We start from the raw sequence: 71159 nt of genomic DNA, 5'->3' as shown, positions 1-71159 counted from the left end.
TAAAAATAAAATGCATTGCGACTTCCTCTTTTCTGATTTGCATTCAAGTAGATAAGAGAAGCTTGTGGGGATCGTCAAGAACAAACTTAGACCAGTTCATATTTGTGCCTGCACAACTGAAGAGGTCAAGAGCAATAGGCCCGGATGCGCTCACCTTGGCCCAGGGTTGGCCCTTGAAAAGGATAAAAAAATATGAGATAGAGTGGAATTCTTTTCGCTATTGCATTCCCTGTAGATCGGTTCAGCCCATTTCTTGTAGCATACATTCGAAGAGAAACCATTTATCCAATCTGCAGCTGTACGCTGAGAAGGAAGGGGCAGCAGACCCGACCGTTGCTCGTACTCGGTTTTCTATGGAAGGTCCCGAGTCAGCTAAAAAACTAGAAAATCAACAGCGATCGATCTCAGGGATCAGCCCATCTGATCTTTTATTTGATTGGGATTGCGGTTTCGCTGGGCTTACTTTCTTGATGAGGTTTAAGGTATAGCAAGTAAGGCGATGCCTCCTCCCTGATTGCAGAAATTGTTGACTTTAGAAAAGGTTCAACAAGAACTATAGCAATAAAGGAGCTTCTCCAGTTCCACAGGTCAAGGTACAATGGTAGAACTTGTCTCCTTGAATGGCTACTTTGGGAAGACAGACCTCTCCCTCGCTTATCGCATGGCTGTCTTTCCCCTCTACGAATGCCCAAAATCGGGTCGATTTTGAAAAACATTCCCTCCGGCTATAGGCCGAAACCACGCTCAAGTGCTTCTATAAGTTATTTTTTACTCGAAAGCCGGTTGCTTTTTTTACGATAAAGCCGCCTCTACTATGCTCGCCATCAACTGATACTGGTTTAGCTTCAGCGGAAGGATGGGGAATCAGGAGAACATGGGGGGAGGAAGTAGCTACGCCTAACTCAAGATCTAGGAAATGCTTAGTAAGGTATCCCCGGTATTTACTGATTCTTGCTGTCCCTATATATCTGTAATGATCGCTCTGGCTCTGGGCCGTATGATCTTCGGGATGCAGAATAGGGGATCGCTTGTAAAATGGACCAGCTCCGTATCAACGAATCTTCTCCGTTCTTATTTTTACCTGTTGTATTATTTCCTAGGAGGAATACAATGCTCTTCCGTTCTTTCCAATGACAAACAGGAAGTCAGGTTTCAAATGTAATTCCGTGTTGGTAACTTAATTTGGGTCTGGGAGGCCGAAGCTACCGATCAAGCTCCATTTTATAGATTTTATAGCTCAGCCCTCTTTCTAACAATGAATCACTGATTTCCCCGATATTTGCCTCGGAAAGGGGAAACAAGATATCGATGGAATTTACCCACACCATCACCACTTTTGAAAGAGAAAATAAGTGTTCAGCTGACCCAAATTCCGATCGAAAAAACAAAAACTTATGGATTGAATGATTTCGACAAGCGAAATCGACTCGGAACCAAGGGGAACAAGACGAGATTCCGTGTTCACTTATCGATTCCAAAATGAATCGAATTCGTGAACTTTAGAACGATATTACTCCTCTTCCTTACGGCTCCCCTGTGCCTAGTGATTTCTCGTGCTCGATTCATCCCATTCGAGTATATCTACTCGGCTATCCTTAGAAAAGTCAAAAGATAAGGAGCTCAACCTGTGGAAATCCTACTACCATCGGCTGTCACATTCGTTCCCACTTACCGCAGGGATGGATCAAGTAACTGGTGATTCTTTTCAAGGTCAGATGCTTTTTGGGCTTATTTTCTAAAAAATCTTCATTTTGATCGAAAAAACCCGGGGTTAGGCGAATGCGCGGGTACTCTTGATCTGGCTGCTCCATGTAAATTTCCTCATCCAACTCCCCATTAAGGAAAGCCGTCTGCCCATCTGATGAACGAGAAGACCGTGCGAGGCAGCCCGTGATAGTAGTACTCGAATGGTGGTAAATCTAGCCACAGGTGAGTAAGTATCAAAGAAATGCCTACTTTTGCTGCTATGCGGATGGAGGACTTTTGGGCCTGGCATTACGAGAAATCGGGACAGTTCTCTGTCCGTTCTGCTTACCGGATGTTGATAAAAACGAAGCAGCGACGGGGTACCCGTGGATCCACTATGCAATAGACCACTCGGGTAGTGTTGCCATAGGCGACACGCAGAGCCCGCACTGTCAGATGGGAGAGCGCCAACGGCCTTTGGACGATGTCAGGAACGGGGGACCTTGAAGGATCAGGAAGAGAAACATCTGAGCCACCGTCAGACTCATCACCGTCGGAGCCAGCGTTGTCAGGCGCCTGAATAGCATGGGATCAGTCCATCATCGCCCGCAGCTTCACTTCACTTCAGTTCAGCTCAGCATACTAGGGAGACCACGGGGAATGTGAGAGTACTGACATATGACCCAATCGCGACAAAGCCTTGTGCTGCAACAACTGTGGCTAGGGATAAGAGTTCCTCGGCTGCAACTTCCAATAACTAAGCTCGCGTAAAAGTATTAGTTAGCGGGTCTTGGTTGAATAGTGGATCTTGGTTGAGAAACTCATAGATAGAGATTGATCTGTTTGCTCTCCGCTTAGTGGTTTCTTACTCGGTCTCCTCATCTGAATAGATGGTCGCACGCTTCAACTAGAATCCAAACCATAGTAGAACGGGGGCTCAAAAGGAAACTTCAGAGCTGGAATATATAATCTCCAGTAGTACACTTAGCCCTTCGGCCTTATTTCAACTTGAACATGAATTTGCAGCACATTTTGGCGTTATTATATTAACATAAGCATTGAACACTGACGGCTAGCCCATACATGCAAACACAAGAAATCAAACCAAACAAAGACACTTAGCATAGGAGTAGATCGGAATCAAACTAAGACAAAGAACACCTGACATGAAAACAAATGTCTCCAGACACTTATTGAATTTAAACCAACCTTAGAAAACTAAAAAGAGTCTACGGACTCTTCTATTCTAGCGAGATGCTAGACGAATAAAGAGCACTTGCTGCTCCACCCGCAGCGCTTCCTGCCTCTCCTCCAAACCCTCTATGCGCTCTCTGGTAGCGCGAATGCGCGCTTCTTTCTTTGCAGGATCCATTGTTCTAACACTTCTCAACTGGTTGTTTAGCACTCTACGGTGCCCTTCAATCTCATTTTGCAGTTGCTCCGTTTCGGTAGCAATTGCAGAAAGCCTGTTTGCGGTTGCAGCATCCATAGCAATGCGTGCTAGTACTCAATTTCTTTGTGATGAAGTGAAGATATCTATATACCATTTATAGAGTGGTAGAGTAATATCGCCATGCAGTACGAATTGCATGGCTGCATGCAGCCTTTATGAACAAACAAACTTTGCAGAGCCGTTTCACCTAATCGATTCCGTCGGCGGATCATCCACGTCACGAATTGAATGGCAGGCACAATTCTTACTAGTTCTCCGCCCTACTTTTTTCAGTTGAAGACTATCAGGCCTGGAAATGGAAACTTTGGACCCGGGAGACGGTTTGATGTCTCGTACATAGCCAGCCCAGGGCGCTGCCCATAAGGGTCACTGTATGTAGGTTTTCAGCTCTAAGGTCCCCACTCATCACAATCGTTGGCCCTCATCCCGCATTGGAGCATAGCGTTAGTATCTTTCGGTGTATCAACAACATAGGCACCTGATCTATTTGAACTTTAAACCACAAGGGAAGTTTTCACATAAGCAGCCTTTCTCCCGTTAAAAGGTGGGTACCTTTCCCTAAATCCTTCTCCCGTGCATGCTATTCTCCTGTTCCCCCGAAGGGCGGTATCAATACGGCAACCCGAAAGCTCGTTATCAAAGTGGTCTCTTCTCAAAAGCTTATCTGCCAGATGAAAACAAGTTCGTAGTAACAGGTGGCCGTTGAGCTCCTAGTTTGACTGTTGGTGCCAGACTAGAATGGAAGAATGCCCATAATACTGAAATGCAGAAGAATACCTCACTAATAAGAAATAGAGCAACACCCATTGTGCTTCCTTTCTTTTACTAGAGAGAGTAGTCCAAGCCTCTAAATATCTTGAGGGCTTTGTGTTGGATCTGATGGTTGAGCCTTTGTTCTTTGCGAGCCTTGCCTTTCTCTTTTTTGCTCTGCTGTGGAGTTCTTTGATGGTCTATCTTCGCACCTGGCGCTTCTGGCGCTTTCTTCCTTCCACCTTCCTCTTGTACTCGACTCTTCCCCGATCACTCCCCAACAAAGGCTTGCTCGTCTTCGTCATAGTCCAAACTCTTTCTCGTGTGACTGTGGTGCTTTCTTGAGCGATGACTTGGGAGGGTTCCGGTCACCCCTACCCGGGCAGACAACCTCCCTCATTCACATCAGAAATGGCAAAGATTCCATTTTGGAAAGTCAATCTCTTTTTGTATAGATATAAAATAGCAAAAGTACGGTTCGGAGTCTTTTCTTTCTTATTTGAAATCCAAATCGAAATGCCTCAACTTGATAAATTAACTTATTTCTCACAATTTTTCTGGTTATGTCTTCTCCTCTTTACTTTTTATATTCTCTTATTTAATAATAATAATGGAATACTTGGAATTAGTAGAATTCTCAAACTACGGAACCAACTGCTTTCGCGCCGGGGGGGCGAGATCCAGAGCAAGGACCCTAAGAATCTGGAAGATATCTCGAGAAAAGGTTTTAGCACCGGTCTCTCATATATGTACTCCAGTTTATCCGAAGTATCCCAATGGTGTAAGACCGTCGACTATTTGGGAAAAAGGAGGAAAATCACTCTGATCTCTGATTTCGGAGAAATAAGTGGCTCACGAGGAATGGAGAGACAGATTCTCTATTTGATCTCGAAGTCCTCATATAACACTTCTTCCAGTCGGATCACTTGTTGGAAAAACATAATGCTCACACATGTTCCACACGGGCAAGGAAGCATAGTATTATGATGAAAATGAATGGAATACTCGGCAGAATAGGAATATTCCTATTAATGATTGTGACAGCTTTTATAGGATACGTACCACCTTGGGGTCAGATGAGCTTTTGGGGAGCAACAGTAATTACAAGCTTAGCTAGCGCCATACCAGTAGTAGGAGATACCATAGTGACTTGGCTTTGGGGTGGTTTCTCCGTGGACAATGCCACCTTAAATCGTTTTTTTAGTCTCCATCATTTACTCGCCCTTGTTCTTCCTTTTGATTTAAACGTTCTCCCCCCGGGAGCTGCAGAATTCTGGCAGGGGCAGCCCCCTTTTCCAGATCATGAAAATGTGGTGGAGAGTGATGATTCATCAACTGATTCATCAGGGAGTTCATCTGATGATTCATCAACTGATTCATCAGGGAGTTCATCTGATGATTCATCAACTGATTCATCGGATCTCGACACGGATTATGATGAGCTAACTGATGATTCATCAACTGATTCATCAGGGAGTTCATCTGATGATATGGACTGCTCTGAAGGAACACCCCCCCCTGAAGGGAATGAAAGCCGTCTGATAATCTTTCTATAGGTTCCCCGAAGAGAATGGAAAAATCACAGAAACACTTTCTATATGTTCTGTTATTTCGAGATTCGAAGAAGCAAGCAAGTTTTTCATATAGTTGTTTTTGTGTAGTGATCTCTGTTCATGGAGATCACGAGGCCACTGATACCCCATGTGGATAGGTGGGATAGAAGAGTGGGCATGTGGGCTTCTATCAAAAGAGGAAAAGATACCGCCACGCTCATATCTCCCTTCTCACCTCTGGGAGGGGGAAACTAGCACTTTCGCACTAGATGGTTAACTCTAAGTTTTTTCTGAAGTAGGTTGTTCAATGCTAGTTCAATGATTGAGCCATCTTCCTATCACCAATAACAAATGGATAGCATGCGTTGTGCAACCAATCCTACCCTCAGTTGTAGTAAGCTGAGTGTGATCCGCAGAGAGCAAAGTGTGTATCACATGAATTTGATAGCTCAGGCCTTGGAAGGACCTTTTTGGCACTAGACAGACTCTTTAATATCGATGGCAGCAACTATCCATTTTCTCAATCAGATTACTGCGTGTGCGCTTGTGTGCTCCAATCTTTAGTAAATAAAGCAAAGATTTCTGAGCTAGGAATCAGAGGAAATGCTCTGACTCAAATCCAGATACAATTTGATATGTCGGAGACCTGTGTGACTCCCTACATGTATTTGAAGAGTCCCTCAGGATCATATCACAATAAACTAGACTGGTCAGGATGCTCCAACTAACAATCTAGAATCCATACTTGATAGGATCAAGAATAAAAAACATGATATCAAGAATAGCATATTGAAAGATCCCAATCATTTTTCTTGATAACTTCTTCAACCTACGTATTTTTCGTATAAATTGGATCAATTATTAATAAAATAAGGAGCAAACATAGGTATCAGATATCAGGAACATAAGCTTACCCGGGAGAAATGCACTCTGTGTTAGTCCGATCACTTAGCTTTTGCTTTCGCACTCCCTACTGATGCCTATTGCATGACTCTCATTCAGTCAAACTAGAAACTGTGTTTACAGCTGGAACGATGAATGTAATCCTACTATTCTGGAAGGGTAGGGTCGTCTGAGTACGGTACTATGGACATCAGGGCATATTGAATATAGTCATATAATTTGGTGTGCTGACACACCCAGAAAGGTTTCTACCTACGCAAGGAAAATGAAGAAAGCAAGCCAAATACTGAAATGTATTAAGCTATCGATCGGGGGACATAACACTATGAGGGTTGTTAAGGCGGGGCTAGGAGCTTGATATGCTGCCGACTCAGAATCAAATGAGCACAGGGGACCCTAGTCAACATTCATATTTCTACCCACCGGTGGATGATCGGTCACCTTAGTTCCAATTTAGCTACTGTTCATTTTGTTGAACTCCAAGAAGGACCGATTGCTACGTACTCTTGAGAAACAAGATGTTATGACGCCGCTGTGCCCGCGGTCCAATGATCCACCTATGTTTGTGTCGGATCTTATCCATGCTGCAACCAGGCCGTGGAATATGGAGGTGGTCAGAGAACATATGTATGAGATGGACGCCGAAGCAGTAGCGAACATTCCCATCAGTCATGTTGCCCAGCCGGAAAGAATGGAAGAGGATTTTTCGTATCACATTCGTACTGACTTAACAGGATCCGTCTCCCATAGTAATATTATGACAGTCTCTCTTGCCCCTTCGTACTTACTTGAAACAGGAATTTCTTGGTGCTCAACTGCTTATTCTGCTTTTCCTGGTACCGGTATAGATAGATAGAAAGCGCATTCAATCGAGAAAAGGATCAACTGATCCACCTCTTTACTTTTTGGTTTTTATTCGGCTGTTTCAGCATAGGTTGCATTTTAAAACAAAAGAAAAGAGCAAGTTCCCACAGGCGAAGAGCTGCTTCCGAGAAATCTTTTACCCCCTTTACGCCCTTCGGGGCTGCTAACAACGAGCTAATACACAGGAACGGCACGGCTCCTACACCGCTTAACTCCAATAATAGAACCTGGTCCCACATCCCTTGCATTTGATAATGAAACAATCAGAATTTGTTGAATTGAAATATGTTCAATCTCATTTCTTTTACGTGGTTTTGGCAACTATCAATTATCTCTTTCCTCGGCTTCCTACACGGATATAGCCGTAAACGGTATCTAGTAGGCAACCTGGGAACTACATTAGCTTAGGGGGATCGGGTAGCGAGCGCTCTCCTCGGCAAAGCAGACAAGAAGCAATTCCACCATTGGGAACGGCACGCCCCCTTCCCTAGGGCTAGAGGTATTTACACGCTGCATTGAACCTAACGCTAGAGCGAGTACTACGATGAAAATCACTTTTACGAGCGATACCTTTGTCTTTGGTGCTTGAGTTGTCCTCCCAGCGGTGTGGTCCTCGGTTTCGGAAATGACATATTGAACCGGTATCTTTAGCATATAAAAAATCCTTTGTTTGACGGCATCCCTCCTCTAAAGCTGCTTCCTTCCTTTCCGGTTCGTAGTGGTTACGAGCAGAAGTGCAATTCAAAGCGCATTCCATAGTTGTATTAGATAGTTTAGATATAGTGACCCACTAGTTCGAGATGCACTGACCTTGGCCATTGCCTGCTAACTACGGTCATTATATGTCAATTCGGATCGCACACCGGAAGCAAAGATCAGGGGATTGCCAACTTGAATGAATGTAATCCGGTTACGGTGTAGGGGAGATTTATTATTGAGTTGATAACGCACTCCGTTTACTAACATTGAGAACTATGCCATGGAATGGAATATTCCCATTTCCGATTGTTGAAAACAAATGCGACTTTCAAAAGGCACATCAAATGTATGGACACAACGATTTGCCCACGGATTCATTGATTCATTAGCTGCGCTGCTTTTGTGAGTTCCACTGGCGTGAAACTCCGAAGGGAGAGCCCGGAGGGAGCTTATTCATTCCTTTCGTGGCTTGCCATGGTTATTTCCTTGCCCAGGGCACAGTCTGGTTATCTGTTTTGTGCCTCATCGGGCACCCAAGGGTTTCTCTTATGAATGGTGCGATCCGGCATCCTTGAAGCTCGGAACTCCTCTCTGGAATTTTGACCATGAAAATGCCATTTACCCTTAGCAATGAAGAAATCTATTGAACAATCTGTTTCATTGCAATACCTCGCTCTAACAACTCCTATTCCCACGGCATTACCACAAGGATTTCCTGTTTCCCCGATCCACCAGCTACGTTCGCACACTTCCAAATAGTAAATGCTCCCGCGGTTGGAGTTGAGACTTTCTTATCCCTCTTGTTACGACGGATCGAGCATATGATTCTTTTCTTGATTGAAATCATTCACTTTTCCTTGAAATCGTCACAAAGTAATTGGAAGAAGAAGTGCTTGAGAAGCTCATGGATATATTCTATGGTGGCTTCTCCAATAGTTCGAGCCATAGCTTCATTTCATTGTTTCTATAATTTTCTTCACTTTATCATTGCCCTCAAGTACAAGTAATTTCTGACAAACTTTCTTTCCCATGGTTCGGGTGGGCACGGATATGGATGGCAGGACAGGAGTGAAGATCCCTCAGCTAAGGGCTAGACCGGACGTTTCACTGTCTGATGACGAGTGGCACACAAATCAACCTGAGAAGGATTCTGCTATGTCAAAAGTGTTTATATAAACGAATTGTTTAACGCCAAGATGCCAATAGCAATGATGGATAAAGCAACTCCCACGAGTAGGGCTCGAAAGCCGGGGACTCTCCTGGCAAAGAATCTGAACGATCTGAGTTCTTTTCTGAGAAAGAAGAAGATGCAAGGCATGGATCCAAGCCTGAAGGCGACGTGGAGTGTTATTATTATCGTTACTCCAGAGAATGGGAGGCACTCTCTTCTTGCAAAATGCAGTTATGAAATCTGTAATCTAGATGATTCTGGTTGAAGGGGACGATGCAGCCTAGCGGTTACGAACTTTTTGTTCGATTCAAAGGATTTCCACTTGAGTAAAGCTATGGTGGGAAATAAACTACCAATTAGGCAATGCGCGTCTCTATTTCTTGAATTCTCTGGTCTAGGCAACCCGAAAGCGTTGTTTAACAAAGACAAGTCTGAATTTGAAACGCAATCCGGCAGAGAAAAGAAACTTAAGTAACCACCAGTTGAAACTGAGCGAGGATGCCTCTCCTAATGGAAGTTACGGGCTCAAACAATACCTAATGGTAGGCAACTTTGCTACCCGAGCATCTCTTTCTTATTAAGAACGACATAAATGTTGATTTTCTACTCTCGGGAGTAGGTAAGGGGGACTATGCCCAATAAAATAGGGACTACGGTAGGCATGAAATGAAACTTCTTATCTTAGGTACGGAATTCCTCCACATTAAGACACCAACCTGCCCTTGACAAGTCAATAATCAATCACTAGATTTAGGATCACAAGCCGATGCGATGCTTCACGTCGAAATGGGTTAGTCTGCATCTGAGAGACCCCGCCTAGCTCTAAAATGGTTTCAACCTTTCCTCGACCTCATGGAATGAACTAACTCATATGCAGTGAGCATATTATCATAGACATCCCTCACGATAGCGAACTTGAAGAAGAAGCTGTTTCGACATCTACTTTATCCCAAGTGCAATAATGCTCCAAGTACGGGTTTTCGAATTCATTCCTCGCTGACCGCGCGTCATCTTCAGTTCACGATTGAGGCTCAGATGGAGACTGATGAGATACAGGCTCTGGCTAAGGTTGACATCCAGGCTCTGGACAAGCGATAAGAGATACTTTATGAAGGATCCAGCTAAGAAAATGAAATGGGTTAGTGGGAACAAGCAGCTAAAGCGCAAAGGTAAGGATGAGCTCGAAAAGTGCAAACTTGAATGATAGCTAGTGGTGGATTGAGACTTTTGAGCTTCTCCATCGATCACTTTTGCGGAAGCTGAGTCCTTTCTTTTTAAGCAAGTTCAAATCCAGCAAAAAACGAGTATCAATCTGTCCCAAGTGCGGACAGGAGAAGCCAGGTCGGATTACGACATTGAATTGAATTGAGTGGCCCCTTCCCTTCGCATCACAGCATCAACCCTGATCACCTCACTTTACGTCAATATTGGTGAGCATGCCACAAGATGTACGATTTGATTGGTTACTCAAGTGTCTAAGTGTAAGTTTCAAGTATTCTTCTTATGATAGACTGAAGGCTTATCGGCGCGCGAAGGTTCTCTGGATTGGTTGTGGTGAGCGCTGGGCGAAGGATTGTCAGTGTAAAGCTACTGTTCAACTCCATGTTGTTCAGGAAATGGCGGAATTATCGCGGAGTACTGCTGCAGGCTATTCTATGTTACAGGACCATGATGACTCTGCTTCGGATCTAAGGGTCCTCTCCGCTGAAGCTAATCAGAAATCTCCTGCACTCCGTTCCATTCAGTTAGCTTGCTCAGTAGTCCATAATTTGGATGTTACCCTCTTTTCTTGGTCGACTCGGGCAGCACTCATTCCTTTTTGAATGCATCATTGGCATCTCATATTGAAGCTAAAATTGTCATCTCCTGAATCTGTGCGTGCAGGCAGCATCAATTTATCACCTAATGGTATCTTTGTTCTACCGGCACATACATTTCGATTTCCTTGGTCAACGGAAGTCACCTTTTCTTTTTCCTTGTTTTCGTCATGCGTCGATTCAACATTCGTTGGACTTTGTAGCTTCAAGGACGTAGTCATCCTCTCAAGATTCTAGTCATGATATTGCTTAAAAAGAAGCCCGACTTACCTATATTATCAAAGGACCCAGTCGAGCCCTAACTAGAAAAGTGCATGGGTGACCAAATTTAGGACAAAGTAGGCGCGGAAGATCCACATGCAACGAAACATCCCTCACGAGTTCCAAACCTGACCTTCTTTAAGCTGCTTCGACTACGGGAACCACAAGGAAAACGGAACACGAGCGGGAATGTGGGACTGGGTCCTTCCATATAGTTGGCTTGATGGCCCTTGTGGACAGAGTCTGTTCTCATTAGAGAATTGACCTTAGAACTTTGTGATCAAGACCCGTGGTTAGTCCAGTAGAAACTTGATCTCCGGAAAGGAGGTCCGCTTATTTACTTATCTGAAAAAGCAAAAGGTAGGTAGGCTGTTTCAGAGAAGAGTACGTGGGTTTTCACATAGCCGGATATGAAAAGAGACCCTAATGAGCAGCTTTTTTTTTATTCGTAAACCCTTCTTTCTGTGCTTATGGAATCAGCCAGTGGCAGGTCTTGGCGATTGAATTCATCCCGTTTTACTTTGTTGAGTGCGATCTGGTATTGACTTGCCCTTATTTTCCATCGATCGGGTAGTTAGTTAGGTCCCGCGGACAAGAAGTCCTATATACTGAAATAAGAGGGACTCCTTCCAGGCATCGCCGTTAAGGTGCTCTTTTGATAGATTTCTATACCTTCCCCTCCCTTTCCTCTGTATCCGGGCCTACGCGAACAGCTGCTTGCTTATCGAAGAAGTCTGCTCACATGATTGGAATATGGCTCCCGTATGCATGCTATTCTGGGACTGAGGAATGCCTTTCTATGGTGGACCCTGAGGTCGGACTCTTGCTGCTTGATTCAAAACCGGATTCAATAGCAGCAACATATTGATGATGGTGCCTGAACTACCTATTCTATTACCTTTTGGGAAGCCCCAAAGCCACATCAAGCCCTATGCTATGGGTCAAGGTACTCTCGAGACCGTCTGGATTGAAGACTATCAAGCACCGTAGGTGGTACCAGCATTCCCTGTCGATAGGGCATTCCAATCTCTGGGTAGCTGCCCGCCCTACTTCATTCCTATCTCCTTCGGCGTCAGCCCCATGTACCCCCTTAAACTAACCACTTGAATTGATCAGGATTTGTTAGGTTGAGTGCATTTTCTTCCAAATCCAGTCAATTTCAAGAAAAGTATCGAAAAATCCCGGGGTTAGGCACCTTTTTTCAGTGAAATCTTGTTTTTTTCCCGCATTAATTAGTTATGGGAGAATCCTTGCTTCCTCAATGCTCTTGCCTTCGCGGTCCTATTAAAAGAGACACAAGAGGTTTTAGCACCGGCATCTTTGGATCAAAAGATCATTCCATCCTAGAACCAACACGACGACTTCTCCTTGCCCGATTTGAAATGGTGATGAATATGAAATTAGGAATATATATGGACAGATGAATTATGCGTCATGGAATCCGGATCATTAAAGAGGTAGTGTAGACAGTTGTCTAAGTGTGATCTTCTTATATCCCCACGAACTGTTCAGCTTGATAGACCCAAGGGGAAATAGAATCTCGAAAGGACCTTTCTTGTCCGTAGCCCCGTTGGAATCGAGGGCTTGATATCTCATTGGCATGACTAATTGATGAGGCCGACTAAGTAGTACTCACGAGGTCCTTGATTTCTTGTTAGTCTGTATCTTTCTCTTTAATAGTATGGTATCCAGGTTCACCTATTTTTTTTCCGTTGTTGCTCTTCAGAAAACGCGTATAGTAAGTAGTCTTCGTCGATGGGACCTCCAGTGTATGCGTTACGAGGCAACTAGCATTTTGTCATTAAAGTTCGTGAAAGAATGTTTCGTTGGAAAAACCAACGCCGACGTCAAGATCAGTCTCCTTTCCTTTCTCTTTTCGGGAGCAGAGCTGAAAAAGATGGGAAATTCCAATGATTCTTCGTTCATTATCATGTCGATTCCTCACAATCGCTCTTTGTGATGCTGCGGAACCATGGCAATTAGGATCTCAAGACGCAGCAACACCTATGATGCAAGGAATCATTGACTTACATCACGATATCTTTTTCTTCCTCATTCTTATTTTGGTTTTCGTATCACGGATGTTGGTTCGCGCTTTATGGCATTTCAACGAGCAAACTAATCCAATCCCACAAAGGATTGTTCATGGAACTACTATCGAAATTATTCGGACCATATTTCCAAGTGTCATTCTTTTGTTCATTGCTATACCATCGTTTGCTCTGTTATACTCAATGGACGGGGTATTAGTAGATCCAGCCATTACTATCAAAGCTATTGGACATCAATGGTATCGGAGTGCGCCTCTTAACGAGGGTGATTTAAGTGCAACGAAATGTACCGGTGGTTCGCGAAGCATCTGGCTTACCGGTCATCTCCCATTCCCGTCGTCGAGAGACTAAAAGAACTATAGCATGCCAGAAACGGGGAGTTGAGGTGGTTAGACCTATACCCCGAAATGCTCCCAGCATAGGAGCCTATGGTTCCATTCTTGTTATTGCTGGAGGTACACATACCTCTTCTCGGTGTGGTGGAGCGATATACGAAAAATAGATGCTAAGCCTGCAATGTCCGATAACGGGGCTTCAGTAGTGAATCTATCGGCACCACAGCAGTGGCATACAACTTTGGACCTAAGGGCTGGTCCCGTTACCTTTCGGAATGGGGGATCCCCGTTGGCAACAACCACGGTAGTAGTTGCGGAACTACTGGGCCAAGAGAGGACAACCTGTTGTTCCTGCTCCTCCTTCTTCGCTTCGGGGACGGAGGTCCTACGGTAGGTAAGAGCACGCACAAGCACTTGACCGAAGGGGACCAGCGCTTCTACTCCTCCACCGAGGAGCCGTTCTTGCGAGAAGCAAGGGATGTCGTGAACGGTGGGAGGTCAAAGAAAGAGAATTGACCTCTGAATACAGTGATCCTATGATCTAGATAGACTCCGTCCTTTTTTTTTTAGATAAGGGTGACTCAAGAAATTGGGGGTGGGACCTGCTGGCATAATGCAGGCTGGAACGTGGGAATTCGAGGTCTCATGAACGAGTTTTTTTTCGACATACTTTCCGGTCTTTTTTATGGATCCTTTTAGATCTACGGGCCGGCCGTTCACATGAGCATAGGGAATCTATACTCGAGCCTTCGACTTGGCCCCTGGCAGGATAGGTGAGGAATCACTCTTGAGATCTGATCTATTGGGGCCTACAACTTCGCCAAAGCCGACTAGCATCCCTTTCCGTGGTGAACTGGCCGTCCCATACCTTCATTTTGTCTCATGTGTGTTGAACATTGTCTTCCTCGGTTCCAGCTTCACTGATGTAGGTAGGGCTGGGCGAGAAAGGGTCCCCTCTTGCCTATTAGTAAGCGGGCCTTCGATTCCACCGGGGTCTTACGGTCTCATAGAGGGGGGAGAACTACCTAACTAAAGAAGAATAGTGCTCTTTATAAATAAGAGTAGGCGTGGAGAGCTTTTTGCGGGGAAACTTGCAAGTCAAGTTTGGGGGGAGGCGGGCGTCGACCCAACCTTATGAGTATTCGGACTATAACAGTTCCGATGAACAGTCACTCACTTTTGACAGTTATACGATTCCAGAAGATGATCCAGAATTGGGTCAATCACGTTTATTAGAAGTTGACAATAGAGTGGTTGTACCAGCCAAAACTCATCTACGTATGATTGTAACACCCGCTGATGTACCTCATAGTTGGGCTGTACCTTCCTCAGGTGTCAAATGTGATGCTGTACCTGGTCGTTCAAATCTTACCTCCATCTCGGTACAACGAGAAGGAGTTTACTATGGTCAGTGCAGTGAGATTCGTGGAACTAATCATGCCTTTACGCCTATCGTCGTAGAAGCAGTGACTTTGAAAGATTATGCGGATTGGGTATCCAATCAATTAATCCTCCAAACCAACTAAACCGGGGAAGCTGAAGCGGAAATGCAATTCTCGGGTGAGGGAAGGGGGAAGCTCCAGGAAGGCTTCGCTCGCTCGCTCAAAAAGCTCTAACGCTCGTTTACGAGTGGAGTGCATAAGCCCTTATTGAAGTAGGGTGAGGCCTTACTACACGAGCTCGTAAGTCAAGCACGGAACGAGCCTTGTCTACGAAGCTTCGCTTCATCATCTTGCTTGCTTCTGGCGAAGCTTAACGCACTATAACATAGGCATGCATGATGGTATGGTAGGAAGACTCCTTTTAAGGCCGACCACTACATAGGAGCGATAGGAAGCCAAGCCGTCAAAAGGAAAGGCGAGCAGCCCTTATTGCAATAGCAAACGGCCTACTTATAGCCCTATTTATACCCTTTCTCGGGGACTTCAACGGGCCTTACAAGCTCAATAAATTGCAATTCTTCACCTTTTCCTCAGACAGTGGGAATGCATTTTCTTACTTGATTGACATTGACAGATATGTGTACCACACCGAACAAGCAATATGTCATATGCTTGATGTACCAGCCAAGCCAGCTCTTTTTTTCTCAGTTCCCTTATCCTTAGCGCAAAAGTAAAAAGAAAATGAAAGAGAGTTTGTATTTGCAAATGCAAATGAATATGGATCTAAATAAATTAGATAATCAATAAATAAGAATTGGAATAATAGAAAAAATATCCTTCGCCCCTTATCTCTTCATCATCGTCGGTTCCGTCACTTGTGGTATTCGTTTAGAATCTTGTTGACCCTACTCGCTTACTCCTATTTTCCTTATTTCTTTTTCTACATAATTAATTAGAACTTTCTTGAAAGAATGGGGTTCTCTCTGGGGGGGCGCACCCTCTCTTCCTTTTTGAGAAAGATGGGCTTGTTTTTTTTTTCAATAAGTTCTATTGCTTTGACACATTTAGTATATAACATAATATATATAAGAAAAGTACTAAAGGCGAAGGGCATTCTGTTGTACAGCTACTTTGGTATAGTTACAAAGGTAACCGGTAGGTGACTGTTGAATCGACAGTAGTTACGAAAGGGGGAAATAGCTCAGTTGGTTAGAGTGCTGGTCTGTCACGCCAGAAGTCGCGGGTTCGAACCCCGTTTTCCCCGCCCGATCTTTCTTTCTTCCCGAGGTCATACCTCTGCCACTTTACCCTGAGTTTCACTAAGGCATATAACCCCATTCGGGTAAGAGGAGCAAGCAGTGGGGAACATCTATTTATATGCGTGTTAGCATCAACAGCATCTTTTTGAAAGTAAATTACATCGATCCTCGGTGCTAGGTACTCAGGTAAGTAAATCCTGAGGATAGAACTAGAGCAAGTAAGCTCATCGCACTATCAAGTCAGTCAGGAACTAGTCTGCCAAGCTTAAGAAGAAGTGAAAAGTAAGCAAGTTGTCATCTAGTGAGGGCTAAAAGACACGGAGAACATCCCCCCTCTATTTGCCAATAGCTTCCGCCTTCCTCTCTTTCATTTCATGTCGGTTCAGCCGAGCCAATAGATTCCATAGGCGGGTCAGTTATAGCTGTAGTAGCCTTTGATTAGGTCCTTTCAATAGACTTTCCGTAGCTATAATTCGATAGACTTTCCGTAGCTCAGTACTGCTGATCGTTGACGCCCGCAACTGTACTTACGGCTGTACTTGTGAAAAGAGATAGAGCCGTCTCGCTATGACTCAAAGATGGTCAAAAAGCTAATAGATGGGCCACAAAAGGTAGAGGAGAGGGGGTAAGAAGAGTAGACTTACTACTGGATACAAGATAGGGTATACAGCTAAAAGGGTGAGATAGAGGAATGAAATGAGCCAGTGAAACGGTCCACGACCACAAGTATTGAGCTATAACCATAAAACTTGGGGAGTGCCTCAAGAAAATCCATTGAAATAGAAGACCCAGGTTGTAATGGAACAGACAAAGGTTGAAGAAGACCAGCAGGAAGGGTGTGCTCACTCTTGTTGAGTTGACACACATTACAGTGAAGAACAAACTTGGAGGGAGAAAAAGAAACCAGAAGGGACCCATTGTTTCTGTGCAAGTCGAACAATGATGGAAAAGCATCCAGTATGTAGCCGACATATGCCAACAACCCAAATGCACATATGCTAGTTAAGTTGAAACTCCTAAATTAAAGCGCAAGCAACAAAACTACTTTTTTGAAGGCGCGGAGCGTTGAAGAAGAGCATAGCTCGATTAACACAACTAGGGGCAATATGGTTCATTTTCCTAGAACACCACAACAAATGTCCCTACCAGCTGTTGCCAGTGAAGCTGAAACCATGGCTACCCCTCAACAAGCCTCTAGCTCTTATCCTAGGCCTGAACCGCCTGAACCTCCAATTACCGTACCATTGGTACTGAATACGACCACCACTCACACCTATTCCAGACCTTTAAACCCCTGACCACCTAGACCTCTAGTAGCAAAGCAACTAAAAGACCCAATCACAAAAATAACCCTCTCTATCCCCCTCAAAACCTTGGCACGAACACTTGTTTCCAGCCACCTATGGCCTTCCTCACAGCTCAAAACATGATAATATTAGACCTAATCCTGCACCTCCACCACCACAACCAAGACCCAATTCAATACCAAATATCCAATTTTCCCAACCAATACTTTTGCCCTATGCTGGAAATTCCATGAAACCAGAAGTGCCAATATATACTTACCTTAACCAACCGCTTCCAACTCAACAGCATGACCCGTACCAATACCTGCAAGAACAAAGGCCGCAAAATCAATATCAATATGGGCAGCAGATACATCAACCTCCTAGAGTTTATTTTCCAATATTTGAAGGGGCCAGGTCTTGGATACAAAAGTGTGAACATTACTTTTCGGTGTACCAAGTTACGGATTGGTACAAGGTAGAACTTTCGGCTATGCACCTTAGGGGGAGAGCTGAAAGCTGGTACAACAGTTTCTTAGTGAATAGGGGACAAGTATCTTGGCAAGAGTGAATTCAAGAGATTGTAGAGAGGTTTGAGGTAAGAAATGTGGTTGGTGTAGTTGATGAGTTTAATCACTTGAGGCAAAGAGGAAGCCTAGAAGAGTACAAGTCACACACAATTGGCAGAATTGAGGGCTGCCATGTTGAGGTGCAATCCCTATTACGATGACAACCTTTTTCGACAAAGTTTTCTTGGGGGTATTGTAAATAGAGATAGATGTTTCGTCCGGCTCTGAGAAACAATTCGGCAACCCCGCTCTTCCCTTTGCCTCTTCCACATCTATTTTTGAAACTTGATTCGGTTGAGTTTGAAGCAAGGATCTAATCAGATAACGCTTTGTTCTCCAATGAATGGAGGTGGAATAATTTATTGAGATAGAGAAAGCTACATCTCGACTTTATTTAAACGAAAGAAAAAGGTTAGTCCTGCTCCTAGACTTCCAATTCCAAGTAGTAGTAACGGAAAGGAACAGGTTTAGGAGAACTTTTTTTATGTCTTTCTTATAGCGATCGCTGAAAGTCAGTCAATGCCCTGGCTTCAATGAATGAAGACCGATGGGCTACGAAGTGGAGATGATGTCGTCGTGTCATTGCTCGTGATGTCTTCACCAGGATTTGACTTACCAATGTGAAAGGTACCGTGCCAGTGGTTCTATCATTTAGATAGAGAGTGATCTTTCCTTCTTGTCGAAGAAAGATATGACGTTGGGAAGGGAAAGGGAGTAGAAACGTTTTCGTAGCCTTGGGGCGAAGGGCTGAGAGTTCCGTGATCCAGTTCTTTGAGCATACATAGGTTGAGGATGGAACTCCTATAGCAATCGATGTGGAAAAAGGCAACAGCCGAGAAAAGCAGAAAAAGCGAGTGAGATCTTGACTTTCTATTATCATACAACATAGAAGTATTTAATCAAATCAGAAAGAGCCCTGGGATTTGACCAAAACGGCATAATTGAAAGCTCTCGTCTCAGTCGCTCGCCTAAGAAAAGGTACCGGGTTGCTCCGTGATGACGAATAAGCAACCCAGCCCAATCCTTGCTTTCATAGAAAAAGGTGAATTTACTCGAATATTCGTTCAATGACTCAATATTTAGTAATCAAATCATGCGTTTGTTAGATCATTTAGTGATAAATAAAACGAGAATAAAGAGAGAGTCCTCACCTCAATATCGACAACAATGACCTGGCAAGTGAAGTAAAGTAAAAGCAAAGTAGAGCCCGGTTGATGTCAAACGTTTTCAAATCTTACCCACCATATCCATTCATGCACGTTACTAGATGAAAAGTAAAAAATAAAGCAATGATGGTTTTTATCAGAGCCACTTTACAACCGGTTTAGCAACTTCTTCATGCCCCTACGAACGAAATATTTGGAGTTTGACAACTGGTTGACGCCGGTTGATACTCGAATGAATATATCGCCGGTAGATACTTGCTTTTCTAATGAGGTAGACACTTTTGTATGTTAAGGTTTCCACTTCAAACCATCCAGATTTACACTTCAATTTCTCGTTGTTGACACGGTTTACACTTGACTTCATTCAAACTGACACTTATGTATCTATCTAGGCGGGCGGGCACTTAACCAAACTCAGGTTGACACAAACTATACAAAAGTCTTAATTAGGGTGTTTTTTTCCGATCAACCCGAAACTCCGAACAGAACCGACCCTGACTAGACCTTTTCCCAAGCAACTCCGAATACTGGAAAATATGAATGAAATTCGATAAGAGAAATCAGAGCATGTTTCTAAATTTGTGATAACTACTTATTTATGAGTGAGAAATGCTTCATGCGAGCACCCTTGGCGGCCTGCTTTTGAGACAGGGAGGCCATGCTCGTATCTATGCTTTTCATCATTGGTCTGGTCTACTCGTACCCCACCCCACAAGGTACATCTTCGACTACCGTGCTTCTTATCTTGACGCTATACATTCAGTTCAGTCAGTCCCAGAGACTTATCCTTCAGAAAAAGGTAATCCACCCATATTGGACTTTTCTTCACCTGGCCTCGCGGATTCAATACCGAATTCTCTTCGCATACCGGCCTGCTAATTCCGGGATTAGCTGTTCTCAATGACTGGTGGATGCCTCTTTTCTACCTTAGAAATCGTTTTTTTTTATGTACCTTCTCCCTCTCTACACCTTTTTTCCGCCTCGCCGCCCAGAAAGACCTATAGAAGAAGGAAGAATTCAATCCGTATACTCCAAGCGCCGTAACTATCGCACTTTCCAAGCAACCCTCCAATGAAGAAAGTGCAATTGAAACAATCAAGAACGGAAAAATAATTAGACTCCCTCGTCAATTGTTTGGATTGGAATTAGGCTCCTCTACTCTAGTCGTCCTCTTCTATTTCGGGCAGTAGCTCAGCCCGTTCCGGGCCTTCCTTTACTGAATCTATTAGTAGTTGCACTTTTCGACATATGCCTTTATTTAGGCATTGGTTGTAGGCATCCCCTTCTCTTCAAGGAATTTCTGCGCCCGGTTCCTGATCAAGTGTTGGAAAAACCGGAATATGATGCTTTCTACTTCAGCAGTAGGGTTGGCCTGAAGCCAGCCCATAGAATAGATACGGGCGTGTTCTACACAGGAGTTCTTGTAGAACATGTTCCAATCAAACCTCTTTCCCTTCGTCTCCGGTTTTCAATACGAACAAGTGTCATCCTCTTCTCCCATCGTTTGGATGGAATACCCACGTGGAGCTGACCTTCACTTTTCAGAGACAGGGGCAAGCCGATAATTTGTAGCCTCCCTGGTTGTTTTCTGGAAATTTCAGTAGAAGTGAAGCCCTGTAGGAGCTCCCTAAGGACTCTAGCTAAGACCTTTTTGAGACCCTGGGTGACTCGCGTGGACTTATCCCCTCTCGGTAAGCCGAAGACCATATCGTCTGCGTAGCGTGCGTAATAGAAGACTACGGCCCCATCCTCTCGGACCATTACCCTTTCAAGCTTGGCATCCAATATATGGAGATAGCAGTGAATGAGGACAGGTTCAATCGGGCTTCCGAGCGGTATTCCTCGCTTCTGGCACGTGTAACTCTTACCTTTTCTATCTACGTGTGGTTTTCATGAAAACCTATTTTATCAACCTATGGACTCCTTTCAATGACAGAGTCTTTGGAGCAAATTGGTTCAGGATTCTAAGGTTAGAAAAGAGTTACCACTCAAGGGAGGAACAGGATATGTGGAAGGCTATCCTGGTGGCTCAAGACTGACCGGTATACCTGGACCAGTCTATATTGAGCCATATTCATCAATTCGTCAGGCAATTTGGCCTCACACAATGTATCCCTGTTCCACCAGACGCTTAATCAACCCTGGAACACAAGAGAACCCTTCTTATCGAAGAGAATTGCGTATTAAACAGATGAGAGAAATAGCCCTAAATATGTGCATCGAGTAAGTCATTACCTTCTATTCGATCTCCAGTATCGCTCATCAAGTACTTGATCAGATTCCTCTTTTTTCTTGCAATTGCAAAGTGGTGGAAAAAATTTGTATTTCGGTCACCATGTCGTAGCCAATTGGCTCTGCCCCGCTGGAGCCATGCTACTTCTTCTTGTTCAAACAGGTTCTCGAGCAGCAGTCAAATTGACTTCCCCTGCTTGAGCGTAATGCCCGCCCCTGGTGTGGTGGAAAAAGCCTCGTTTTCTATTCCTTTTAAAGCTGCTGATGCGAGCTACCGAACAAACAAGATTAGTACAAAAAGCCACAACTAGCACTAGCTTTCGTGATTGCTTCTTTCTACCTTTCTCACTCCGGTAATTGCTCCTTCTCCAAAATATCACTACGGACAAGATGAGCTAATAGAAAAAGTTAGGGCAACAGATGATAGCGACTCGCCAGACTCGAACTGGCATAGGCGGATCGGATCAAACGAAATTAGCCTTTCTTCCATCAACAGGAATCGCTTTGATTTCGCAGTTCAAGAGGATGGTGGGGGCAACCTCTCTACATCTGCGGGCCGGTAGGCCAGCCAACTAACTCTTCAAATGAAGAACTGATTACTCCACATCTATGAACCTATCATTCCCCGCCCTTGCCCATTATTTCTTTTTGTATCACGCTAGGACTTTGCCTCTTTTTTGGAGGAAAAATATGGAAGTAGAATCTCCTCTCTTTTAGAGGCGTCTTCCAAATCCAATTTCAGATCAATGAGGTCTTTCAGAGAGCCGCTGCTCTTTCCATGAAATTCTAGGATCTCTTCGATCCTATGCGCAAAAGCAAGGTGTGAGCCCGCGACCCCTCGATCGCTCTCAGAGTCAATCGGCCCAAACCGGGTTATGAGCTCAACGAAAAAAAAACTATTTTGTGAAATTGCCTGCAAAACCGCCTTGCGAGCGTTAGCGTCAGCGTCAGCGCCATCTCCCGATGGATATTTTTTGCGCATCTCCAATAGCGCCTTGGCCCTATTTTCTTCTTCGTCTATTGGGGAAGAAGAAGAGGTGGAGTAGCAGGCGGATCTCATCCCTCCTGCGGACTTCCCCGTACTCAAAGTGACTCTGAGAGATTGCGCTTCTCTACTAATCGCATTCTGTTCAAGAATCACTGTTTTCATGATCGAATGACGAAATAGATATACGAACTGTATAGGATCATTCGCTGGGATGGGATAAGTGATTCTTTTATAGGATTCCCATGGGATCGTAGAATCAACTAAGGATGGAATAGGTATTTGTGATCGATCAGCTTCCAGTATGACCGAAGACTTTCTATCTGCATTCAGAATAACCACACAATCAGGTTGTTGGTTCAACCCAAAATTGATCTTCTTCTTTCTTGAACGGAATTTTTTTTTATTTGCAAAAGAATTGGTCAAAAACGCCCCGATCTTCCATTGAGAATCATCGAAACAATGAGAATTCACATTTCTTAAATAGCTTCTTAAATAGCTCGCCATTTCTTCCGTTATCTCATAAATAAATAAATGATTGGTCTTTAAAAAGAAGGAACGGCCTTTTTGACGACTGGGAGATCCTATAAAATGAAGAGCGTTTCGTAAACAAATCAGTGTCTTGTCTGAATCGAGAATAGCAATTCCATTTCTTGAACCACGGATATAGACTTTGAAATGGTGATCAGCTACCCGACGGCCGAGATGTGCATTCGTACAAAGTAATTTAGTACAGACTATCGAAAGCATTGTCATTTTGCGATTTGAGTTCCGGAGATACAGGTGGTAAGTTATGGGTAATGCGGGGGAACTTTAAGACGAGATAGAATACCTAATATGGGAGTGGTTTAAGTGAGAGAATAGCTCCCTTACCAAACCAACTGAGCTATTTGCCATGTTTTTGACAAATGACCTAACTTTGATGTGATGTGCCCGGCTAGCCCGGATCATTCTTAGAGCAGTCGAGGTTACCGGAATTACGGCCTTCCGTACAAGAACTGGCACTATTGTAACTCGCTATGGGCCTCCTGCCTTCTCGAAAGAAACTGGCTTTTGAAGAAATTACTCTATTTTACGCATTTAGTTGAAGCGGATTCAAAGAGCTCTATCGAGCAAGGAAGGAGTATACTATACTGTAGCTGGATAAGCTAGATACCAAAACTTTGATAAAGATTGAGGCAACCCATTTGAGGAAGAACCGGACGGACCCCTGTGGAGATGGCATAAACAATCCTTTGACGAACTTTCTGGTTAACATAGAATCTATGAGTTTTTTCTTCTAATTACTACTACTAACATTATTCAATCTGGTAAAAAACAATTTATTAAGCTCATCCCGCAAGCACATGTACACATCTTGGATTTGACCGTCTTAAGATGGAAGAAGATTCGTTCTCCTACCCATTTCTAAGTTAAGCAAGAGATAACTCATAATTTGATATGCACTCGCACTCGCATCTTGGGTCACTGGAACCTGATGATAATTACTCACTCCTTCATCCTGAGAAAGGATCTTGGCTATGAAAAAAAATGGATCACTAGCTTGCGCAGCAAATTGAATGAAACTTTCGTCCGAAGTAAACATTTCAGTCTGGTGTTCGTTATACCATTTAAGGGCATCATCTAAGTTCGAGAACTTTGGATACTTAAAGGCTGCAGCACATGCTAAGTGTTGACTGAGATTCTTTTTTTCCGACAGGTGGTTTTGTGCTTGAGGTTGAGGATGATCGGCAGAAAAGAGTAATAAACTTTTTGACAAATCACGCTCATGAAAATGCAATACACCTGAACGGTAGATTCTACCACGGAAGTCCATGAATGCTGGCAAATAGAATTGATAACCTTCGTATGCTGACGCAAGTCTTATTAAAAAATCTTCATAACTAGCCTGCTGCACCTGTTTTCATAATTTATTTAACAGTATGTTATAGCTACAAGCATTCTTAATACCTTTGACGTTATTGAAGTAGCACTCCCTCAATATGTCTGAGGCTTCTGTCGGATTCACGCGAGCCAGAGCATTTGGTAAAAGAAGCCCACACTCAACTAAACATTGACGATTCTTTTCCAGAAATCTCAAGAGCCTTTTGTTTATTTCAAACGCTTGAGACTGAAGCCCATTCAAAATATCACACATCTGCTTGTATTCTTTTTTATGTAACTTTATATAGAAGTGGTTTAAGTCATGGGAAGTTAATAGCCGAAAGTGATTCTAGATATCCCCCGTGGGTTTGCATAAGTAACCTCCTATCAGATCCGATAATGTATCAGGATCAGACCCCCTCTCTGCTGGTTGCCAATCCAAGGGTTTGCAAAGCATCGGAAGATTGAGTTTGATAGGGAGCAGATTTATGTTCAAATTGCACATAACATAACAAGAATTCTCTATATACCCTTGACCTTTCTTAAGAACCAGCACTGGATCTTCTTTTGTTACTCCCCTATCTGTTGATATATGTAGAACATTTCTTTCAATCATGAATTGGAGCAAGTATTTCCCGATATCATAATGACACTGCATTTTTTTCTTTTTCTCTTTTTTGCTAGCACCTTTGGGCTGAACAACATCCTTAACTGATTCTACCTTACTAGTGAGTACTGCTTCCACCTTACCACTACCTGGTGCTTTGTATTGTAGAAACCTTGCTTGTTCTCGTACAGTTGAATTAAGTTGATCTATAAATCTAGCTGCCTTAACTGCGGATGATTCCTGAAGAGTGTTGAATACCAAGCCTAGTACATGAATCATGATAGCCTCAAGCGTATAGATACCAAACATCTTAAGCATAGGTAAGCTACTTGGTAGGCAACCCTTTAGATATTGCTTAGCGTTAGGCTGATCTTTATTAATCAAGAACTTTACTATGTTAGGAGTTACTTTAAATAGATTATCCTCATCGAACTTCATTGTGCAATTTGCAATTTGATTCTGTAAATCTATTAATTCAGTATCGGAAAACACACCATTTTGATTCTTCTTTTCATTAATCAACAACTTTCTAACATCATCCTGATACATATCAACATTAGAAGTCTTTTTCGTTTTGTCAATATCCAACAGCTTAGCGTAGTAATCGTTCCAGAACTCCTTAATAATACGTGCATTTTGCAAAGATTTCTCATTCTCAATGCTATCATCATATGTCTCGGAACAATAAAATAGAACCTGCATACTTTTATTTGTTACCCTTAAAAAACCGCAGTAAGGATACGAATACGACTGAAATAAACTACTAGAATCTAAATATAAGGAAAGGATCAGAATAAGTACTAATGCTCTGTATAATACTTTTCCCCGAGCGATGGTTTAGCGGATTCGGAATTGTAACCAAGCATCCTGGGTTCTATACCCGATTCAACACTAGAGCATGCAGCCGATCCTGGATACATAACTCTAAAAAGTGTGTGTGCAGTTTTGGATCTTTATTGGTAGCCAGTCTTTCACTTCTGCCTCTCCACTCCCATGCCTTTCTTGGTCGGACCAACCCAACCGGCGATTTCCGACAAGTCTTTCTGCTTAGAGCAAGAAGCGGAACCAAAATAAAGCTTTCTTTATTTTCATTTATGGATAACCAATCCATTTTCCAATATAGTTGGGAGATTTTACCCAAGAAATGGGTACATAAAATGAAAAGATCGGAACATGGGAATAGATCTTATACCAATACTGACTACCCATTTCCATTGTTGTGCTTTCTAAAATGGCATACCTATACAAGGGTTCAAGTTTCGATCGATATTTGCGGAGTGGATCATCCCTCTCGAAAACGAAGATTTGAAGTTGTCCATAATTTACTGAGTACTCGGTATAACTCACGCATTCGTGTACAAACAAGTGCAGACGAAGTAACACGAATATCTCCGGTAGTCAGTCTATTTCCATCAGCCGGCCGGTGGGAGCGAGAAGTATGGGATATGTCTGGTGTTTCTTCCATCAATCATCCGGATTTACGCCGTATATCAACAGATTATGGTTTCGAGGGTCATCCATTACGAAAAGACTTTCCTCTGAGTGGATATGTGGAAGTACGCTATGATGATCCAGAGAAACGTGTGGTTTCTGAACCCATTGAGATGACCCAAGAATTTCGCTATTTCGATTTTGCTAGTCCTTGGGAACAGCGTAGCGACGGATAATTCCGAATCTACATAGGTCTAGTCCAGGGGACAAATCAATAGGAAATGCTATTTGCTTCTTAAGAAGAAGAACTTTTTTGAAATGAAAGAGTTTCCACGGGCGTCGGATATCATTTCTTCAAATAAGGAAGAAGTGTTATCGAAGGATTTCCTTCCATTCTTCCTAGTATGGAAGAAGTAAAGAAAAAGTACTGCGTCTCGATCTATACGAAAGGGCACTGGTTTTTTCTTTCGGTTTCATTGATAGCAGAAGAGTACGCTAGCTAGCGGAGCCTGAAAACGCTTGCTTGCGCCCCACCCCTACGGAAACTATTGCCTATGCTTGCTGCTCGCTCAGTGTCAGTAGAAGGGAAGAAAAGATGGTCACTCCTTTTAGGAACATGGCGAGCCTTACTTACGACTGTTGCACTTCACTCGCTGCTCGTTCATTCACTTGCTCATGAACTCGCTGCTTCGCCAGAAGCGACTAGTCGCCTCCTTTCCTCCGCCGAAAGATGCTTAGCCAGAAGCGACGAAGGAGGGGAGCTGGGGAAGGCCGACGATGGCAATGAGGGGGAAGCTGTCGTAGAAGCTTTGCCCCTTGCTTTACATAAATGGATTGTTATGAACTTACTAAATGACCTTATTTATTCTCCCGGAACGCTAGCAAATCTAATAGTTCCATCTGCTCTTCTTAACTTAAGAACGAAGGCCGCCATCCTTCTTATTCAGGAACCCTTTGTTTGAGGAGGGCGTATCCCCGGGAAGGGGAGAGTGGCCGAGCGGTCAAAAGCGACAGACTGTAAATCTGTTGAAGGTTTTCTACGTAGGTTCGAATCCTGCCTCTCCCACTTGTTGTAGACTTAAGAGAAGAGAAAGTAGGCGGAAGCCTAGGAGGGCCAACCGAGCGAAGCTCTTTTTTTTTGCCGTGCCGTGAAGTGCAATTTTCTCGTATGCGTTTTAGAGAGGTTGTCGAAAAAAGACGATCTATAGAGATTCCCCATCTATATCCAATCGAGAATAGAAGCGAGTCGCTTCCGGCGTCGGCTTGTAGTCTCTGCAGTCGGCACACGCACGCGCCCGCCATCATGCCTCCTTGGTTCGGGACGAAGCCAAGCGAGACATACGATAGACGAAGGAAGCGCCCACCCAGCAGGAGGGCTAAAACCTGTAGTTTTGAAGTTGCAAACTCCAGCTTCGAAGCTGGAGTGCTTTAGCCCTTTTTTAAGCAAGAATCACCGTCTTGAGCGCCTTGCGCGCTCAAGAACAAGCAAGGGATGAGCGCTTTGTTGCTAAAGCGGATACGTTTTCTTGCTGGGGAAGGCTAGTTTGATCGAGGATTGGAGAGGAGGGAGAGGTGGAATAAAAAGCTCGGGATGGATTTTGGAGTCTTTGTGCGAGCCGTATGCGGTGAGAGTCGCACGTACGGTAAGGAGGGGGGTTCGCGTCTATACGTGTAGTGTGGTGGTTGGGCCTACCCACCCTATTTGTTCCATGATCTATGGGTCTACTGGAGCTACCCACTTCGATCAATTAGCCAAGATTTTGACCGGATACGAAATCACTGGTGCTCGATCTAGTGGTATTTTTATGGGGATTCTTTTTATCGCTGTAGGATTCCTATTCAAGATTACTGCAGTTCCTTTTCGGGCGGCTGTAGGACGGACGGCCCCCTATAGGTAGTAGGGTAGGGTGGGTGGTACCGCTCAGATAGCGGCCAATCCTCCTAACTGCGCGCGGGCCGGGCTTAGAGCGCGTGAAACTCATCACTACCTCGTAAGGGCGTTGAGACCATAGCATGTTACACAAAAGCGCCGCTTTCTCAGGAGTGTTGTCACACAGCTGCCCGACTAGAAGAGCTACTCGCTCTGTAGTGTTGTCACACAAGATAAGCACGCCGCCCGCCTGCTGGCCGGGCGAATCGAAGTTATCTTCCGGTCAACTGTCCACCCAGTCAAGTGCAAAAAACACAGTGGAATCACGCAACGCACGCTGCTGGTGTGCTTCCTGCCCACGAGGAAAGAAGAGCGACAAGGTTCAGATTTGACTGTTTGCAGCATGGGAGCTGATTACCCAAAAAATCCCTGGGAAAAAAGAAAAGATATCTCGGTAACGAAAACCATAGGAGGCTGTATTGGCGAGATCCAAGGGTTCACAGCAGCCCAAAAGAAAAACCGCCTGGAAGTCCGAGGACCTTTAGTACCGTACCGAACCAGCAGCCTTCGCGCCAAGCGACGACCGCCCTTGTCCCTTTCCTTTTTCCATTCAGCCTACTTCTTAGCTTTGTTCCGTCAGTCTAAGGCAAAGCTTAAGTGGTTTGCCTACCTTACCCACTTGATGAAAGGGAACGAACTTCGTTTCCTTGGCGGCTTTATGGATGGATTCAGTCAGAAAAAACTCCTTCCTTTTGAAAAAAGTGACGCTTTGCGTCTTCGCTTCCGAGGGTTAGGGTATAGGCCGTTTCGAGCAAGCTTTCGCTTTTTCTCCCGGCTTTCTACAACTTTCGCTTTAGCTTCCAAAGGCGACCCAATGACCTTTCCGGAATTGGAAGTATTCGTCGCCCTACCCTAAGAAAGAAGTCACTATAAAACAGCTTGCCCTCCAGAAGTACCAAAGGTGCGCGGAGCCCGGTGAAAATGAATATGTTTGCTACTGAAAGAAGCCTGCCTATTGACTAATATTCGTCTTTAGAATGAAAGTAGCTATGAAGCCCAATCTATACTGTCGATTCAAAAGGGGGCATAGTCATATGGGTGGGGTGTTTGTGGGGAGCTGCCTTGGATATGAGGAATTCCTCCAATCTAAAAAAAAAAATGAACAAAGAAAAAGTCCGTGACGAAGATCTTTCTTTTCTATCAATAGATAGGAATGAGTGTTCGTTATAGGGGATAGGATCCATCTGCTCTCTCTCTCTCTCTATTTTCTTTGATGCAATTTAGAGAGAAAGAGCAGTGCGAATTAGAAAAAAAAGAGAATCGGGAGATGATTCCAAAATAGATACATAGACATCTCAAGTAAAGGGATGTATATATTATTCCTATATATATCATCTATCTATGAAAAAAGTAAACAGAGTTCGTTTTTGGGTTCCCCGAAGCCCCGAATGGATTGGATCGTTTCTGCTTCTGCCAACGAAATGAAGGCCTCGCCCCTTCCGAATGCTTCTCCGATCCTGAAGTTCTCGCGAAGAGAATAAGATGCAGCTCCCCCTCCCTCTGTCTTTTTCCGCTTTGCTAATCTTCCCCTCTAACGCGGGCCGGGCTTAGGCGGGCGCGGGAGGAAGAAAGAAAGTCGAAGAGCGTCTTCTCCTTTGTCCTTTTTTCAGTGCAACACAGGAAAGCACCCTCTTTTTGTAATCCCTGCAGCTTCCCAGAGGCTTGCTTTTTTTTTATTGAACGCATGGCGTAGCTAGGACCCCTCCAATCATGTTTGAGCCTATGTTCACCCGGGGCCAAAAAAGGAGAATTCCGGAATGCCTGCCGACGTTCAGATAAGGTGCATATCCCTTACCACTAAAGGAAAGGCTCGACGAAGGGGGGGATATTAGCTGGGTAAGGAAAACGCTTTCGGAGATTGAGATGTCGATTTGTTTTTCATCGAAAAGGAAGAAGGCCGAGGGGATAGCAGCCTTCCTTCGGGCTTTGCCTGCCGACGTTCTAATAAAGAATTCCGGCTCGGCCCGGGAAAGCGCTGGCAACAACATAAAGAAAGGGGTCCATGTAGCTGCTGCGCCCGCCCACTGAGCAGCAGGTTCGGCATCTACTACAAAAGAGAGAATCCACTTCAGATAACCACGTCTCTGCTAGGCAGCGTGTGGAATGGCCGAGAGCGGACCAAATGGATATATAATCCAAGCCGAGAGTGGAGTTACGTGAACAGCCGTCTGATGGAAAACAACTTTCACGTTCGGTTCAGAGAGCACTTTTTTCGTTGAGAATAAGTCCTTCCCTTTTGTGTGAATTCCCCAGCGGCGAATTAACAACTTGTGGGGCCCTATCTATTCAATCTCTCGAGCCCCAAGAAAACCCCCCTCTCCCTCGGACTCAATCTCTCTTTTGACTCTATATATGTGGGCACCTGATATCTATGAGGGTTCACCCACCCCGGTGACAGCATTCCTTTCTATTGCGCCTAAAATCTCTATTTCTGCAAATATGTCACGTGTTTCTATTGTTGCTTCCTATGGGGGTACATTACAACAAATCTTCTTTTTCTGCAGCATTGCTTCTATGATCTTAGGAGCACTGGCCGCCATGGCCCAAACGAAAGTCAAAAGACCTCTAGCTCATAGTTCGATTGGACATGTAGGTTATATTCGTACTGGTTTCTCATGTGGAACCATAGAAGGAATTCAATCACTACTAATTGGTATATTTATTTATGCATCAATGACGATAGATGCATTCGCCATAGTTCCAGCATTACGGCAAACCCGTGTCAAATATATAGCGGATTTGGGCGCTCTAGCCAAAACGAATCCTATTTCGGCTATGACCTTCTCCATTACAATGTTCTCATACGCAGGAATACCCCCGTTAGCCGGCTTTTGTAGCAAATTCTATTTGTTCTTCGCCGCTTTGGGTTGTGGGGCTTACTTCCTAGCCCCAGTGGGAGTAGTGACTAGCGTTATAGGTCGTTGGGCGGCCGGAAGGTTGCCATGAGTAAGGTTGGGAGACCGAAGGCAGTTTTCCGTGCACCGGACACGTAGCTTACCGAATCAGTTGCAACACAGATGGGAATGCATGCTACGAAAGACAGGGTCGAGTCTGATACATCAACCGTCGACTCCATATCCTTGTACGAGTCCACAATCACTACACGAGATGAACCTGGGTTTGGTGAATGGAAGTTGGCCTTAGGTGTAATAGGACTCCCAGTTACTGCGCGCGATCGTATACTGAGGTGCTCCCCGTCGGTTGTTGGAACGACGCGAGCCGGGCCGGGCCTCGATTCCTTTCAAAAAGATGAAGGGACAGAGGTGACTAATTCCCCATCTCATTTGGGGCGGAAAACGAATCGACATCTCGATGTGATACAGCCCTTTCCATTTTCGTTGGGAAAGAACGGCGAAGTCCATCCGAACCCTCCAATGAAGAAATAAGAGGAGAGCAAAGCGCCAATGGCGCGCGAAGCGCATGCGGAAGGGGCACGGAGAAATAAAGAAGTGTGGGGGAGAAGCAGCCGAGCTCATTCCCTTCGCTTCCTGGGCCCAAAGCAGTGCTTTGTTTCCTGGCCAAATCAAGGATTTGGGGCTGATTGCAAAAGATATCTGAATAGAAAGATAGATCCATCCATCTATCCAGATATCTAAAAAAGAATCGATTTCGATTTCATGAAACCTTTGATTCAAAGAACTGCGCTTAGCCCCCCCGCTCATGAAACGGCTCTGCTGCAATGGATGGCAGAGGGTCCGTAGTACCCGAAGCACTGGAGTGATCCAGTAGCCGGGAAGGGGCCTAGAAGTGCCTACTACTACACCACACTTGGCTCTACACATTTACAGAGCTTACCCCTGTCCAGTGTCTGGCAGAACGTTGGGGGCTTCAATCGTCGACTCGTTATCCCCATCTCAGCCCAGGCTAACGGAGCCTGACTTATTCAGGGGAGAGAGTGGAGCCTATCGAAGCACTCTTGAGAGTAAGATCCTTGGCTCCTCTTCATTCTCTACAGGGGTCTCTGCCCACATGGAAGCGGGGCAGAGATGGATAAGATCAAACACGGGAATAAGAAGCATTTGAAATGCCTTTTTGATCATTTTGATAGAGGGGGATGGATAAAGTGGGCAAAACAGACTCACATTTTTCAATCGAAAAGATGGGTTCCTTTTTCGTCTCGACAAAGAAAGAATCATCTTGAAAACGCTCCTAACCCCTTCGTAGGGCCGTGTATAGTAAGTGATCCGAACCTGCCCGGAGCGAGCCCCCCTTAGAGGCAAGTGAAGTTGGTGAGCCGTATGATGGGCAACTATCTCCTGCGGTTCGGAGAGGACTCAGCTGTTAGTTAGTACCCCCTTGGTTTCGGGGTGGACCCTTTCACTCTATTTTATTATATACGCTTAGCGAAAAGAATGTTTTTTGATAGACCTAGGACATGGATTCTATATGAACCAATGGATCGTGACAAGTCGTTACTACTAGCAATGACTTCCTCTTTCATTACTTCATCCTTTCCATATCCCTCTCCCTTGTTCGATCTTACTCATCAAATGGCACTCAGTTCATATCTGTAAGTTCGTTCGATCATTGACAAGGTTCAAAGAAAGGGTGGGCCATTCACCATGAAGGCTAAAAGCGAGATAGGCTTTACTGGACATTTTCGCTTACAAAGGCGAAGACAATTCCGCGTTTTTTCAGCCGATTCTCCGAAATTTAAGACAATTATCCTCACTCAAACTTCAAAAAGTCCTTTTTTTTCTGATGTAAATTCTGTCTGTCTCCTTTGTCCTTCCTAACGCTAGTCTAGTCTCCGATTAAAGGATTGATACGGGCGTGCTTCCTTGCAGAGGGTTGTTTTAGACACCTACCCACCAGAAACTTCGCTTTGCCACCCAGGTATAACCAAAGCCTTCCACAAAGGAATATTTACTACTGGGTCCATCACGTGTCCAGATACCGGTGCATCCCTTGCCGTTTCCCCATCGGCTGAAGTTGGATCAAAGTCCCCGGACGCGAATGCTCATTATAGAAAGAACTAGGCCTACTTAGGTAAACAGGCACCCCATCACTACCGTAGTAGTTGAAATCTCTAACTTAGGTGCGTTTGCCCATTACTTCTACCCATCTACGCGATTCTGAGATCCAGCCATTGGAACTGAGAGATCCCCGCTGTTTGACCTACTCAAGTAGGCTTTCTATTGAATATCCACCCGTGGTAATTGCTTGACTGGTAGAAGCACCAAGCTTTGGTACTATAGTCGTACTCGAGACCCTATTGAGCTGCTTAGTCTTCTCCTTTCTTTGGCTGGTGAAGGGACGGTGGACTTGTTGTTTCATTGCTCTCGCGCTCTGATCTTGATATTGATTGCCAACTCGGATAGAGGAAGTAAGCTGTTCTGTTTGGGCCATCGTTCTCTGTTCTATTGGATTTGACACTTTTTCTGATCTCCCTCTGCCTGTTTTTGAGCTCAATAAAAGAGAAAGTTTCATGCCAGTATGGGCGAAAACCATCAATTTTCACATTCCCCTAATAAATGGGTGTTTTTGAGGTCCTTTTTCCGATCAGTTTCATGCCAGTATGGGGTCAAAGTATACAAAAATCACATTCTCCCCGTAGAACGCTGTTTTTAGAGCTCTCCTTTTTTGGAAACTTTCATTGCGCATAGTACGAAAACCAACAGAAATCCCACTGGCAAAGGTGTTGTGCCGGTTGCCGACCAGGCGATCGACCAGCTTCCGACCAGAAGCGTTGGTCCAGTGAGGTGAGCCACGACCAGAACAGAGCTGTTACAAAGGAAGCCCACTCCCTTATGTTCTGATGGGAAATAGGACTAGGATCTGTAATAGTTGTATCTGCTTTCCTTTGGTTTGCATGGGCACGTGATACATTCCTAGCATGACGTTGGAACAAGCAAGGACCCAGCGTGATCCAGAGGGCAAGCCCATCCCGGGTAACTTTGTATCCTGACCCAAGCCGGAAGTTTGTCGAACTTGTAGTCTAGGACATTGGTAGGGATCCGCATGGGCACGCTGAACAATCCGATGGCCACCCACAACACGAAACATCGGCCCCGCTCGTAGCGCTTGCCGATCATCCCTATCTCTACCGGGCCCGTATTCCCCGCCTCGCTGATACTTATTCATTTCTTTGAATCGATAAAGATGGGTATCCATGCCTCTTAGTTCCGGGGAGATACTGGTTATGCCAGTGTGGACAAGTTCAAATGGAGCAAACCCGCAAGAGCATGGAGCATAGGATTTGAATTAGCCCAATGCGGATGGCAGCGATCGAGCAACTAAACGAGCGAACTCCAAATAGAAATCTTTTGCGCTTTCCTAATGTGTTCTAACAGGTGTTACAAGCTTCGATAATCTAGCGTGAACTAACCCGAACTATGGTTTCGCTTCCCTAAACTATGTGGTATAATCACTTTAAGTGAAGCATGTCCCGATGATTCCCCGGATAGGAGAAGGCCAGCTGGGTCATTTGTTTGTATAATTACGAGTCAATTCACTCCTGCGGTTTTTGCCCGAGTCAAAAGACAAGCAAGTCCTTTGAGTACACAGCGAACGAAGTGCCAGAATGTGAGCCTAGGGTGAACAGTGGTGCTTCCATGGCAGTTGGATAGTAGATCAGAGAGGCAGGCCAGTAGAATATGGAGTTGTTTTCGTTCTCTTGTTATTCTTTTCTGGCTATAAGTATTTCTGTCTTGGATTCGTTTGGCCATTAGGTTTGAATTGCCTTCTCTTTCTGTCTTCCATTTGAATTCCGTGATTTATCCTGCTATTTGGAGAGTAGTTGATATGGTCTTTCTTGGGTTTGGCTTTCAAAGTGCAGTTCGAAAAGAGTGAGTTGCTGTCAATGGCTGGAATGGAATATATAAATAAGATGGAAAATATGGCTTTCTTTCCATCTACCTATTTGAAGTAGTAAGCTTATCTTTTAGGTGGGAATAGTTTACAATCGAGTTTGAAAGCATTAATGAAGTGAGCCTATTACATCAAGTTCTTTTTTGACCTTTTCATTTGAAAGTAGCCATAGGCAAGGAAGGCTACCTATTGATACGGAAAGAAAGCCATCTCTGGCTATTCTTTTTTAGGGTGGAAAAGAGTGCTCCATATCCATATATGTGCTTGGAGGGAAGGCCACATCTTTAATTGTATTCTTTTTCGAGGTCATCCTCTTCAGCCTGTGTTAGTAGTGCTAGTTTTTCGTTTTTAGTACCTTACGGGTCTATAGAAAGGCTTAGAGGATCCTAAAGTGTCAGTTTATGTTGGAATTGCTTTGCTCTTTTTCAAGCAAATAAGCTTGAAAGAAAGTGCTTTTATTTGAGTGGAAATGAAAGAAGAAATCGTCTATCTAGACAGAGTATGTGTATTATTCGGTCCATGCTTGCCCTTCTAGGCCCTTTAGATCTATATCTATCTTACTATCGAAAAGGGTTTTAGGAGGAGCAGAGCAAGTCGCGTTTACAGCCAGCAGTTCTTATGGGCGTAACTCCCTCTAGTATTCCAATAATCTCCTTTCCTCCAATATGTCACTAGTATTCAAGTATGCGGCTCGTATTAGTATGCCAGGCGTTCGAGAGACCAGAATTCTTTTCATAGCCTTCCCTTCAATATGCCATCTTGTCTTGCGGCGCTCTATCCTTCCAAGCGAGCCTGTGCTCGGGGAGCACTCCTTCTATCATTCATAAAATATGCTTATCTCTCCTTGGTCGTAAAGCTTCGCTTTGCTTTCATTTACCGAAAATGCCATTGGAGTTTCCAGCCGGGAGGCGCAGTCTCGTACAAGCAACTTCTCTTCCTCTTTCGAAAAGTAGCAAAGCGGTGTCAGGTTGGAAGCCTGCGGGCCAGTCTGTTCTAGCGCCTCATTCTTTACATCCTTGCATTACTCTCTTCCTTTCCTCCTTGCCCTAACTTGAACTGGCTGAAACTAAAATGGCCGGACTTTCTAATGATGGCACTGGCTTGGCTGGATCGACATGAACTTCTATTAGGACAGCAACTGTTTTGCCCCCTGTCGAACTTTGACTGAGACATAGCCTTGCTGCTGCGGGGCAGCCGACTTCTAATTCTAGTTACTGTCCTTCTTGTTCATGTAGTGCCTGCCTCTCTCCAAAACTCCTTCCCGCACTTGATTGAGCAAAAGATGCAGCTTCACTAATTGAGTTAGGCACCTGCACTTCCACTGCAGCTCTGAGTTCATTCTTCAGACCCAAAAGAAATTGTGTCACCAGCAGCAGTCCTCCTACATTCAGATCATACAATTTAACCTAGCGGAGCGGATTCAACTACTTAAGATATTCTTCCTCAGAGCCAGTCTGCTCTCTATCATCATCTATCGTCTAAATAAGTAAATAATGACACCGATATAGATCTTGTTGAGGACCCCCATCCAAGCCATAGGAAAGAAAGCCACTGGAGTGCGACGCTCAAAGCAAAAGTAAGTAATAGGGAAACAAGGTTCTATTAGGCTTGCAGGGCTGCTGCTCTTTGAAAGACGAGGTCTAGTGGAAGAGGCGGGTCGGGCAAGTTGAGTACTCAGATTCGGCGCTTGCTTGACATCTCTCTTTGAATCTGAAACCTGACATGACCATTGATTCCGCCTCCATTGCCGGAAAGGATAACGATGGATCTTTAGCTAGCTCATAGGCAGAGGAAAGGTATACGTTAACAGATAAGGAAAAGTGGATCCGCTACCAAATACGTTGTGGAGCCGTGTTCTCCAGTGAGGAATGAGAACCTTTCCGGGGGCAAGGGTGGGCTTTAGCTGAGAATCAAAAGTACGATTCCCCAGAAACACATTCCCTTTCAAGCTGAGCTGAGACGTATCCGGCACCTTTACTTGGTCCAGTGCTGCCTCCGGCACTTCTTTCTCTTTCTTGTGCGAACAAACTAGAACCTGCCAGCCCAGCCCTATCTTCCGAATCAGAATGGACTAGTGATTTTGATCTATTGCCAGAGCCCTATTCTTATGATGGAAAGATCCGTGCTCACATAGCTGTCAGAAAGTTTTACTTGCATCTATTTCAACTAGACGTGAGGTCTCTCCACGGCAACAACGAGGAGGAGGAGATCCACATTTAGAGGGCGAGGGGTTCGAAACTCGGGGAGGTCACATATGGTTGTGGAAGAAGAGCTTGTACGGGCTCCGAGGTCAAAGAAATTCGACAAGTTCTTGGTCGATCGATACCTTTCCATCCCGGGGCAGATCTCCAGATCCGATACGAGTGTAGATACTTTACTCCCTTCTTCCTCAGTGAGTAACGTATAATGTCTAGAACAAAGGAAGTGAGTCTAGCTCCACTCCGAGGGACAAGACGGAAATCTTCTACCGATGCCAACTGCAAGGCGTGCTTTCCTATGAACCGATTCTTAGACTACAGATCTCATCCCAACGATCTACTTGTACGAAAGAAAGAGAGATGATCTACTTGCAGCTACTGTTTGTTACCGCTGAACATCTGCTACCAATACCAAGAAATACCAATACGGACTTCTTGTTCCAATCGAAACGAGCAAACCTGGGGAAGATAGCAAGATTAGCAGAACGGGAACCCCCCATGGGGAAGGGCTCTGAGACGCACCACAGAGCCCGTAGCAGCTACTTTTAAGGTTTATCGCCCATCGGCCCAGAAATCCATAGAAAGACGATTGAGATTAGTGAATGGCATCGATCTGAAGTTCATAGAATCTCTAGCGTCTCTTTGTTCGTAACAAATGAGTAACTTAACTACTAATGTGACGAATAGTGCCAGGCGTAGTGTATCACTGGAATTCGATCAGTCTGTTGGAAAGGGATCACTCTCTGATTCTGCTTCAAGTCCTGTGCGTGCCTGTTTCGAAGAATGCTATTCGCTCTAGTGTCCTGTGCCTGTTTCGAAGAATGCTATTCGCTCTAGTGGAAAAAGTAGCGATTTATGGCCATGATCCCGACCCGAACCCTCAAATGATGACGAACGGCTGACTTCACGTAGAACCCGTTATGCCAATCTGGATTCCACATCTGCTACAAGAAAATCGTCTTGAAAGATTGCAAATCAAGCATTCGTCCTTAGCTCAAGGATTGGATTACCGCAGTTCCTGAAAGATATCGTGCCAACAGAAAGATCTCGTTCCCGTAGATTCCGTTCGTTCCAGCAATCGTGCCGGAACTCACTGATCCATTCAAAGGATTTCTTTACCCGATGGCCAAAGGACCGATATCTTCTTCTCACGCCTAGCAAAGATCGAGTTCTGTTCTCACTTCACTTAATGAGCCTATTTCTCTGTTTTTATACCCGTTTAGATAGATGGGCTCTAAGGGAGAAGTGGCGCACTTTCTCGAGCTATCTAAGCATCCAGGGAAGTGATTCCACAAGCTAGAGAGATTCTCCTCTTTTCTTTTTCAGAGTTGAGCTCAGGCTAAGGCCAAGCATGGATCAATGTTTGTCAAATCATTCTCTGTTGAGTTGAGTCCTCGCCGAAGGTGCCGTGCCGTATAGTACTTCTCCGGTTATAGGTGATAGGTGCATGGCTTCCGCTCATAAAGAATGAGTGAGACCGGCGCTCAATCAATCAGCCACCAGTAGAGGATAAAGGAAAAAGGGGTTCATCAATGAGAGGCGCATGAGATTCTGTATTGGCCAACTCTTTCTAACTATCACTAGGCCGGATACTCCGATTCTCTGTGGACGATTTCCTTCTCTCTCGTTCAATGCCCTTTGGTCTCGAGGATCACCATTTGGTGGGGTTGGGGTCACACCCGAAGTCGTATTGGAGAATTGAGCGGAACTACTTCCATGTGCACTCTTTTCTCGGGTCAGGAAGCCCTGTTTTTGAAGCAGGAAGACCTCTTCGTCATCATTATTGGGGTATGGGCCCTAAATCATTGGAAAAGACGGTTTTATTTAGGGAATTGACACGATATCGCCTCCTTCTGTACTAACAAGGGAATGGATGAGTTCACTTAAGAAGCAGGCCTGGCCGGTACTAAAACAGAGAAGTCAGCTCAGGTTTCATCTCATCTAAGCAGCAGCCAAGCGATGATTCTGGAATCGTGCCATGCTTGACAGTTGGACTTCTCGCCATACATAGAAATGAACTGCTGATGAGCTAGCTATCCCCGATATGATCTGGTACTAGACTTCACACATGTTGCCATCGTATAATCGGAGAATCAACGCTGCTGTCTACCTTCGGAAAGCAAAATAGATGATTTTCGATACTAGGATGACTACTCCCGAGGCCTGTTTTAACTAAAGAATTTACAGGTGGCCCGGTCGGTAAACTATTCCCGAGAGAGGAGAAGCAGAAACATCAATCTGTATTTTCGTATCATATTCCAGCAGCTCCAATGCCTTAGAGCGGGATCTTATCTTCCTAGAAAGAAATGAGTGTTGCACACGGATAGCCAGCTACTCCTTATGAATGGGATGCATGCATATTTCAATTCATGAACTGAAGCTCGTAGAAATCCTTCCTATCCGCCTAGTTACCTATCCGGACTTGTTTCGTAGAAATCCTACCTTGCTTTTAGGCGGAGAAAGACTATTTTTTAGTTTCTTCGGTGCAAAAGTGCCGTAGGCAAGTCCGTTTCATATAGCTGCAAAAGTTAGCAAGTCCTTTTTCCCTAAGGAAACTCGATTTCCAATGAAAAAAGTGCGGATCACTATGGGTCAAAAGTAGTGTTTTTCTAGTTTACCTCAAAAATGCATGTTTTGAGAGCAATATTTTTCGATCAAGTCCTAATCACTTAGCTGTAAAAGTAGGCTTTTTTCATCTCCCGAAACCCAGGCCCTCTCCCCAAAACTCCACACCAAGCCTTTAGATACGCAAATATGAGCTTGCCTTGGCTTTATTGCCCTTATCGGATGGAAGTTACGGATGAGAAATGACGTATCTTACGTATCGAATCTCAAGTAACGGATGAGAATTGACGTATTCAAAGTGGAAAGAACGAATATCGATTCTCGTGGATGAACGGAGGAAATGGGAACTTGGTCTTTGCACTCTTCTTTCGGGGGGGTTATCCCATGACATGAAAAAGACCAATCAAAAACTTCTGCAAGTTAATCCCTACTATCAATGTCATGCAGGAAACTTACACACCAAATGATGCCACAGAAGAGATTGCAGTACAAGAAGAAGAAGAAATCCCACAGGATCAGGACTCCCCTCCAAATGAGTATCTCATGCATATTTCGGCTCATGCAGTTTCAGGGCAGGTCACTGCTGGCACATTTTCAGTCAAGGTCACTGTTGGTGGACAAACAGGCATTGCCCTTATTGATACCGGCAGTTCAAGTACATTCATTGATTTGTATTTAGCAGTTACAACCACTTGCCATATCCAAAAGAAAAAATCGGCTAAAATAGCTGTGGCTGGGGGAGGCCAACTTACATCTGGGGCAATCATAGCAGACACTGCATTCTGCTTCTTGGTTTTCCAAAGGTCCGGAGGAGCGGAAGAGTTTCTAGTCGAGAAGGGTCGGGCATTAGCAAATCCTTCAATCCCAACTCTTGAAAAGAAGAAACCAATTTTAAGGCATCTCCTCCCCTCGGTGCATATTATCATATAGAAAGAAACGTTGCTATTCCGTTGCGTCTTAGACATTTCACTGATGCGGGGCGGGGAATCGAGTCTATTCAGGAGTGCATTTCCCTAGCGGACGAGGTGATTTATGCAAGATCTTGTCAAATTGATTGATTTAGCTGGCGACGAAAAAGAGCACGAAATGCTACTCGAAAACGCGTATAGTAAGTAGTCTTCGTCGATGGGACCTCCAGTGTATGCGTTACGAGGCAACTAGCATTTTGTCATTAAAGTTCGTGAAAGAATGTTTCGTTGGAAAAACCAACGCCGATCTAAAACTAAGTCTTCCTTTCAAAAGTGAGCGAGCAGAGCTGAAAAAGATGGAGTTACCTGGAGATGAGATTTCTTTCTACGGATATGAAGGATAGAAATATGCTATTTGCTGCTATTCCATCTATTTGTGCATCAAGTCCGAAGAAGATCTCAATCTATAATGAAGAAATGATAGTAGCTCGTTGTTTTATAGGCTTTCTCATATTCAGTCGGAAGAGTTTAGGTAAGACTTTCAAAGAAACTCTCGACGGGAGAATCGAGTCTATTCAGGAAGAATTGCTGCAATTCTTCAATCCTAACGAAGTAATTCCGGAGGAATCCAATGAACAACAACGATTACTTAGGATCAGCTTGCGAATTTGCAGCACCGTAGTAGAATCATTACCAACGGCACGCTGTGCGCCTAAGTGCGAAAAGACAGTGCAAGCTTTGTTATGCCGAAACCTAAATGTAAAGTCAGCAACACTTCTAAATGCCACTTCTTCCCGCCGCATCCGTCTTCAGGACGATATAGTCACAGGTTTTCACTTTTCAGTGAGTGAAAGATTTGTATCCGGGTCTACGTTCAAAGCTTCTACCATAGACCTAATTCGAGAAGGCTTGATAGTCCTAAGAAAGGTGAGGGTGGGGGGTTCTATTTAGGAAGAATAAGAAGAATCTCATTCATGTGTTCATGCTAACAGAAGAGCGGATCCAATACACATAAGACTTTTTTTCAGGAAATTCCTAATGTAACTGATGAATTTGGGATGTCATGCCCCACAAGTTAGTTGCCCAAGCGCTCCCTAGGAGGGCAGTCTACCACAAGATAGAGTTTGAGCCTGGAGCCAAAGCCCCAACCCCTCCATTTTAGGTTTTTCTCAGGAAAGAATTTCAGGAAGTCATATCGGCCAGATAAGCCTCTGACGGCTCCATATTGATTTTTCCCCAGTTTTCTTTCAGAAGAAGCGGGAGCCATTTTGCATTGAAACTCGGTATCAGCAGAGTCATCTCCTGAGAAAGACTTCTTTCTTATTTATACAAGATTTCAGAGAACATAGTGAAGCCCTCAAAGCGCTAACAAAGTCGTAAGTAGAGAAGTTTTCCAAAAAGATACCTCGTTTTTCCATTAAGTGTGCGTTGTCTGATGAAGAATAACGGGGGAGCCAACTCAATAACCTAGCGGAGGAACCGTCCGGACTTGAAACAGCGGATGCAACCCTTGCATTTCGTTCTTTTGTTCTTTACTCTATTTTCGCTTTGGCACTCACTTCCTTTGGAATAAGGGCATTTTTCTTCTCTACTCGTTCCGTTGACCATCAAACAGTTTCTTAATTATGTTATGTCAAATGATGGGAAAAAGGAAGGAGTAATCAAAAAAGACTAGAACTACCCGATCCGTTGAAATACGATACGAAGGAAACGGACTTCAATCCCTCATTCTTATTGTTTGTTCTTCTGATCCCCTTGTTTTTAACTCGCTTAATTCGGAAGAGGAAAACGACAGCAGCTAAAGTGAGAAATAAACAACTGCTCGGAAAGCTTCGGTTTGAGCGTTGGTTTTGATGACAGTGAAGAAAGCTCGCCCAAAAGACGTACGTGGAACCAATGATACCAAAAAAAGAATCAAATATGAGGAGAACTGGGTGCATTGGTAAACGGCTCCGCCATAGCTTGTACGACTTCTGAATCCTATTAATGGCGCTCTCCGAATAAATAAGTAGATACAGGCGGACTACATACACGTGCTCTCCGAGTAGGGAAAGTGAGAAATCTACGGTCTTCCATCCGCGGATGTGACAAATCCAATCCAATTTGGTCTTGTCCCGTGGCTCGGACCCGGTCGCGTAAATGCAGCTACCACTACGACGGGATACTATAGTTATTTACTCTGTTTCAATCCCTATTTGGCCATTCAACAGTAGCGTACGGCCTTTGGAAAGCATCTCTTCCTAGAGGGGACTCCCGCTTGTGATCTTCTTCCTTGGGTCGGAGAAAATAGAACTTACCAATTGGAAATGGAAATGCCGAATGAATTGAACCAAACTACGGAAACTGTGGTTGAGCTTGCCTGTCATCAACGAAGGATGGTTGTGAAGTTGGTGGAAGAAAGCAAACCAATGAATGCAGCTAGTCACCCCGAAAGGCGAGCCCATGTCTTTTGAGAAACTGACACAACCTGTTGTGTTGACTTATCTTATACTAAGGGTCCGTCCCAGCCAACAAGGGATTTCTCATAATTCTAGGATGAAACAGCATCATATCTCAGCTTGATTATGAGAGAGATTGAAGTGAAAGAACCCGGTTTCAGAGCGTGGAAACGGAAAAGAATGAGGTGAAAGGGCCGACCCATGCGGCCCACTTAGAATGTGCTTTGACTTCCCCAGGTTGTACAATAGCACTATTTTCTGGACCCAAGTTCGAAAGGATTAGGGCACTGGATTGAAGAATAGCTCAGTCCGATAGAAACTTAGGTTGGGCTGGCGGAGGGATGAGTGGAGCTTCTGTATGACATGTACTGGTGTTTCATTAGTCCCTTGATCGGGTACCCGAAGCTCGCTTTGAGGAAGCAGTGCCATTTGGTTCTTCCTTCTTTCACGTCCATCCGCGAATGATTTGAGAATTCTTTTCATCACTGTTTGGATCGCAGACTTGACCGTTGTCTATAGAAAGAAAGTGCTCACTCGTTTTCTGTTTGTTTTCATGTGCGCATACACTCAGCCTAATTTAGTAAGTGTGAAGTGGAAGGGCGAGTACGGGTGAAAGCCCACTACCTTCCGGATAAAAGATATGCTCGATTTATAGATAGCTTTGCTTCACTATATAGCGTGGGACGAATTGATAAGCTCTGAATGCAGGAAGGGAAACCTTAGAGCTTTCTTCGCTTATCTTCCCAAGCAGACCATATGATTCTCATTATTCTATTTCTCTGTCTTTCCAACCAGCATTCCCGCTTATTCTGATTGGAGTGATGTGTGGTACCGGGGATAATGCAATTGATGGTGCTTGTGGCCCCACGGAATGACCGTCTAAAAGGAAATAGGCAGCAAGGGAGTTGGGTAGACTAAAGATACTGCCTTTAGCCCTCTGCGGCCTTTTTTTTGAAGTCGAGTCGTAAGGAAAGATCGATAGGATTTGGTCCATTTGGTGTCCTTCCAGACGGAGAAGCGAGAACCCTTTCTGCTTTGACCGCTTGCCCTCCTGGCACAGATGTGGGAAAAGGTCTCAGTTGCGGAATCAAATATGAATGAAGTTAGAACAATCAGCGTAAGCTCTTTCTCTAGGGCCACTATCAATAATGACAAGAACTCTTACCAACTAGCTTAACGCATCCGGTCTCCTTCTCCTTCGTACCCCTAGCGGATATGAATAATAGGAAGAAACAGGTCCTTTCTAAAGGCGGGCATTAGACCAGAGTTTCGTGAGCCGGAGAAGATCGATAAAGCTTAGAACTTGCTCGTTTGCAGGAGGAGGCGGTGGTATGACTCCGTCCGTTGAACGAGCATTTCGTGCCACCTGTTCGGCGTCCACATCCACTACCATTTTCTGATCCCAGTATCTATAGCAAAATCGCTATTTGCCTCACTCTATAGAAGGCCTCCCGTATGTAAGATCACCAACCAAGTTCCTTTCTTCTTTTGTTTGTGCCATCTTTACCAACTTCTACTTCTTGGCTGGCTTGATGCTTACAGGTCTTGCCTCTGCTGATACTGGTCATGGGGACAAGAACTCCGTGGGAAGAGAGCAGATACCAATCCTAAACAACCCTTAGAATGGCCTCATCCAAACGGATGATTGTCATTGATAAGACGGGCAGGTGGTATGTTGATACTGAGCCGCTTCCCCTGTAGTTGTTAGCTCGTTCTTGACAAATCCGATCGGGTCTTCATAATCTGGAGTAAAAGGATTCGAACCTTTGCATGCCGATACCAAAAACCGATGCCTTACCACTTGGCTATACTCCAAACAAACGGTAGGTTCCTGGAGAACCGTGGAAACTAGTTAGTTCAAATCGAACTCAAAAGCAATGCGCATTATCTACGCCTTTTTTTGATTCACCAAGACCCGCTAAAGGCTGATACAAACGAATAGTGGGAGTTCTTTCTTACGAATATAAATGGAGGAAATATCCCTAGTACCTTTGTCCTCTGCAAAGATCATAAGATCAGATGGAGTTGGATTGATTTCTCGCATCTACTAGATCAGAGATCAGAGTCAGGGGAGCTCTCGTAAGTGAGCCTAAGTAAGTAGTGTGGTTCGAGCGGATCAGTCACCGCTGAGTTCTGCTTTCCTCGCAGAGTTGGTTTTAGCCGGAACCGCGCTCTTGCCTTCTTCTTGTGCCCCTTGATTATTGATCTGAATTCAAGTTAGATTAGAGAATACCGGTGCCTTTTGATCCACCCTTAGGTTTTAAAACTGTGGAGGTTCAGTTACAAAATGCAGTTTATGAGGCTGCTTTGTATGCCAGTGTGCAGGAAGGAGAGTTGGAAGATATACCTATATCCCCCAATAGAGAAAAGAGCGAGCAGGTTACCTACTCTTGTGGTGGATGGCGGCACTAGAAGTTGATGCTTTTTATGGACGGACATAGAAATTCGATTTCCAATAGAGCTGCAAACGCTACTGTAAGCCGAAGACGAATGCTGGCCAAAAGTAAGCAAAGCAGGAGAGGCGTCGTTTCCTTCAGTTGGTCAACCAACAGGTCTCCTCACTCTAGCATTTCTTCTTTGTTCGGTCGCAAGGCAGGGAAATGGAGGATTTGTTTCTGCTCTGTCCTTTACCGCATCGATGGATTCCATTTCAGTGGATAGAGCTCAACCTGTTGCCATCGTCATTTCAATCACAATTCACTTGGTAGGTAGACGCTTGTTCCGACCTCCATAGTGGCACTTTGACCTTTTCTCAACAACATCTACTTCTAATCTGCTTGAACGGCCCTCTTGTCATTTGACCCAGAATTGAACGAGATGACACCCACCAATATCTTCCAACACAGGATCTCCCTTACAGGGCCGTCCTTCTCTCTTTCTTCCCAAGAACATCGGGGGTCTGTTCTCTGAACGAGTCAGCACCAGCCCCGTTACCAATACGGGGATCTCGGCCATGAGAACTTGTAGAACTTGTCTCTTGAATTGCATCCCCCCCTAGGCCGACCAGCTAAGTAGGACCCACTTAGCAAAACAGGTCTATAGGGCGCTAGGGAAGGGGTATAGAATGGTACTTGAATCTATCTATAGACATAGGATCCCCCAGCCACTGGAATCCATTGGTTTCTGTCTCAATTCGTCATTTGAACTGAAACTAACCACGAAGGGAAAAGAAAAGAAGGATTCTAGTTTGCCACTACTTGGACTCAACTTGGACTTTCGGAGGAGCAAACCATTTCCATTAATATATGACTCAGTCATAGCCAAGAGATCATCATTCTAATAACAAGGATCTAGTTTATATATCTCGAATTGGGTTCCATAAGATGCCAAAATAGTGGAAGTACCATCACGTCTACCTAAAGCAAATGGTTTCTATAGATTGAGAAATGGTTTCTATAGAATGAGATATAGTCGAATGTACCTTTAATACTTCACGTGCATTCTTCGCTTATAAATTTAGCCAAGATCCAAACATCTCAATCTCTTCATACGTTCTTCCTGTTGAACTCTTCTTTTCGCTCAACAAATGCAAGTTCGTCAGGGTTTGGTTACTAGTTTTCTTGGAAGGGTTTTCTCCCTTGATCTTTTCCCTTGTTTTATGATTGGAATGAAAGTAGGATTGTTTATCCAATCCAAACTATTTATTGAGGGAAAGTAAGATCAATAGTTGGCCCTATTGTCTGTGCTCTGTTCTGTTAAGGATTTCTGTATTGGAAACATAGGCATCCTGCTATTCCCTGCTCTAGTTTCAGTTCAGTCATAAACCTATTGCCCGGGTCCTTTGATACTTGATTTCCTGGGTCAACGGTACCTAGATTCCCCTTTGGCTTGATCTTACCTTGGATTTATGATTGGAATACAGATTGGATAAACAAGAGGAACTTGGAAAAGAGGGTTGGCCAAAGCATAACGATAGTGCATTCAATCGATTCCACTCTAGTTTTGCATATCTTTTCCCTCAATAAATAGTTTATATATGAAAGAAAGTGCCAACTTATTGTTCTTGGAATGCTGATTTCCATGGATTTCTTCTTGGCATATCCCCCCTGATTTGATGACCTGGCTAAAACACCTATTCCTTTTTTCTGGAATTGCTGCCGAAAGCCTGTTTGCAGCATCCATAGCAATACGTGTTAGTACTCAATTTCTTTGATTTTCATTTGATGAAGTGAAGACACTTATCTATATACCATTTATAGAGTGGTAGAGTAATCTTGCAATGCGGCATGAATTGGATGACTTAATAGTTTTCTGCAGTTTAGTACTAACATGCCTGTGTGGTGAACTAACTACCTTGGGAAGCAACAAATATGCCCCCAATCACGCTGCCTATGTGAACAAATTCTAAAACTTTGCATAAGCAGCTTAATTAAGTAGAAAAACCTAATCGATAGCCTACTACTTATACTTCTTACTTTCACTTTGATTTATACTTTGACTTTCGATACCTCTCCCCTAGTGTACTCGAGAGCTTGAAGGGGAAGACAGACTAGAAGACTTCCACACCATAACTTCCTTCCTTGGCTGACTGCCTGGCCTTCAAGAAACTCGAAAAACTGTAATAACTCACTTCACTATGATAACTATCTTTCGAACAGGACTACTACTTAAAGGCTAAAAAGACCTACCGCGACTGGCTCACTTGCTTGAAGGACTAATGAAAACACGTCGAACTAGCTAAAAGGACGTAAGCTAACAGCGAAACTCAAACAAAAACGGATGCTGACTCCGATATAGATATTGAGGATTTTCTACAAGCCGCCGCCTCACCCTGCTCGCTTACTTCCCACATGCTTGCTTAACTCACTATCTTTTGGGGTAATACACTGTATAGATAGGAAAGAGATAAATGAAAGAAAAAGAAGATAGAAATGAATTGATAGAGTCAGATGATGTCACTAGCTTCAATGAAAGGACTAACGAGAACTTTGAAAGTTCTTCCTATCAGCATTAGTCAGCTTTCGAGTCCTTCAAGCGAGTGCCGCAGGGAAAGGAAGAGTATTTCATCATGGCCATTTATTAGGACTACTTGGATAAGTTAGGACAGTTTCTCTAAGGCCAGCTGTTGAGTTAGTCGGTTCATAGGTTGTCGTAAAATATGGGTGTAGGAAGCCTGGACTCTGATTACCGATTATGAAAGCGAGGACTCTTTTTCTCTCTCCCCATTAACGGAAAACTATCTTAACCTCCTTCAGCAAGTTCGTTATCTACAAGTAAGTTAGAGAATTCCTGTTGTCAAGCTAGTTATCTTATACAAGACTTTTCTATAAGGCCTGCAAGCAGGTTCAGGTGGAAGCAGGAAAGTAACACCACCTGGTTTTAGACCGGGTGTAACTCTTTCTCTTTTGCCCTTTATGCCAGCCTGTTCCCTAAGTAGGATAAGTTCATTGTGTTATTACAGGTAGTATTGCTCTCAAAGCTAGGAAGGAAAGGTAAGGAGTAAGCTTATTTACTAAGATCCTAGCGAGTGGAATACTTTGAACGAGCAGGGGAGCGAGCGGAGTACTTTACGCAAGTAGTGGTTTACCAGGAACTCGTATAAGAGCTAGTCATATAGTCCTTGAAGCATTATTCCTTTTATCGGTAGGGCTGTTAGCAAGGAGTTTGAAGCTTGAGTACTTTCAGCTTTCCTGTTTTAGCTAGGAATGAAGTTGGTTCAGAGGTGTCAAGTAGAGAGGTTAGATCTTCTCTTCCTTCTCATACTGCGAGTAATATCTCTACTACACTTTCCACTTTATGTTGATCAGTTTGAGCATGAGCAGCTCGTTCAGGAGCAGCCGCCCGTGGAACTCTTGTTTTGAGGAAGCAATGAACATTGTCTTTTTCCATTCTCAATAAATGAGGAAGGAGGGGTGAGGTCCTCACTTGCGAGTGAGGCAAGGCTTTCTTTTAGAATACATCCTACCCGATTTTGGTTGACGATTGCGTTCTATTCCAATTATTCACTTGTTTTTCTTGTCACTGTGGCGAGACCAGATGAGAGAGAGAACTATTTTCCATTTCCAGACAGACCCCGAGCCGAGGTTGGAACAATTCTTTATTTTCTTGTTGGTTCCTTCTTTATTATTTATTCCAAGTTTTTCTCTTCCATTCGGTTCATTAGCTTTAGGAAAAATAGAAGCTGCGGAAATGCTCGCTTCTAAAAGGCTTAAAGGCTCTGATCAAGGCAATGAACATTTTGCACTTTGAAACTAATAAGAAAGGAATTCAAATCAGAGTTCAATACAGACTTTTTCTCTTTTAAGAAGGGTGAAACTTTCCTTCCAATACTTGTGCGCTCTACCCATCTCTACTGAACAAACCCACTACACATCGAGTGGCAGGGTATGTGTGTAGGCCTTTTCAAGGACATTCGAAACAACATGTCGATAAATTGCTATAGAAAGTGGGGCTAGATCGAGAGTTCTGACCTTTTCGTGGGTTGGGTGATCTTCAAACTCTTGTTTTTCTAGCGAAAGAACGCCCTTCTGAGCGATGATCTCCTACAAGCGAGTATAGTAAGGTTGACTTCAATTGAGACAGAAATGTCACTGGTCAGCTCCTTAGCGTGACAATTAACACCACTTTCTTATTACCTAAGAGATTAGATAAGGGAAGAAGGCAGGCCAAAGCTTATAGATTCGGAGATCGTACTTCTAACGCTTTGTCTGAGTCAGTCCTACGACCCCTTCCGGCTGAGACACGAATCCTAGCCTATCTGAGTCGCAGAATGAAGGGCTCTTCAGAAGGCGCCGCCCAAGTCTCCTTTGAGACTTCGGAGTCAGGAATTTTTTTTCCAAGGAAGGCGGATTTTCTGCGTTCCGCAGCACGAACAGGGTGTACAGAAGATCGATGTGCCATCTTTCTAACCACCTTCATTTGTTGTATGATCAGTAGGGAAGGGAGCCTTTGATAAAGGGACCCCCAACCAAGAAATCTACTGTCTCAGAGCGACAGTCAAGCTCGTATCGCGGAACTAGAACATTTCTTTGATTGATAGGTCAGATAGGAAGCAGGCAAGCAAACCAAGTTATAGGTTTGGAAGTTAGAACTCGGAAAGGTTGTCCTGTGACTACCTTTGAAGTCTTTGGGTAGGACATCAGGCTAAGGTCTTATGATGAGCCACGCGCATATGAGGTTTACTGCAGCCCTAAAGCTCTGTCCCCTATCCTACCACTAGATCTCCTATGCCGGAACATGAACAGAGAAAGCTGTGAGTGTAGTCTTAGGAACGAACCGGGGGTTGCTCTCGCAAAAAGATTGTACTAAAGAAAGCTAGAAAGCTCAATTCCAAGCTTTAAACCTCTGGTCCACGGGTCGGTGAACGAATGGGTTTTGGGAAATAGAGAACATGGACTCGATTGAACAAAGGTGGCACCGGAATGAATAGCCCACTTGTTTCGGGCAAGAATGAATGGGACTGATCGACTCGAGTTACCGAGCGACCTCCACTCTTCGACTCGAGCTTTCGCTTCTGCTTTTCTCTTGTTTTGATTTATTAGCTTTTTAGGGAAAGAAGAGGGTCTGAAATACAACTATGTCTACGAGTGCCGCGAATGAACCTTCGGTTCTTCCCAAGAACAAGGAGACACGAACTAAATAACTCGTATCAGGCTACGGGAATAGTGAACGGGAAGAAGGAACTAGTGAGGCTTTCGTTGGTCAAACAATATGCCCTCCTCACTTGAGGAGAGTGAAGGTCATGACTTATTGAAGCAGAACGTCAATTGGCCAAGAGAAGGGGAACTCCTTTCGTCGGTAACTATTGAATTGCCTATCTAACAGTGGAGCGAAGCGGAACGTTGAACGGGAAACTCGTGTCGTCGGTTATCCAATTTCCCTCCTTTCTGTTTCGACAAAGAAAACGTTTAGGTATCGGTAATAGGATTCCCACTATGATTTGCAGAAAAAGATAGATTCAATAATAATCCATAAAAAATATATAGAATCAGGCTCCGTAATCAAGTGCTCGCTGTGAGAAGAAGATCTACAGGCATGTACCCATTTCTCCCTGCAAAATAAGTTTGAACCCGAGTGAGTATGGACCATACGCTCATCTTTCTTCTCAATCTACACCTCGTTCCGCGAGAGACCTATCCTCGTTTCGAAATAAAGGACCGTAGTGAGGATCGATCCCGGATAAGCGAGTCAGTGTAGGGACAGAGGCTGATGATTCTAAAGGTGATTTCTAACTACAAGATGACTTTATTTGAAAACGGAATCCAAATATCAACAAAAAGATGAATGGAAAGTCTTGTCGATATGAATTGATCTTCAACCCAATGACAATGCTTCGATTTCGATCTTGACTTCTTTCTTGGATGCCTGAAGTTTGTGTTCGCATTTCATCAAAGGAAAAGTGGGCTGTACCCACATGAAGAAAAGAGTTGCTCGTGTAAAAGCAATATCTTCTATTTGACTTATCTAGCCGTGTCTTGTCTTGCACATACTCGGCTCGGTGAATGGTTCATCTTCGATTGGCATGGTCCTTTGGATGTAAGAGATCTCGTTTGCTGGCCGGGCCCTTCCATGAGTTTAGATCTCTATGTATGAATCTCTTATGAAATCCCATACTTTTTATCATTTCAGAACGATCAGCATACTGTGTGACTTCTGCGTGACAGTTCTTGCATTTCGTTTGTTGCTTTGCATGAACATTTAGATATTGGAAAGCGAACTCCCTGAATTAGGAATTTCATAGATAGAGAAGGACGGGCAAAAAGAGAGAGACTGACTAACTACCCGGATCAATGCTGATTGACGACTGAATAAATAGCCGGAAGCAACAACTGCACGAGAGAGAAAGAGCGGATCCAACTAAGGAAATGCAGTACCTGTTCTGTCGGAGCTAATCATGCAAAGCTAGCGTAGCGCCAGCCGTCGAAGTGAATGAATTCGAAAGAACGCAGAAGTAAGGAAATGAGACGACTCTTTCTTGAACAATTTCATAAGCAGATCTTCCCCTCCACACCAATCACGAGTTTTTTTTTATTCCTCTCGTATATCGTCGTCACGCCCTTAATGATAGGTTTTGAAAAAGATTTTTCATGTCATTCCCATTTAGGTTCGATTCGGATCCCTCTGTTGTTTCCCTTTCCTCCCGAACCTTTTCCTCGAAATGATAAAGAATCTGGTACACTCGAATTGTATTATTTAAGTGCTTATTGCTTGCCAAAAATCCTACTTCTACAATTGGTAGGTCACCGGGTTATTCAAATAAGTCGTGTTTTCTGTGCTTTTCCCATGTTACAACTTCCGTACCAATTCGATCGATCCGGAATGGATCGGTTAAACATTCTATTAGGGAGCCCGGTCTTGACTCTTCTGTGTGGTATTCATTCTCGTTCGGCTCTTGGAATCACATCCAGCAGTGGTTGGAACAGCTCGCAAAATCCAACCACTTCACCTACTTTATTGCCCCCAACCGTTTCCCGTACCTCTATAGAAACAGAAGGGTTTCATGTTCTTTCATCGATTGGGTATTCCTCTCCTTTTGTATCTCTTTATCCAATTTCGGTCTCGATTAGTTCACAAGATTGAATGGCCAAGTCATGGAAAAGCCGTTATTCGATTGTTTTAAAAGAATGTTGAGCCGGGCCCGGGTATGTAAGTTCAGCGATGTACAAACAAGGATTTATTTTACTTCCGCACCTAGGTTGGGGGGTTCTATTTAGGAAGAATAAGGAAGAGGAATAGAATCTCATTCATGTGTTCATGCTAACAGAAGAGCGGATCCAATACACATAAGGCATCGGTTGTTCTTAACAGCGATGGCTACTAGGATCTCCCCCTTATCCTAGCAGATCGGTACCCAGACCATATCCTTGGGCAGCTCGGATGTATCTATCTTTTCGTTCAGATCACATCATCTCGAGCGCGGAATCTTATTAGTGGATCAGAAGACTATGGTGACCCGTAGATCTTCAGATGTTGATTTGCAGAGCAGGGCCGGAATGCGGGGATTGCATTCTTCGAAAAGTATCATATCTTCTTTCCCTAGGGAGAAAGCAGAAACCAGAAACGAGTGGAGGTTCGATCTCTCACCCAAAGCAATTGGGGCTGGTGGAATCTTCCCCTATAGACTCCGAAAAATCATCGTGTACCTTTCCCTAAATCCTTCTCCCGTGCATGCTATTCTCGTGTTCCGTGATTAGAAAAGACCTGTTTCTTGTTTTCTTTGAGGTAATAAACGAGCTGTATCCCGCTTTGCCTATCTTGATGTGGAATCTATCGTTGAGCACCCATGAATGCAGGTAGAAGGTGTTTTTTCTTAACTCTTTCCAGGCCTCAGCTTGATTGGACTTCGTCAGCTCTTGTCGTTCAGCTTCCTCTCTCCTCTCTCATCTTGTCTCTCCGTAGACGGCGTTAAAAAGTAAACAGACTTAAAGCAAAGTAGGTTCGATCCTTGTGTTCTATTATATGAAGTAGAAGAAGAAAGAGCCGGGGGGATGGTCTTGGCACCCATGGGTTAATGGTGAAAGCGCTCAAGGAAATAGGGAATGGAATATTCAAATCGATCAGAAGTGCTATGCTTTATGTAATCAGGCTGAAGGCTAACATCTCGCGAGTAGGCCGAGCTAGGATAAGAATTCCAATCAAAAAATAAGTATGAATTGGGCCCAAAATCACTACTTTACTACCTATGTCGCGTGTCGCGCCACCTAGTACGATAGACTTTTTTCGGGAAAAGAGCAGGTTTTGCCCCAACTTGGACCCAGGGAAACCAAAGAAGAGCTAGTTTCGCCCTGTTTAGTTAGCGGTGGATGAGCTGATTTCTTTTCACTCCTGTTTCAGAGATACAAAACAAAAGTAAAGTGTAGAACGCAATGTTTGAGCTCCAGGCTTTTACGATTCTTCCGATTGACTTCTCTTCTCTGCTCCTAGCTCCGAATGCCAGTATGTAGAGAAGTGATGGAAAGGGTTGTGCTCTTTCATTTGAGAAACTTCCAACCAAAATTGGAATGTTAGAACAGAATATTTAGATACAGGTCCCTTATGAATACTGTACTGAGTAAGATTCATTGAAGAAATGCTTCTCCGAAGCAATAAGTTTGTGGCACAAGCATAGTCTTCTGCTAACCTAGCCTTTCCCATCTTTCTATTAAAACGAATGTAGCTAACGTGAACTAAAAGCAAGCTCTTGTTCGAGGAAGTAGAAATTGTTAGTTGTTGCTAGCTTGAACTGAGTTGTTCCTGTTGGTGCTAGGGTTGCCAAGGGAGTTGTAGCGAGATGCTGCTAATGCAGCTATTTCTGATGTCCGGACGATGCAGCGGAAGTGAAAAGAAAAAGATATGATGCTTAGACCGTTCAGACAGGGATGATGGATTTCTAGATATAGGGTTTATTTGAATGTCTGGCCAAATGCTTACTTTCGTTATGCTTGTCCTGCAAAGCTGGATCTATGGTTCGGTTGCTTTGAATGTCTGTTCCGCCTCTGACCCGGCCCTTACCTCTTTCTTGACTCGGTTTTTCGCAGGGGCATCGAATTCTTTTACAAAAGAAACGCCTGTTTCAAAAGGAATGGCACCGAAAGGTGTCAGATGATGATTGAACTGAACTATCTGAATCTGAAACCGCCGACCCGACTCGTGCTTTTTTGGACTCCGCTTTTGCAGGATCCTGTGAGGCATCGAATTCTTTGGCAAGTCTCTTCTTGCTAGTGTTGTACGCGTTTTATTCCTTCGCCCGACATGCTTTCGTGATAAAAGAATCATAGCAACATAGCGTGAGGTTCCATAGGTTGATGAGCCTGATCAGTCGTGTAAGCTATTTACTACAGCCGTCTTAGATGGCCCCAGGTATCCTCTTCGGCTTGATCTTTCCTTTGCTTCGATCGCCAACTTGCACTTCCTTATTCCACTATTGCGATATCTTTGTCCTGGACAAAGACCAAGAGCTGGTGCAGGTGAAAGAATAGCTTATGGGGCTGGAGTCAAAGGAGCTTTCATAGACATAGAAATCATAATAGAAAGAGCAGGCCTGCGAGCAGCGAGTGCCCTTTGTAAGTTGCGAGCCTGCCTTACCGCCCCCCCCCCTTTCTTTTTTGAATTAGAAAGAAGGGGATGAATTAGAAAGAAAGAGATCAGGTTATTTATGATCGGAGAAAAGGAAGGGGCGTGGTTGATGTGTCACTGGGGAACCCGTAGGAAGGGGAGACGACCGGCCTCATTCACATCTGAAATCGCCAACATGAACACAAACGAAATCGTCTTAATTTCGTATAGAAAGAAAAAAAAAAGGAAACAAGTAAAAAAGCGTGGTCCCCGGGGATAGGTACTTCGTCCGGCGCGGTATCATTGCTGAGCGATCGCTCGCTATCTGGAAATGGAGTGTTAGTTTCAAATAGAGATTGTGTGGGTGTGAAGTGTACTGAAGATCGAGGTTTTTCTTCTTACTAACTTTGTCAAAGAGGCTAAAAAAACAATAAATGACCAACGAAACTTCGAGTGAGTAGGATAAGGAGGAGTAGTCGGAGGATCTTAGAAGGGAATTAGAGAAAAAAGAGCAGCAGCTCAGTAATAACACCTAGGCTTTTGAATTAACTCTGCGATTTGGAAGACGGAGGAAATGAAAGTAGAAGAAGTTATCGAAACTCGGAACCACATGTTCAATCTTTTTTTAGCGGTTTCCCCAGAGATCTTTATCATTAACGCAACCTTCATTTTGCTCATTCATGGAGTTGTATTTAGTACCTCTAAGAAAGATGATTATCCACCGTTAGTTAGTAATGTGGGTTGGCTTGGATTACTTAGTGTTGCGCGCCTAGGAGGGCAGCGCGCTTGGGATGCGGAGGAGCTATTATCGCCCAGCTCCCTAACCTAATGCGGCCGGACCGCAGGGAACCTTAGCATGGGGGGACGTCCTAATCCTTTTGCCGCCGCAAGGCCGGCTAATCGTACGCAGCAGGAGCAAGGGAACTCCCCTGGTTCAGGAAGGCACATGAGTCCGAACGCTATTATGAATGTGCGACCGACACTACACTACGTAGGTACCTGTGCATGCAGGTGAGGCGTCGGTCGGTCCTAGAAACGGCGGCAGCTAGCGAGGAGTTAACGACCGGACGTGCTGCAACCTAGGGATCACCAGGCAGCTCTTTCGCTCTATAGGGATATCGGGGGGGGCATAGCACAATTCTTCTTGGAGGAGGGTTTTGGTTTGCCCAGGTGACTGATCCTGCCATAATATACTCCCGCCAATTCTATTGCACCGGCAACCGAAGTCGAACATACATACGACGATCTTCATGCGTGAAGGGACGGGAGGAAAGAAAGGGCGGTAGATGATAATGCGAAAGGGCGCCGCGTCTGGCTTGATAGTAAAGCCAAAGAAAGACGCCCCAAGACAAGATACAACTGTTGGGAAGGGGACATGATCAATAGAACCTGGCTGGATCCGGGCTGGGATAGTGGCGCCCATTCCTAACCAGTTCTGAAAAGGTTCGCTCATGCTGGAGGTACTAACCACTTAGTGATCGGTCCGCTAGTTCACGCAAATCCGAAGAAGTTATCACGGACGAGCCACATGCAGGGAAACTTGCACGTGTGGTTCTGGCCGGGCTTTCCTTCGGTATCTAATAACCTTGCTTCTGCTCGCCGCTGGCGCACCTCTCCTAACTATTGCCCATTTATTCTGGAATAATTTTTTTAGGAGGGACAATTTTACATATTTCTGCCAAATCCTTCTATTATTAAGTACGGCTGGTACCATTTCGATGTGTTTCGATTTTTTCGAAAAAGAGAGGTTTGATGCTTCTGAATTCATTGTATTAATTCCACTTCCTACTCGCAGTATGCTCTTAATGATCCCGGCTCATGATTTAATTGCCATGTATTTAGCTATTGAGCTTCAAAGTTTATGTTTTTATGTGATCGCAGCATCAAAAAGAAAGTCTGAATTTTCCACGGAAGCCGGCTCAAAATATTTGATCTTAGGTGCATTTCCCTCTGGAATATTATTGTTCGGGTGCGACCGGACTACTACCGATCAATTTTTGGGAACTTATTTATAGACTTGTAGAGACCCTCTACGTAGTTGTAATTCTAGGGCAATCGATCCACTTTCCCCATAGCCCTAAGGCTGTGTCTCGATCTCCTACGCGCGAAAGATAAGATACGGGAGACGGGGTCCTATGGTATGGGTCTTCGACCCTTGGTCTAATTCCACGACGGAGAGTCGGCGTGGCGTAAAGTGAAGATTGGGGGGAATAGAGCGAAATCCCCGTCTGGGGTATTCCGAAGGTGTAACCTAGGCAACGAAAAAGGGGCCCGATACTTCAACTAAAGGAGCGACCTGTTGGTTCACCAAACCCCGACCCAGTGTCACACGTTCTCCAGGTCCGAAGGGATCCAGTGCCCAACTACCGACTCCTCCCGGAATTGCGTTATCGGAGCCGAGCCAGGAATAGCCGTTAGTGGACACCTACCACTTTTCACCGGTTAGAGAGGCCCTCTTTAATACATTAAGAAAATATGTTCACAGGGGCCAGAAAGACTCGGTCATAGGAACTTAGACCACCTACGCGCTGGTAAACGAAAACCACCTCGACCGGATCTACCGAACGAAGAAGGCCGCCCCGTCGAAAGAATTAACACGCCAAAAGGGCCACCAGCTTTCCCCCAAAAAGGGGAGATCCGCTGCTTACTGCTCACGGAAACATCCGACCTTATGGTCAAGTCGTCCGCCTATCTTTCTGATCTCATTCGTTTTCCGATCGCATAAAAAGTCATGAGATCAAAAAAGAAATGTGAGAATGTAGTTACAGATGTAAAAAAAGTAAATATCTCGTTCTCTTGGTCCATAGATGGGGCGTCCTATCCGATGGATGAATGAGGAGCCTCTGTCGAGTAGTGAAATGATAGGATTCTGCTTTTCGGTTAAACCGAAACACAAGTCGGCGATTCAAGCCAAGAGTGCGGGCACCTTAAGAGCGGTCAAAGCTAGAAGCTATATCATGACTGCTGGAACGAAAGACCCGATGAGTATTTTCGTACCACCTTCCAATCTTCTTAGTCAATTGTGTACTTTTCCACTAGGCGAGACATAAGTTATCGGAATCCGGGGCCTGTTTTTCCCTATTTCCCAAGGGGAATGTCAAATTGTGTGGTTTCACAGTCTTATGAGACAGAAAGTTTTGGAAAATGGAGCTGCCGTTTTCACTACTTTGGTCCCTAGCGATATTGTTGCTTAAACTAACATGGAAAGTGGGTTCAATCACTTTAAAGTGCCCTCTCAAGTGTCATCTCATAATGGTAATCTCCTTATGGTATAGTAATTTGGCTTAGAATAAGAAACCTATCTCTTCCCCCTAATGGCTTTTCACTACCCCTTGCGGGAATGCGTATCGTTGCTGCATCGCCACCGTATTCCTGACTTGCTTTTCCGAACTGCTTGTTTTCTCGGGGCTGCAGTCCAGTTGCTTAGTGGTTTGCTTCTCGGTCTACCCAATCAAGGTTAGACCTCGCTCTATCAACCATTGCTTTAAATAGTATCATGTTATTTCATCTTTCATTGATACCATCATTACAATCGAGGGCCTACAATCCATGGAAATCCCTATTCCGATCACTGGGAAAGAAGAGCAAGTAAGTAATGAATGAATGAATGAATTTAGATGGTATATAAACATCTCCCCATGAAGGGAAGGTGCTATAGTATCTAACTAAGAAAAAAAGTAGGTTGTGAAATGATAGGAAATATGCCATGCAGAAAATCCAGGAAATATTTCCTTGATTTTCGGATGACCCGGCTTATCTTTGCAGTTATCCTTATTTAGCAGAATCTAGTGAGTGTTCCATTAAAAGGAAAGAGAGCTATTCGTTGTAGGATTGATCCAGACAACCCAACCTAAGTCACCTATTGCGCCTAACCTAAGTATAGTGCCAGTGGTCGGCGAGGAGAAGTTCATTCCTGTAGAGAAGAGAGGGGATCCTATTTCCTTTCCCCCTTTCCCAGTATGGCAACCTTATCTTCCAGCATGAAAGTTGGTATCAGAATGAAACAATCCAATCCAATCCATACTTGTGGAGTGCTCAGTTCAGTTCCTGATTTCTCTCAAGCCTAAACCGGAAAAGGAAACCTATTACCCGGGGTCCCCCCTTTCGGCTATCTCATCTGCTGTTCCTCGACTCTCAGGAAGGTAAGATCATCAATCAATAGTAGGCTGCTGCTCTGTGCAGTTAAAGATGGGATCCAACCTGTTCTGTTTGCTTGTTTCCTATAATCTGTGCTCGATTCCATATTTCTGTATCCTTCGATTCCCGGGACAGATCTGATCTCCTTTATACTGACCTCAAACAACGAGCGAAGTCGAGATGTTGATGAGAAAGGGGCTTTTCTCAAGGCCAAAGAGTGCTCTTTGAAGGCTACTATGCATCCTTACGAATACAAGAGTGGTTTTTTTTGTTTTGGGTATAGCAGGACTTGAACCTGCGACCATTAGGTTAAAAGCCCAATGCTCTACCAACTGAGCTATACACCCGATTTTACAAGAAGGCTTGGTGCGGAAAAGAAAAGAGGGCGGCCTGGCCCCTTTTCTTCTTATCATATCACAAGGGCGCGGCTCTGTATGGTATAGTACTGTGGAGCAAGTCTGGGAGTCCTTTCCACTCATTGAGGATTCTATCTAAAAAAGAAGGTCAACGGGGGAGACTACAGTAGCTCGAACTCAGACTATCTACGAAAAAGGTAAAGTCGTCTTTCCTAGGGTTCGACCGAAAGGAGCTGTGTTCTATGGTTTGACGTTGTGGAGGTCCAGCACTCTTCTAAACGAAGAAAGAGGGGATTCGCGCTACCTCCTACTCCTACAGAAGATCGATTGGCGCGAACTTCCGATCGATTCCTTATTCATTGTTGCCGACCCTTACATCATCATAAAGAGAATCAAGATATCCCAAGAACCCAGCTAGGGATGAATGACTAGCGCTCAAGAACAAGCAAGGGATGAGCGCACGGGAGCGGCGTTGCTTGTTGCTTTATTATCACATTAGAGAAGCGGAACCTCCAAGCTCAGACATCTCGAACTCAGAAACTACCCTTCTATCCCACCCTGCTCCTCCGGCATCGGAAGCAGAACTACCTGACCGAAGGAGATAGACAGGAAGGGAAGACGGTCATACAAAGGCCGAATAAAGCTCTCTTGAAGCTGCATCTGAATAGACCTAGAGTCACTCAGTACATACGAACCCTTGAATAAATAAGAATTGAGAAGTATGAAATGTGGGCATCATAACAAAAAAAGAAAAAGACCGAACCAGTAAGACTAATGTCTACTTATTTATACCTTTGAGAGGTCCACTTAGACTATTATGATTTTCTCTTTAGCTACGTAGGTTATATAAGATTCAATTCAATCTAACAAGCGGACTGGACTACCTTCGGCTACTACAAGATATTTAGAAACCTAAGAAGCTGAGCCTACTTTACGCACTTAAGGCAGCAGCAGATGATGAAGAAATGGGCGGTAGATGATAATGAGAAAGGGCGCCCCTTGGCATTTCCTGTGGGGGAGTCTGATTGATCCAATCACGACGAATGATGTCAACCCCCTCTTTTGCGCCTAACTTGACTCTGATTCTCCCACTATGAGAGCTGATCCAGGGGCTAGTTCGGCTACAGAATGGAATTTACGAAAGCCCCCCGTCTTTCCGACTCAATGTATTGCCCTTTGGGACCAGGATCTGACGAGGAAGTGAGAGAGGGGACACCAAACATAGGTGCGTACCATTGCCCCAATCCAATGGACTATGTCATACAGGGAGGAACCCTTGGAGGTTGGGACAGAAAGAAAGCAGGTTTTGCTTCTGCTTCCTTCGAGCAACCAAACTCTTTCGTCAGGTGTGGGTCAAGTTCCCTCATTATTGCTTGACTTCCCCTTTGGGGCACGAAAAGATGGACTAGGACTTAAGTAAGGGAGAGGACAACCCCTGTTTCTGGCTTACCTTCAACGAGTGAGTGCTATTCCCATTCCTTACTTTGATCCGACCCTGTTCCCCGACCAGTTTGCTTGCTCACTAGAAGAGTCAAGCGAGAGCAGCTAGTTTAGAAGGAAAAGGACACCTGGGGCTATTCGGCCTCACTTGTCGGAGACTGAACTACCGCTCGCTTACTTGCTGATCAAGGAGGTCATTTCCACTTACTCTAAGCATAGAAGGAAGAAGATTGAAAAACTAACAAACAAATTGTCTTCAGCCCTACTTACTTATAGGCTGACTTGGCCCAGGAAACAAGGTTCTATTAGGCTTGCAGGGCTTAAAAAAGAATGAGCTAGATCGCAGGTATTTGGATACGAGGTAGTAGCGGGGTCTAGTCGAAGCGGTGCGCAAAGTGTACAAAGGCGAGTCTCACGGGCAGCGGCACGTGAGGGGTCTCCCGAACTTCATGGAAGACGCAGTTAGGGAGTTGGAAGATGCACTTTGGACTCCTGCACCAGTAAGAATGGAACTGGAATAAAAAGTCGGGGTAGCTAGTCACTCCGTTACTGAGGAAAGAGAGGATGGCATTTCCATAAGTAGACTCTCCTTCTTACTGAATCCTTATCCTGCCCTCTCTACTCGGGAACAATTCATTCTTAACTCGTACATAAGTTCCGGGCGTCGACAAGAGAGTTAGCGATCTACAGCTGGTTCGGTGGACTGGTGGTGACACGGGCGGGCCCTCTACTTTATTTGCCGAATCCAATCGATCATGGGCGGCCCTCTTCGTTCACAGTCTTTCTTTCCTTTCGAATCCAATTGTTCCAATCTGACCAAATAGCAATTCATTGAAATCATTCGGGTCACCTCTTTTTTAAGCACTTGACCAAGCCTATTTCTATAGAAAAGGACAGGAATCTATTGACTTTGAGTCTGTCTCCTACTACGAAATTGGAACTGAACACAGGATGGCAATAGTGAGAAAAAAAATCCCCTCGTACTACGTCATTATTTATTCGATTTTCCCTGGTAAGTGCTCCAGATGCAGTTGCTTTAGTTGACGTAGTGAGTGGAACCTAATTATATGTTTCCTTGAATACCAGAGTTGCCTTTTGTAGATGAGAAAGCCAACAATTTTGCAAGGAGTTGATAATTGCACTTGAAGTAGTAAGTTTAAAGACAGTTGAAACTTAATGGCACCGTTTAACCAAGCACTCTTGTAGCTTCGGAAACTCCGTGTTCAGATCGGTGAGGCAAGAGACGAATTCATCGTCAGTTACCTCCACGATATCCAAAATACCCTCAAGACCATGAAGACAGATAATGAGAGTCAGGTTCAAACAATTCAAGGATTGTAAATACCATAACAGCAAAGTAGAATGCACCAAATTTTTCCTATTACCGGCTCCAGGAAGAGCACACCAAATGAAAGAAACTATTACTCAAAAAGCGAATCACATCTCGATCCACAAACTGCCAAAAGCCTTTGTTATTCCATTCCCAGTGGAACGTCAACCTGTTTAACAACAATTTTCTAAGAAACTTGCTGAATTCTAAATGAAACAACCTTATTTTCAAGTGACAGGCAATATCCATTTCAACCAATTATTCAAGATCAAAGGGCTAACTGCACAGCTAATTGAATTCCTTTTCGAGGTTGAGTTCATCTTGAAACCGCATTTGCTTCCTAATTAAACTGAGAAAAAATAAGAATATTAAAAGAAAGACTCCACAGAACATGAATGAATTCAGGTACATCACATCAGGCTGATATGTGCCGGTATCATACCTGTTTCAAGATTCTGGCTAAGCCCTTCTTGTTGCCACATATCCAGTTTCTTCTAAGGTTTCTGGAATTGCTCAAGTTCCTGCTCAACGCTTCTTGTCTAGCTCCAGTCTAGCACTTGTACCAGTCGCCTACCAGATCACGGCTTTGCTCCAATTCTACTCTCCAATTATGCAATCCTCTCCAAAATTGGGGCTTTTCTTCACTTCAGCACTTCCCCTCGCAGTGGATTCCACTAGGTTCTTAACCTCTTCCCAATTCTTAAACTGAAACCTGCGATGTCTAATCCAACTCGGCACCTAACCAGCTTGTCAGCATCGTAAGTTTGCCTCAACATTCCCCCTAGAAATACAAAAATAATGTAAATCTACTTTCATTTATTTATTAGGGTAGGGATGAGACTTTCTTTTTCTTTTTCTATTTTCTAGAATAAGTATGCTCTGGAGTAAAAGGATTCGAACCTTTGCATGCCGGTACCAAAAACCGATGCCTTACCACTTGGCTATACTCCAAACGGGGGGAAGGCTCGATGAAAACGAGCTGGGATATAGATTTTTCAGAAGGAAGAGTTAGTTACCCTCGGTCTTCCTTCTTTCCCGGGAATCAAGGAAGTAGTAGCGGGACAGTCCTTTATTTCCCCCTTTAGACCAACTACAACAAGCTCGCTCCTTAGGTTAGCTCTCTGCTCTACCTATTTGTTTGCAATGCCTTGCTTATCAAAATAGGCCTTTCTGTAACCTGACCTTACGCTGAAAAACTGCACTTGTTGGCTCTGCGTCCACTGAAACTTATGAAAAAGAAATGTTATTCTATCGATATCTTCAAGAGTTCCCTAACCCCCTGACTGAGAGTGCTATGATGGGCTATTGAAGTTCGTCCCTGCGGCACGGTGGGGCAGTGCAAATCCTTTCATTAATGAAGTTCCGCCCTGACACTCCCATTATTGGCTTCCTTCCCTGGGGACCGCTCGGGCGAAGGCAGAGCATGGAATGATCGTAGGGGCATCCTTCCTAGGTGGAAAAGACGTGTGTGACTAAAACCAGGAGGAGAAATCCATTTTCAAATGGCGACAGAAAGAAAGGAATCACGAAATAGAAGAAAAAGTGCACTGTGCTGGCAAATGTGGAGAATAGCCATCCATCTTTCATCAATGAAATTGTTCCGTATGGGTAGCAAATACACATATCAGAAGAGCCAACCCGAAAGCACTTGCTTCAAAGAAGCAGCAGTTACCAAGAAATTCCTGTTTCAAGTCAGTATATCTCGATAGAACCAATTCCAATCCAGGTAGTGTGAACAGAGGATGTGGAAGTTCTGTTTCCTTGCCTTGTCAAGCATTTCATCTGACACTCTATCTATACTATAGCTAGATCAATTCCTATTCTTTCTTCCAGGCGACTTTACTCCAAAGAATTTTGCCTTCTTATCTTGACTCGATCTCACGAAATTGGATTGATTGGCACACCGCGCATCTGGCATTCGCTTCTCCTATCTATCTCTTCCAACTAAGCTGATCACTGGAAAATATGAAATCCTGCAAGCAATCATTCCAGAGCCAACTACGAAGATACCTGGTCTTCCACTCTGTTCACTGGAGGAAAGACAAGAAAGTAAACAATTCTTCAAAGGAATTGGCTCTACCGGAACAGAGGAATTGGCTCGCTCCTTCGCTCGCTGGGTAAGCATAGAATGCACACCAGTCTGGTATCAAAGCGTATCTACTTGAAAAGGAGACTACTTGAACAGATGAAATGGAAGGAAGAAATGAAAGTTCGATCTACCAACGTAGAGTCCGCCCCTCCCAGGAAGAAGAAATTTGCTACTTTGGCTCATCAGTTGGTAAGTCTGTCTATGAAGTTCAGTGCCCAGAAAAGAGAAAAAAAGACCAAAACAAGCTTTTTCAAGCTCTACAAGTCCTATATATATAGTGTTCCACTAGATAGCCGTGTTAAACTAGTCCAGTCTTGCCGAGTGGCCTTATCTTCTGGTTACCTGGTCCGGTACTTCTACTTCGAGAGTGAGTTAGTAAACAGGATCAACTTTATGATCCATTTTGAGAAATTGCAATCACAGAATCAGAACGAGTGGGTCTAGAGTCCATCCTCACACAGTTGAAATGCTGCTTCTCCCTTCTCCTTTCCAAAAGAAAGTGGATCTCATAGCCTCTGACAATTCGAAAAGTAGGTCTCAGTCTCATTTTCAGATGCCATTTTCCACCGGAAAGAGAATCCCATATTCTTTAAGCCAAGCCGCCAATCCTAGGGTCAATGCGGAACAGGAAACCATTGCTATTTGAGCAGTTAGAGAATCGAAATTCCACTCATTTAGAAATCGATCGGCGAATGCCAGAGGAAGGATAAGGGGAGCCTACACCAACGTAGTCTTAGCCCTAGAACACATGGAGCTTGGAGCACTGATAATAAGTCTGTCTGATTTTCAAGGAGTTTATGAACAATCACCACATCCATATTGAGGAGAAAGCTCACTCAGGCTACTGAACTTGTAAATACAGTTGCGCTCATGATAGGGATTCCGTTTATGGCGTGAGGTGAAGTTAGAAGCATACCTGGATATATACTCATAGTGGCTTCCATACCTATCTCCGGTAGAACTAACAAAATAGAAACCTATGACTAGTAGACTCATACGAAAACTTGAAAGATCTATTTCATTAGAAGAGAAAGTTCACTAATCTATGGCCTAGAAAGCCAAAAGAAATGATCAGTCCAATGACAGAAGGACAGAAGCGCGTTCCCTTCGTCCTCAATGTGCGTCCACAGCTTACTCGAGTGCTTGAGATATTCATTTGGTTTAAGGCACCTTCATCGTAGGAAGGAAAAAACCCGGATCCCCGGGCGGATCATTCCCTCTAACAAGCTAAACAAGAGTCCAGGAGCGAGAGAGGAAAATCCAAAGTGCAAATAACATAATATGAAAAAAGAAAAAAGTTCTATTGAGTTGTTGAAAAAAAAAAAAGGCACTTTAGAAGCGAAAGTAGGCTATTCTCGTAAAGGAATATCGTAACGGGCGACTAGGTAATATAGAAGGCCGACCCACCCGAATCTCTTGGTGGCCTTTCCCTCGGCTTCCATCACAGAAGATGTCAGCAATAGCAATCCTTCAGTCAATAGAATCAGTAACTATACTACTTAAATAGTGAAATACCAACCAACACATAAAGCAATAACCAGATAGATAGAATGATAACAGGTAATACGAAGATATCAACACAGCCGGAGTCACGAGGCTCGATAATGACCAATGGGTTAGGATCTGAGGAAGCTTAGTTTGGATGATGGAATATTCGCTGTTCTGATTGTTGAGATACTGCAAATCCACTTATCCAACAATTTCAGTCCATTTTCCTACTTTTTCTGCAAGGGGGGGAAAGCATTATTATATCCTTAATATGACTCTCTGTCACACGGATGCTGCTGGGCTGCTACAAAACCCCTATAGTCGAAAAAAAGATCGAAACAGGGATAAAACGTAGGATAACCCAGATCACTCGGACTAGCTGAACTCTCCAGAACAAACACAACCTAGGTGGTTTGACTAACGTTTTGGCACATTAGACTAACCTAAGACAACTCCTGGCTACATTCAGTCCTATCGAGATACAAGCTGTTACCAACCTGATACAACGCAAGTCACAAGCTTGACACAGCGAGAATGGCTGCAACTGACAACTCCTGCATCTGAGATTGACAACTCTAGTAACAGAGAATGACAACTCCTGCAACAGATATTGACAGAGCATGACACTCTCAACTGAGCTCAATCCAGCTGTGAACAATAAACAACACTGAAAGTAAACAACACGGTTATCACAAAACTTGGATTCCGGATTACAACACTATAGGCAATGAACCACCACTAACGGCCCATAACGTTAGCTGATAGCCGCTGACCGTGGAGTACTTGCCGATCCATCAGCGAGGACTGTATCATTTAGCGAGCTAAAAACTTAAGGAACATGTATGTGAGAGTTCCACTTTAGCTCCCTCAACACCAGGCGGGACGAGCAGCCCTATACCACGTGTAGCCACACTCTAGTGTCCTTTTCTACTTAGTTGGACAGATCACTTCAGAAAATCGTATAAAAATCAAGCAAGAAAACGGATGCGCTAACGCGCAACGGCTTTCGCGCTAGTTGCTCAAAAAATCGTATAAAAATCAAGCAAGAAAACGGATGCGCTAACGCGCAACGGCTTTCGCGCTAGTTGCTCAATCCGTTGCTTGCTTCTCTTCTGTCTTGGAAAAGTGAGGATTTCCTATCTGATCCAAGGGAAGGAAGAGAGGTGGAAAGTGTTGCTGTGTCAAATCGAGATTGTGTGGGTGTCCGCTCATGTTCGACGCTATCGAAAATCATGCATTGGATGGATGCCCGGGCATTGAGAAGGAAGGACGCTTTCAGAGGCGAAAGGCCATGGGGAGAGATTTTTCTGTGATCCATGGATCTCCGATCGGGAAACCGTATCCAAGCTCCGTGGCTAGTCTGCGCTCTTTGGACTTTTCAAACTTAGCGAACTGAAACATCTGAGTAGCTAAAGGAAGGAAAATCAACCGAGACCCCGTTAGTAGCGGCGAGCGAGAGCGGAACAAGGGTTTTCATCAAAAGAAATCCGAAGCGGTTTCATTCGATTTGTTGTGGATTGGATGATGGAAAAACCAGCAAGCAGCAAGCGTAGTTAGAAAAGTTGCCGTAGCGCGCCCTACGGAGTTGTACAAAGTCAGCAACCGTTTTGGGGCGCAAGCATAGGCAACACAGGACTGATGACGGGGTGGGATTTGGAATTGGAATTGGAAGGTTTGACAGCCAAGGAGCGGCAAATAAGTCACGCTTCGACATAGCTGAAGCTCTAGGTGAATAATCTCTTTCTTAAAAATCAAAACGAAAATCAAAATGACAAATCTGGTTCGATGGCTCTTCGGTGGGAACCTACTAACTGGGGTTTTTTGGGGGGTTATTCTAATAGTTCTAGTAGCAACCGCTTTAGTATTTTTGGTTTCCGTTTCTTTCTCTGGCTCTTGGATAGCACCAGAACAACTTTTCGAATGGCTTCTCTCGCTTTCACAGTATGTTTATCACATTCTTAGGGCCATTTTGGAAGAAACCTGGAATGGACGTGACCGCTGTGCGACCATGGGAGGGACGGAACTGGAAAGTCCTGCCCGTTCGGGGGATAAAACGTACAAAGCCCCACACGTGAATCTAATGCTATCATCATCTAGTGATAGCGTTAACCAAGGGGGTGGGAGCAATGAAACTCCTTTAACTATTGACTTGAACCGACCGGCTCAGGATCAGGAAGATATTCGGCAATATGCCGAATCAATCAAGGACTTTAGAATTGACGAGCAATTTGAGAGTTTCAAAAACAATCAATTCACTAAACCGCTCTATGATAAATTATGTGCCTACGTGGGAGATGCGGAGGCTGTAAAAAACACATGCATACGAGAAATCTCGGAGAACTTTCATTCAACAGACGCTGGGTTAATTGATTTCGTCAAGCAGACGGATGACAGTGAAGGGCAAAGAAGAGTGATATTTGATCTTATCAACCTTCATTTTAAGGATGAGCTAGAGAAACTCCCACCCGAACTCCAACAAAATGAAAATCAAGAGGACGACGGGGAGGGATAATGAAACAAACTACTAGCAACCCGCAGAAATAACGCTCATATCTAGTTCTAGTTAGATGGTCATTTTACACAATGAATTTACAAGCTAATGAAAATGGGAATCGAAATTATGATTCTAGGAGGACGACAGATCACGATCTACTAAAAGGAGACATTGTTGGTGGTTCGAATCCACCTCGTGAGAAAGACTGAGCTGAGCTATTTCTTACTTTTCTAGCTTGAATGAGACAAAGCCGAGGGTTCGGTCATACAAAGGAGCAATTCTCTTGTGCAAAGGCTAGTTTCGAGTGAATTAACGCACCCCCATTTAATAAGTGCTTTGCAAGCGATATGAAGTAAGATTCCTCTTCCCCCTACGCACGAGTGAAAAGCTAGGCTAGTTTTGAAAGAAATGAAACAGAGAAATGTTGGGCGCCAAAGCCCACAGCAAATAGGAATGCAGATGGAAATAAAGTATCTTTGGGAAAACGGGATCCACATTCTAGGAACGGTCATGCAAATGAGAAAAAGGCATAGGTTTCTTACTCCACTGAGCACACTACATTAGGGAAAAGCAGTTTAGCATCAATAAATAATTAGGATAGGATGGACCTTTTCACAAAGAAAGTAGAAGCAAAAACAGTATCAATTTCTACTCCGCATTCGCATGAACCTTTGGTGGTATCCTTCAAATCTTCTTCCTAGCTCTGACCGGGTTGCGTAAAGACCCCTAGAGACACCTCCTCATGCAGGCAGCTAGTGTTTCTTCTTCTTTTTAAACAATAGAGATTATCACGCCCAAGCCATAAAAAATAGAGAGTTGAAATGCCAGTTTTGAAAGAATTGGCACTAAGTAAGAGGTGATCTGCTTTTGGCCTTGTATCGGGCAGCGGGACGTTATGAAGGGCAGCTAAAACATGACTCTTGCGATGCTGAATCATCGATTGATAGAGGTGCTGAGAGGGCTGTGACTGCAGTAGCCTCACTTCACTTTTTGCCACCATCACTAGTACGTGGGGTCCCGAAAACCAAACAAAGAATAAAATGCACGCACGAGTTGGTGGATTGGGTTAAGCATCTAACTAACTAGATTCCTTACTCCCAGCGATGACCTATAATAGAATATGAAAAGCAATGTTTCCCTTAATCTCCTCCCATCTGGATAGATAAATCAAGGTCATGCGTAGCTCGTATAAAAAACTAGAAATGAATTATTGCCCTCTGGCGAAAGGAAAAGATTGTTGGTACGAAAGCCGCTATTACACCACTTGAGGGCTGAACCAACCTCATGCTCCATCAGATACAAGAAACAGCCCAACTCTGAGCTTATCGATCTGAAATGCACTTTTCAACCAATGCCTTAGCGAGAGAATGGAGGAGTAGACGCCTCTTCTTATAGATGGACTATGTTTTCTCTTTTTATATGATTATTCGAGTTAGGTGGTTGAGATGCTTCTACAGGGTGGTTCTTGATAGGGCAGCTTCTAATACAATCAGTTAAAGACGTAGTGTATCTACTTTAAATCGAATGAAAAGGAATGCACTCCCTTTCTTTGGTCGGGGTTCGCCATTCGATGCCTCAACCAAAGGGATTATTGGAGGTGGTAGTATGAGCCAAGATAGCCGTGAGATACGTTAAGCTGCTAATATGTCCATCTTTGTATCCATACGGAGGGAGAAGGGAAGGCCCATTGATCCTCTTATGAGTCGCTTAACTAAAGCTCGAACGATGTCCCTTCTGGTTCGCCCGAGATTCCTGTAATAATGCTTGATCCATAGTAACGTAAGTAGAAATGGGGAGGTCGAAGCTAGCGGTCAAGCTGCTCCATTAGACCCGAAGCTTTCTTCTTATCCCTTTTGTCTTCTTACGTAGGATGATTTCATCCGAGTGTGTGTAAGGCGGGTGGCATTCTTTGCCATAAGCTCTAAGCAACCACCTACTTGTAATATGGTATCCTTTCTCTCTTCCTGGGACTTGAGGGGAGGTTAGTACCGCGAATAAAGTAGTACTCGCTACCCAGCCAGTCATCTACTTGACAAGTTTGGAAAGAATCTCTCGGAAAAGAGAGCGCAATCTCTCTTTGCTTGTGCCACCCGGGCGGAAGATATATCTGAGTCGAGCTCGTCGAAGAAGAAACTGCTACTGACATCCAGGGATGAGGGCTCAGATCAGAGTGAACAAACAGTGCGAAAGAGACTGAGAAGGGGAAGCATGCGCCCGAAAGGGGGGCCATTGCTCCATGTATAATATAACTCGGGATGTTTCACTATATTATATCCCCATTGCTAAACGCAATAGGAAGGGAAAGAAACGTTTCTCCTTCTACACATTTATGAAAATAAATGGCTTCCCGTCGCTCACAGCAGCTTCTCTAGTTTAATTATCGCCAAAAACAAAGGAAATCGACTTAGTCGCTCGCTTGTACCTCCATTTCCAATGGCTAATTTACGCATGTTGTACTTCTCCATAGTTTGCTCGAATCGAACTTGTCCGTACCGACATAATCAGTATCTCCCGGACTACCAAGGCAAAAAAACCCAGTAAACTAGTGACTTGAATCATACTTCCTTCCTCTTTGATTGAGGAAACCTAACTACAGGAACTGCTTAAGTCAAGAACAAACAGATGGAGTATTTCTTCCTTTCGAACTATAAAAAGTTAGGCTACAGCAAGCGCAAGTCAT

General features: G+C 44.2%; 7 protein-coding genes and 6 non-coding genes across 13 annotated transcripts.

Moving 5' to 3' along the window:
- Window positions 1-4405: 4405 nt before the first annotated feature.
- Window positions 4406-4876, top strand: atp8-2. Its single transcript has one exon. The coding sequence runs from the start codon at window positions 4406-4408 to the stop codon at window positions 4874-4876; it is 471 nt and encodes a 156-aa protein (YP_009433728.1).
- Window positions 4877-13067: 8191 nt separating this feature from the next.
- Window positions 13068-15069, top strand: cox2. Its single transcript has 2 exons — window positions 13068-13457; window positions 14677-15069. Exons 1-2 carry the CDS (start codon window positions 13068-13070, stop codon window positions 15067-15069), a joined length of 783 nt encoding a protein of 260 aa, YP_009433727.1.
- Window positions 15070-16115: 1046 nt separating this feature from the next.
- On the top strand, window positions 16116-16189 carry trnD. The gene has a single exon. It is a non-coding gene; the product is annotated as a tRNA-Asp (tRNA).
- Window positions 16190-22095: 5906 nt separating this feature from the next.
- rps2 lies at window positions 22096-23178 on the bottom strand. The gene has a single exon. The coding sequence runs from the start codon at window positions 23176-23178 to the stop codon at window positions 22096-22098; it is 1083 nt and encodes a 360-aa protein (YP_009433726.1).
- A 2517-nt stretch (window positions 23179-25695) lies between these two features.
- On the top strand, window positions 25696-26559 carry nad9. The gene has a single exon. The coding sequence runs from the start codon at window positions 25696-25698 to the stop codon at window positions 26557-26559; it is 864 nt and encodes a 287-aa protein (YP_009433725.1).
- Window positions 26560-27306: 747 nt separating this feature from the next.
- trnY lies at window positions 27307-27389 on the top strand. The gene has a single exon. It is a non-coding gene; the product is annotated as a tRNA-Tyr (tRNA).
- A 636-nt stretch (window positions 27390-28025) lies between these two features.
- nad2 lies at window positions 28026-32767 on the top strand (one part of a trans-spliced gene, as the record gives it). Coding sequence (YP_009433704.1) covers window positions 28026-28186; window positions 30604-31176; window positions 32580-32767 — 922 coding nt within the window.
- An 8339-nt stretch (window positions 32768-41106) lies between these two features.
- On the top strand, window positions 41107-41685 carry atp4. Its single transcript has one exon. The coding sequence runs from the start codon at window positions 41107-41109 to the stop codon at window positions 41683-41685; it is 579 nt and encodes a 192-aa protein (YP_009433724.1).
- A 3230-nt stretch (window positions 41686-44915) lies between these two features.
- trnQ lies at window positions 44916-44987 on the bottom strand. Its single transcript has one exon. It is a non-coding gene; the product is annotated as a tRNA-Gln (tRNA).
- A 7083-nt stretch (window positions 44988-52070) lies between these two features.
- On the top strand, window positions 52071-52691 carry ccmB. Its single transcript has one exon. The coding sequence runs from the start codon at window positions 52071-52073 to the stop codon at window positions 52689-52691; it is 621 nt and encodes a 206-aa protein (YP_009433723.1).
- Window positions 52692-55755: 3064 nt separating this feature from the next.
- Window positions 55756-57114, top strand: nad2 (one part of a trans-spliced gene, as the record gives it). Coding sequence (YP_009433704.1) covers window positions 55756-55908; window positions 56723-57114 — 545 coding nt within the window.
- A 2442-nt stretch (window positions 57115-59556) lies between these two features.
- Window positions 59557-59629, bottom strand: trnK. Its single transcript has one exon. It is a non-coding gene; the product is annotated as a tRNA-Lys (tRNA).
- A 3658-nt stretch (window positions 59630-63287) lies between these two features.
- trnQ lies at window positions 63288-63359 on the bottom strand. Its single transcript has one exon. It is a non-coding gene; the product is annotated as a tRNA-Gln (tRNA).
- Window positions 63360-67214: 3855 nt separating this feature from the next.
- On the top strand, window positions 67215-67636 carry rrn26-p. The gene has a single exon. It is a non-coding gene; the product is annotated as a 26S ribosomal RNA (ribosomal RNA).
- Window positions 67637-71159: the final 3523 nt, after the last annotated feature.

The sequence above is a fragment of the mitochondrial genome of Triticum aestivum, assembly GCF_018294505.1.
Source record: "Triticum aestivum cultivar Chinese Yumai mitochondrion, complete genome".
Lineage (NCBI taxonomy): Eukaryota > Viridiplantae > Streptophyta > Magnoliopsida > Poales > Poaceae > Triticum > Triticum aestivum.
Note: the sequence above shows the minus strand (reverse complement) of the source record. Positions and strands in the feature narration are given on the sequence as shown.